We start from the raw sequence: 72,089 nt of genomic DNA on the forward strand, positions 1-72,089 counted from the left end.
ACTTTAAATATATTACATAAAGAATAACTGCCATTTGATTATTTCTGGAAAACCCTACTTTCCAGATACTTGCTGTGATTTAGGTTAAAAATCCAATGTCATTTTTGTATTTCTTCTGATTTTGTAACTCTTATATCTTTCAGCTTTAATCGAATTCTACTGAAGCCAAGACATTAACTAACTTTTAGTTTGACAATCAAGCCCTTTAAAGGAGGTCATAAATTTAAAAGGAAGATTGTTTTTGTTCCAGAAAAGAGATTATTTTGAAAGCTAAAATATATGTACCACTTATGGAAAGAAACAAAGTAAATCTTTGTTGCAAAAGGTACATTCTTTATTTCTTTGGTTCCAGAAATGGAGCAGGCTGCTGGAAGAAGTGGAGAAAGGTGCTCCTCTAGCTGCCTGGGTACCATGCCTTTCTTCCCATAGGGGATGGCATTGCATTGGCAGTTGCCTTGGGGTCAAGTATTTATTTATTTAAAGATATAATTTTAATTATATGAAACCCCAAATTTAAGCGTGTGTAAAATATTAACACAGCAATTAGATGTATTGTTTATCACCTTGATTTCCAAGCCATGTCAGACTGAAATCCATTTGGGAGTCATAAAAAATCACCAGGACTGGCCACTTAAAAAATATTACCTCAAATCACAATTAGCAGCTCTTTATTTGCAGTTTTCATACATACATGGAGGTGCTGTTTGTGTTGCTGTTTCAGAAATAATTCACTATGACCAACTACACTGAAAAATAAGTGCACAGGTACAGGTTGAAGTCATTTAAAATTAAACACATTCAAAATTTGAAGATAAATAGTGTACTTGCCATCGGTGGTTAATTTTTCCTATACTTTGGTTTCTGGTGATCTTCCGGGTGAGGACTTTGAAGGTTATATTCATTATTAAAGAAATTCTTTAGGTGATGGGAAGGGTCTCAAACGCAATCTATAAAGCAAAATATAACACCTGTGGAAAGGAAGGGAGGAAGGGAGAGAGGGTGCAAAGGAAAGAGGGAGGGAGGGAGGAAGAGAGAGAGAGAAAAAGAGAGAAAGAAAGAAAGAGTAGTAGTATATATGTAGATATTTATTTCTCTTCATGTTTTCAGCAAAAGGCATTGACTGGAAAAATTTTAAATTTGTATTTAATTGTATCAAAATGATATTCATAAAGAGAAAAATATCAGTTCCACTGACTTAATAAATTTCTCTGCACAGCTTTAACCTAACTAACCACTTTTATGAACAAAAAGTCATTGGAGACTCGATTGGGGAGCTAAGAAATTAAAGAAAACAATGTCAATAAACCTGACTTGATTATGTAAACTTGGCTTATTTTTGAATATAACTAAAAATATATTTTAAATATTAATACACAATACATGTTTTAAACTACTGTTTAGTCACTGTCAGTGATTTTTTTATAACAATTTTTAGTTTTTGCCTTTTAGCACTTGTTGAACACGTGTGCCCAGAAAATTTCCCTTTTAATTGATGTGCCACTGAGAAGACAGCCTGGTGTAGAGAAAGGAGCAGTGGACTTGGCAACAAACAGATATGGCTCCACCCACAGCTCTACCTCCAACTGCTTTTGTGAGCTTGGGCAAATTTGTTAACCTCTCTGAGTTATTCATAAAATGGGGATGAAACCTACCTTTCAGGGTTGCTGTGAGTTTTAAGTGGGTTAATTCATGTAAAGTGGCAAGCTCTGCTCAGCAAAGATTAGTTCCCTTCCTCTTTAGTTCACTTGAAGAAACATTTATTCAGACACGGAGTTAGGCTAAATGCCTTAAGTGTAATTGTCTGGTTAATCTTAAAAACAAAACAACAATTCATGAGGTTGGTTCTCCAGTCATTGTTGTTTTGCACTGAGAAAACTGAATCATAGAAACAGCGAATAGTGAGTGGCTTAAACCTGGGTCTGCTTGATTCTAAAACCTGTATCCTTAACTATTGAATATGCTGTGGAAAGAGATGGTCATATGAGCACAGAGAACAAATAGATTAGTAGTGATATAGGGATCAAGGAATAAGAGACCAAAAAGATCCAACATTTTTGTAACTCTAATATCTGTAAAATGAACTTGAACTTTGTTTAGATATGACAATGAGAATTAAAAAATATTCTAAATGCTTGGCCATAATACATGGATACAAAACAGAAAAAGTTATGCAAAAAACAGAGTGGATAGGACCCAAATGGACAGAATGTCTGTTGGTGAATCCTGTATAAGGAGTTATTGTGATGTTGGCATGTTGGCATGATTAAGCATTTTTTCTCTGGTACATACTGTATTAGTCAGGCTAGGCTGGGTTACGGTGTGGTGCAATAACAGACAGTGCCTAAATCTCAGTGACTTCATACAGCAAGATTTTATTTTTCATCTGTGCAAAGTCTACTATAAGTCTGATTGCCTTCCAGGCAATCAACCAGACCTAAGTACATACTCTGCCTAACTGCCTAACCCATCAACCAGACCTAAGTACATATTCTGCCTAACTGCAAGGGGAACAGGACTGTGTGTTGTGTCACAAATCTGCACCATGTATACTTAAGACTGTTGGTAGGCTGTTTATTTTCAGACTATAGCTTTTATGACTATTTAACTGAGATAATTTCTGTAAACTAAAACTCCCCCCAGTAGAAAAGTGTCACTTTTATCTCAGCCATTTCTGATTAAGACATATTAAAACACTCAAGATGATTTAAGTGGGAATTGTTATCTGGAAGTGATTTTGAAAACTAAGTATTCATTGCTCTTCAATCAGCAGGGATTATGTAATGTTTGCTCTGCCCTGTTTCAAGCAGTAGAATGTGATCTTACAGTTACAAATCTGTATAACAAAGAAAAAAACAACAACAAAAGCAAAAGAACTGCTCTTTCATTCTGCCATAGTTTGTGTTGGGACTTGGTTTATATTAGAGACTGTTCATTTATTCTTGGGTCATTGCGCAGCAGAAGGAGTGGTGAGGCAGGGTGAGGGTTATGACAGCTTCAGGGCATGCGTGTTCTGAGGGTTCTTCCACAGTGAGACTGGAAAGAGCAAATGGTCAAAGCCCTGGTTTCTACCTTTCCCCTATTTGAACAATGATGACAATTTACCTGTGGCTCATGTGGTAGCATAAGCAAATAATCCCAGACAAAGTAAACAGCATTTCAGTAATTCAGAAAGCAAAACCATCTCATGATCATGAGAAAAGATAAAAATATAGATGTACATTGGTGAGGATTTTTAAAATAATTGCTATCCATGATGTTCCTTCGGAGATTATTTTGTTACTTCTTGAGAAAGCAGAATTTACTTCTTGTTTATGAACATGGTGAAAATACAGGGACAAGAGAGGTTAGGAGAAACTTTATAGTGGCTTAAACCAATTGTTTTCCTTGGCTTTGAATTTTTATTTTTAACAGGTAAAATGTTGCATTTATTAAAAGCAGTAAAGTGGACCACAAAAAAGGTTATTTCAAAAACTGTCAGCCAAGCACATTTATTGAGCACTCAATAGCTATGGTCCAAAAATGTAAAAGTAAATAAACATAATAAAATAAATCAATTAACTGAACCAAGCAAACCACACTTGAAGCTTTTATCTTGTTGTTTCCTTCCTTGGCGTCAAAGTCTGGACACTCTGGAGATTTACACCTACGGTGGTTTTATTGCCAGAATGCCTTCTTCCTAACACTTATCTCTATGAGAGGATCCAGTAAAAAAAAAACAAAAAAAAAAAACAGTTTTATCATCACAAGATTTAGGAGCCATAATTTCCTGATTCAGTTGCTTGGGGTAGGGCTCTGAAATTTATATTTTAAAAAGTTCTTCAAGTGATTCACATACGTACCTGTTTCCAGAACTTGAATTTAGAGTATTCCACAGTGGTGGGATTTGGGATCCAAGACAGACATAAGTATGGCAACACTTTATAGCAACTGTTTTACACAAAGACTACTTTTAAGCAGCCCCACTGACATAGTTTAACTATTTGTCCCTGCCCAAATCTCATGTTGAATTACAATTCCCAGTGTTGAAGGTAGGGCCTGTGGGAAATGTTTAGATTATTGGAGCGATCCCTCATGAATGACTTGGGCCATCACCTTAGTGATAAGTGAGCTCTCCATCTGAGTTTACACAAAATCTAGTCATTTAAAAGTGTGTGACACCTTGCTTTCCCACCCTCCCACTCTCTCTCTCTTTCTTGCTTGCTCCCGCTTTCTCCATTTGACATGTCTGCTCCCCATTCGCCTTCTGTTATGATCGTAAGCTTTCTTGGGCCTCCCTAGAAGCCAAGCAGATGCCAACACCATGCTTCCTGTAAAGCCTACAGAGCCATGAGCCAATTAGACCTCTTTTCTTTGTAAATTACCCAGTCTCAGGTATTTCTTTGTAGCAATGCAAAAACAGCCTAATACACCTACAACTGGGCAGGTTACACTTTGTCTAGTGCTTCTGATTCTCATCTGCCTCACAGGATGTTTGGGTTAAAGCTCTGGCCAGTATGGACTGGTGTGCATCCTTGGCTCTTTCATTTCATAGCTATATGGTCTTTGGCAAGTTCTTAATTCTGAGCTCTGGTTGCAGTTGCCTTGTCTAATAAAGGAGCTAATTTTATCTGCTTGGTAGCATTAGAGAGAATATTTGTAAAAAACCCCTTCATTTGATGTCTGGAATATGGTAGGTGTTCTGTTTGCATCTCACTCAGAGTAGAAGTCAAAAGGCCCTCATAACCTTTGTCCCCCCTTCCATTACCCTGACCTCCTTTATTAGTTTCCCTGTTACTTGCTTCACATTGACCTCACTTCTGTTCCTGAAACCCTCCGTGGACACCTTGGCCCAGCCGCTGCACCTGCACATGCTTCTACCTGGAATATGCTTCTCTCAGCTACCTGCAGGTTTCCTCCCTTCCTTCCTGGCCTGAAACAAGTCCACTCTTCTCAGGGAGGCTCTCTCTCTCACCTTCCCTGTTTAAGTTGAAGCTTCTGCTTTCACTCTCTATTCCCCTTTCCTGCACTTACTACCATATACTATACTATATATTTTATTAATGAACCTTGTTTATTCTCTCTATCACCAGAATATAAACTCCAGCTGGGTGGAGTTATTTGTTTGCTTTTGTAATTACTTCTTAACTTTCTAACAGTAATAACAATGCCTGACAGACAGTAGGTGTTTAGTAAATGTTTCCCGAAAGAATGATTGTGGGTGGTGGTAGGTCAGTCTGGATAGGGGAGCATTATCATTAGGCCAGAGAAATTCTCGGCCTGGAAGTTTTGGTTTCAGTTTGTCCTGGATGTCAAACCTTAGTGTTATTTGGGGTGAACCAAATCACCACATTGTTCCTGTGAACACCCCAGCCACCTAAAATATATTTAGAAGGGTAATGACTCCAAGTTGTTCTAGATCCTACTTCCTTCCATGTCTCTCCATCTGGAATTACCTCTCAAGGCCAAGATGATACTTGGTCTGCATTTAGGGAAAGGACAGCTGGGTAAAGTTGAAACTGCCAGCTCAGAGATACCTTGGGACATCTTTTTGATGACACCTGATGATCAATGATCATCATCAATATTTGATTAATAATCTTGATTCACACTTTTCACCAATAAAATTTCTGTTGTTTTTCCTGAGATTCACCCTAGCGAACTTTTCAAGCTTCCTTGGACCCATGAAAAGAAAAAAAATTCTCATGTTTCCTCTCATGCCTTCTCTGTGCTGCTGAAAAAGGCTCAGCTTCCTTAGCCTTTATTGTGTCCAGAGAAAGGGTCTCCCTCCCTTCCTCTATGGAAAGGGATAATCAGATGGAGAACTACCCCTATCTTCTCATTTTCCCACTAAAAATAGTTTTTTCCCCCAAATGTAGTTAAAAGAAACCTGGGAATTATCATTTATGACAGAAATGTCAATTTGTTGAAAAAATGTCGGTTTTACCAGATGCTTCTGGTGTTGGCTGCCTCATCCAATTGCTCTCTCAACAGCTGCAAGCCCTTTGTCAGACTCCACACCTCCTCCCACATGCTGTCTCTATCAGTTGGAGCCCAATTTGGTGCCCGCTGCAGGCACTAAACTTCAGGCAAATAAAATAGCAGGGGTGAATCATGAACAAGACCAGTAAAAATAGCCTTCCTCTGTGCCTCTAAATTATAGTATTAAAATTACACTCCCGAATACTCTTAGAAAGCTAAGTCGATGATTTGGAGGATAATTTTTCAGTTGGGGAATCCAAGGATATTGCTGAAAAAGGAAAAGAACTCATATTTATGAAAGGTGTATTGCTACAAATTTTGCTGTGCAAAATTAGATTATATTTTACTCAATTCTCACATACCCTGTGACGATGAAACCCCTGTTTTACAGATGAAGAAACTAAGGCTCAGAGAAATCAACTAGTTACCCAAAGTCACATGTCTAATAAGTGGAAGATTTTAGGTTGGATTGATTAGGAAGTCTGTACTCTTGCTGGCATATCGTGCTGTTCTGCATTTGCCTGGCACAAATCCTGAGGTACGTAACAGGTACTCTTGCCCTTGCCCTGATTCCCCATTCTTTTGAGTATTTCAAAACACCCTAAATTTGTAATATGTCAATAAATCCTGCCATGGAAAGTTGCCATGATGGAATTTTGTGTACCTACAAGAGACTCTGACATTTGCAGACACTGTATGTTGAGAATGTTCGAATCCTCAAATTCAGAGGGCATTGTGGTATAAACTTCTCCACAATTGTCTCAGAGCTGTACTGAAATGGGCTGGCTAGATGGTGAGTAAAGGCTCAGTCACTGGTTATGTGATAGGCTTCTGCAAGCTAGCCAAAAAGATTAAAATCCAGGCCTTAGAATAATTGCAAATTATTACATTGTGAAGGTTGAGAGTTGATAGTGAATAAAATGTTAAATCTAACAGCCTATGGCACCACATCAAAACTTGACTAGGACTTCTCTTTAAAACCAGTCTTAGAGTTAAATTAGGATTATGGTTAAAAGCAAGGTCTTTGGAGACTGACTTCCCAGGCTTAAATCCTTGGTTTTGCCACTTACTAGCTGTATTTTCCCTCCTCTTTGCCTCAGTATTTTTTTTTTTTTTTTTTTTTTTTTGAGACGGAGTCTCGCTCTGTCACCCAGGCTGGAGTGCTGTGGCCCCATCTCAGCTCACTGCAAGCTCCGCCTCCCGAGTTCACGCCATTCTCCTGTCTCAGCCTCCCGGGTAGCTGGGACTACAGGCGCCGCCACCTCGCCCGGCTAGTTTTTTGTATTTTTTAGTAGAGACGCGGTTTCACCGTGTTAGCCAGGATGGTCTCGATCTCCTGACCTCGTGATCCGCCCGTCTCGGCCTCCCAAAGTGCTGGGATTACAGGCTTGAGCCACTGCGCCCGGCCTGCCTCAGTATTTTTAACTTCAAAATAGTGATGATGCAGCTTGCATCATAGTGTTGTGTTAGCATGGCGTGAAATTGTGGTTTTCAAATGATCAGAACAGTGGCACTTGGTAGAATTTTGTGTCAGTTACTTTTATTATGCATAACAATGCAAATTTTATTTAAAAATTTTATTTGTTTATGGTTCCATTGAATTTTGCCCAACATTCTGCCCTTCAGTTTACTTACTCTGGTCACCAGAATTGGGGCTGTACAACTTCATTCATTAAAAAATTTCAGATTTATCCTCAAAAGAAGAGGTTTTCTTTTACATTTATTTATTTAAAAATTTCAACTTTTATTTTAGACATAAGGGGTACATGTGCAGGTTTGTTAACATGGGAATATTGTACAATACCATGGTTTGGGGTATGGATCCCATCACCTAGGTAGTGAACATAGTACCCAATAGGTAGTTTTTCAAACCATGCTCCCCTATCTCCTTCCCCATTTGACTAGTCCTCAGTGTTTATTGTTCCTGTGTTTGTGCCCATGTGTGCCCAATATTTGGTTTCCACTTATAAAGACAGTTCTGTCACCCAGGCTGGAATGCAGTGGCATAATGATAGCTCACTGCCTGAACTCGAGGGCTCAAGGCATCCTCCCAACTCAGCCTCCCAAGTAGCTAGATGTGAGCCACTGCATCTGGCCAAGAAGAGGTGTTTCCATTTCCAAAGAAAGACCTTGCCTCAGTTTCTGACAGCAACAATTAGATGAGTGTAGTGTCTTCAACGTCATTGTTTTTAAAGGGACAACATTCAATTTGCATCTATAAATTCTTCAATGTTGATTAAAAATTAATTCTATTACTTTATAGTTATACCTCATAGAGGATGATCTCTTTGGTTTATTTCCTAAGATTTCCAACTCCATTTGTGATTTCATGAACATATTGAGATCTGTCCAATATACCGTACAGTCCACTGAATTAAACGCAAACTCCAAAGCATCTCATCTATAATTGCTATCAAAGACTCAAGGAGTTGAATCTAGTCTTACATTCGATACCAGCTGACGGAGATCAATAATTTTTGACCAATTACCCATTTCTAAGTGGCTTACATTCAACAGGACTTATAGTTCTGAGAAACTATTTTAAACTTTCTTCAACCTTAGTTTACTTTAGCAAAGAAGTAAAAGATTTAGGCAGAGACAAGATGGTAACTTTTTTTGATGTGGAGGTATGTCTCAGTTTTATGTTTTCACAGCAATTGTATTAATAACTAAAGTTTCTTTAAATGTTATGGAAAAGTTTGCAACTCTATAGAATATTTAATAATAGTTCTTTCTTCATATAGAAAATGGTTGGGTTATGATGTCAGATATTTTTGCAGTTAAAAGTTATTCACTGGCATGACTGATTTTGTTTATTCCACAAAGTTTTCCTCTGAAAAAGGAAAGCTGGAGAAATGTTGATATGACAAATTGCTGCTAAATTTTGGGTCTTTGGTTATACTACTAAAAACTGCAAAGAACTTTGCTTTTGCCGTCTTCTAGTTTTCTGTTTTGATTTCCTTCTCTATATCTTGGGAACTCCTCTTTAGCTTCTTTTATTATAACCGTCCTTTCTCTCTCTTCTTGTTTTTTAATGAGATCTATTGGTCTCTTTCATTTCCTAGTCGGTAGGAGACTTAGTGCTCCTGATGTCCCCCCCCCACCGGTACCTAGAACAGTGACCCCCAAAACTCATGGATGTGGGAATAGTTCACAAATAATTCACAAACTGTTATGTTAGGATTATTTTCCTTTGAACTGTGAACTATTAGAGATAAAATGTCTAATAAGGAGGAATGAATTCTGTTAGTAGACCCTGAGACCTAGTGGTGGACTAGTGAGGAGAAAGCATGGAGGTCCAGATGGAGAAGTCCTTTCCTGAATTCCATAAGTATGTGATATAACACACACACACACACGCACACACACATATGCACACACACATGGAGAGAGAGAGACAGAGCAAGAGAGAGAGAAAGAGAGGATGTATAAGTGCATCCTTTGCTAGCAAATAAAAGGATTTTCATTGCTTGGATTTTAAGAAAGCTTACATACTTCTAAGAGTCCTATTTTGTTTGCTTAAACAAATCAGTGAGTCCAAAAATTGGCTTCCTATGTAGTTTGGATAATAAAAAAAATTGAAATAGCTTTATTTTTGTGTGGAAACCACAGAATTTGAGACTCCATGAAGAGAACTAGTATAGTCTTTCTATTTGTTTTATTTTGTTTTCAGACAATTAAAACTATGAAAATATTAATTCTATTGAGTTTTTCTTAATGTCATTTTACATGAGGAATATGACTGCACCTTTCAGATATTATAGAAAGGCAATGCAAATGTTTTCTAACATTGGGATAAAATCTGGTTGTTAAATAAAGTGTACATCTTTTAGCCTGAATAGTAAGAAAGATCAGTCCCAGAAGAAATAAAAACTTATTTTGAAATGGTATTTTAGGCTTTAAGTATACTGAAGGTTTTCCAAAAATGGAAGAGAATGATTCCATTTTGTTACCCTTTAAATAATGAAACTACAAAATAGTGCCCACATCATGGTATATAATATCCTTCCATTGGAGGCTTATTTTCTTGTCAATATTTTTACTTCAAGTCTAATCTTTTGATATGATGGAGACTTCAAATTAAATCATAGACAGTGGTTTTCATTTTCTTCCTTTAAAATGACTTTATTTCCAGCTCTAAAGTGATTGTGAAGAAAATGCTTAACTCTCTAAACTGGCTGTTTAAAGCGCCACAATAGATTTGACTCTCAAATCGCATCTGTGGTTAAAATTCACCTTGCAATGCATTTGAAATTGGTGTCTTGTGTTGAAAAACAAAAACTGTAAAACTTTTGGGGTTTCAAGTTTTCTGAATCCAAGTTAGTCATTTTCCTTTAATACTAGAAGAATTAAATATATTAAAAATCAGCTGTTAGTGCATGTAATTGTGGCCTCTCATTTTTCCTTTTTCTGGAAATGAAAGGAATGCTGAAAGTGTTCCTATTTTATAATGTAGGAGGTGGCCAAGCATTTACAACTCTATATACTCCTCCAGTTGAATTGTTCTAAACCTCAGACCTGGCCAGCAGGTTTCTCCCAGACGATTTTCATTTTCATAACATTCACATCCAATAAGCTGCACAAAACATAGTGTGAGAGAAAAAGGGGGACAGGAAATGGTTCTGTTGCATGGTTATTACATCCTATTGCTTGTGGGTTGCTTGTTATGAGTTTTAACTATGTAAATATGATGTATATGACATCAGAATTTAATCTTAAAGCTTCTATGTGGGAGATAGAGTGTGACTTTATTGTTAGGGTTAAAATCAACTGCGTGTTGACAGGTCTCAAAAGTCACTGAGTAAAAGCTTAAAAAGAAAAAGCTCAGACTGATAAGCTGTTCTTTGATTGACAGCTTCAGGCCTGACTGCCACTATTGAAAACAGTTGGGTGAAAGTTTGGTTGAAGAGAAAAAGTGTTATTTCATAAGAAACTATACTGGGAAATATAGGATGATTTATAAGCTGATATAGCACAAAACCCAAAGAAAAACAGGTGTAAGGTTTAGAAAATCTGGAAACTGGGAGAAAGGACACTGTTTATGAATGATTTAATTAGTATTGTAAAAGGACTTTACCAAAAGAATGCTGACTCAACCAGAAAAATACATTTCTGTCCACTAGCTTTGGGTTTCAGCAAATCATTTGTCAACAGCTTGTGGTGAAACAATCTAATAGGGGGTGGGAGGAAAGAATAAAATGCACAAGCAAAATATTACAATGGAAAATACATGTAGGAGGAAAAAGAATATAGTTCTTTTTTTCATCTTTCTAGTAGAGTAGAACCAATTCTGGTACTGTAAAATTCATTATGGAAACAATAAAATAAATGCATTCTAAAGTAGCCATCATTGGTTGATTGAAATGTTATGATTGTTATACATGCCATATCTTATCAAATATTATCCATAAGGAAGTCCTCAGTTCCTGTTGTGCCAATTATCCTACTATGTGCATCATAAATTTTTATGGCTTGTTATGGAATGTCACTTGGCTAACTATTTCTCCCTTCAAATATCGCATCATCAGATTCAGATGGAAAACATATTCTAATGTGGCAAAGTGTTAAAGAAATTTAATACTCTAGGGCTAAATGAAACTGCTATGGTTCATCTCCTGGATAAGAACAACAATTTATGAATGCAATATTCATTTCCTGAGGTGAACACAAGCAAAAACCTTGTCTGAAACTTAAAACCTAGATGTTTGGCCTCTGGTAGTTTCCTCATTTAACTCATTGATGTCATATATTAAGGCCACTGGTAAGATCACATCTGGGGAGTGCTCACTTTTTCAACTTTCCTAATTACTTTTACAGGGGACTCCTGGCATAATTACATCAGCCAGGACCAGACCACAGAGTTTATGAGATCAGTCTTTCTCTTTTAATATATTGCTAAAATGTCAAAATAATCGATTTGTTTTCTCTTGATCATGAAAACTGATGAAGAGTTTGGCATTTTAATTCACAGAGGCATCCATTCAGATCTAGGTTCTAGAATAGTGCATAATTCTATGGAGAAATCATGAAATTATAAACTTAGCATGTATATGTCTTTAAGACCAGAGAACCCAGAGTTGATTCCGCAGTCATTTGTATTTGTAGAAAGACAAATGTGTATTTGTAGAAAGACAAATAGTATATTAAACATAATAAAGTAAACTTACAGGGAAATCCATTTGAGTCTTATCTGTTATTATCAGGGAGAAGTAGAGGACATATCCAGACAGCAATATTTTGAACTTTTAATGCAAACTTCTTTTATTGACAAGAAACCACTTTTATTTAAATATTCTAGAATTCAGAGAAATTCTAGGTGACAAGGTTAAATGTTCAGATAAATATATGAGAAGCTGATTATTTGTCCATCTGAGATTTCTATAGAATCAGGAGCAAATTTTGCTCAAAGTACGATTTTTGCATGACTGTCAGCCATTGCGGGCACCTATAACTGGGGGAAAAGGAGACAGCAACAGAGAGAAACACATTGCAAGCTTTCATACAAAAAGCTTTCTTACCTTTTATAAACTCACTTCTTCTGAACACTAAACTAAACCACGTACAGAGTTGAAAGATGCTTTGACTCTGTAAAGATCTAGCATTTAGAGACTTCAGCTTTTGTGGAAAAAGTGCTCATTGTAAGATAATCAACGATTTGAGGGGCATAAGAACAATAATAAGAAGAAGAATAAGAAACCATTTTAGGTGATGACTGGAGAAAAAAAAAAACCCAGCAAGGTGTGGGGCAGGCTCTGTGGTATAAAATTAGAACTCAAACCGGTCATACACTTTCAATAAGTGAGGGCCATGTGGAGGTAACTTGGAGGGAGAAGGATAAAACACAAAGAGGGCCGGGCGCGGTGGCTCAAGCCTGTAATCCCAGCACTTTGGGAGGCTGAGACGGGTGGATCACGAGGTCAGGAGATCGAGACCCTCCTGGCTAACACGGTGAAACCCCGTCTCTACTAAAAAATACAAAAAAAAAAAAAAAAAAACCACAAAGAGAAAAGAAGAAAGAAGCCTAGCCCCTTCTGGAAGCAGCTGCATCTACCGTTCTTGGCGTGCAGTGTTCTTTAGTTATTCTGTCTTCTGACACTGCAATGCTCTGCTTGAAATTCCTTGCAATTCCTCACAGGTCTTTTTCAATTCATCTGTAAAAAATTCTCAATTTTTTTTTTCATTGGTCAGACCTGCAAAGGAGAAAAAAGCAACTTTCTCTATCAGACAGTCATGGCATATTGTTTTGGCTTAGCTAGAATTTGCTAGAATGAACCCATTATTACCCTTCCTCTGAGTGCTGACAGTGTCATCATCTCTGCATTCTGCAAGCAAACTTGAACTGTGAGTCAAGAATGCCTATTCCAGGGAGATGCTAGGCATACATAACTGCCTTCTCATCTGCTATCCTCTAACTCAGAGAAGAGAGGTAGAGCAGGCAGAAAGGAGGGCATGAATAAAGAATTGAGTTCTTACTAATGACTCATATGTTGCAACAGGTACCTTACATACTTGGATTATCTCACTCCATCCTTATCACAATTCTACACTGTAGGTAGGCAGATATGCTTACCTTTTTTTTTTAACAGGCAAAGAAACAGATGAAGAGCTCACATATCTTATAAGAGCTCAGTTTGACTCCAAGTTTGTGCTTCTTTCACTACATTCTGCCATAAACTCCTTTAATATATTCCTTTTCAAGTATTTTAAAGACATTATCTTTGAAATGCTGAATGGTCAATAAACAAAGGTATGTTTTTAAGTGTTTTATGAATTTTAATTTTTTATGCCCAAGTAGACTTACTTTATTTTATTTTATTTGAGACAAAGTCTCGCTCTGTCACCCAGGCTGGAGTGCAAAGACTCAATCTCAGCTCACTGCAGCCTCAATCTCCCAGGCTCAAGCGATCCTCCCACCTTAACCTCCCAAATAGCTGGGACTACAGGCATGCACCACTATGCCTGGCTAATTTTTGTTTGCTTTTTGTAGAGACAAGGTCTCACTATGCTGCCCAGGCTGGTCTTCAACTTCTGGGCTCAAGTGATCCTCCCACCTTGGCCTCCCAAAGTGCTGGGATTACAGGTGTGAACCACTATGACTGGCCTAGGTATTTTTAAAAAGCCCCTTTTCTAGCAGATGATCAGGCAGACACCTTTTCTATTGAAATACTACACAAGGAGCTGCCAGTGTATCATAAAGCAAGATCAAATGAAAAGATTCAGATAAACAAAAGGCCTGTGGGGGAAGTAAGGCAGGGAGTAATATAAATCTCATGTGGAGTTACAACAGTGGATTCTCAGTGGGTTGGAGCAGAAATTCCAAGCATTAGAAGTTTGTCAGGGTTTACAGATCCAATCATGTGTCAAGGACATGGATCACAATATGGCTGAGGTGGTAGGCACTTACCTGGGTGAAATCCCAGGCTATTTTCTTAGTTGTGTTCAGTGGTCTTATGGCCATAGTCTCTTCTACACTCTTGAGTGAAGGGTCATTCTTGTCTTCCAGGAACAGTTGGCCTTTTTGGACGAAGGTGTGATTACTGGAAAGGAGTACTGCCCAGTGATAAAGTAAGAAGACAAAGGTGCAGACAATCAAAAGCAGCCACATCAGTCTGGTGATGGGTGAGGGAAAAAGTGTCAAAGCCAGGTGACCTTTACATACATCACAGCTAACTAGAAAACCATTGGGTGACTTGCTAGTTCCTCGAACTTCTGGGAAAGAGAATGGTGTTATAGGTGAGAGAACGGGGTGAAATCAGGGAGGTGTAAAATAATAGGATTTATTGGAAGGATAAGATTTTTGATGCAGTTGAAATAGAGGATTAAGGTGGCGGTGGGGGGAACGTGGCAACAGAATTTTTATCAGCACAATAAACCAAAGGCATAATAAAGTACCTAAGAGATGTTTTGCTCAACATTGTCCTAAATGGCACAGCCAGAGCCCTTTCTTCTAGGAGTTTATCAAGAAAACGTGTACTGATGCGGAACATGGTCATAGCTGTGTGGAGGAGACATAGCTAAAATGCACAGAGAACTTTACATATACTATTTGATTTAATCCCCATACAACCTGTTGTGTTGTATCTACTATTATTTTGCCTACTCAATTTATGTGGAAACTACAGCTTGGAAAGGGCAGGTAACTTCCCAGGGTAAAAGCTAATGTGTAAGAGTTTAGAACCCACAGTTAGGGCCCAGGTCTTTTGGACTTCAGGGCCTGTGGTAATGAGCAATAGGCAGTGTTGCTCCTCACTACACTATTCTGAGTATTGTATCTGTGCCTCACTTCAAGACGCTAAACTGTAGCTATCAAAGGCTATTGGATTTTTTAAAAATTCAGACATTCATAGATTTTAAAAACAACTTTCCATCATTATTAACTAAGAGTTGACCGTATGCTTAGTACTGGGCTAGGTTGTTTGCTTTAAAGATGCAGGCATTAATTAAATATTTCCATATGAGTGTGTTGGCAAAGTTTGGTGTTCTAGTGTGAAATGCAAAGTCTGTGATATTTAAACATAATTATGGAATCAAAATAGTGTGTATTAAGATGAATTTTTCCATTTGTATTAATACATTGGATACAAGTGTGGTTTTGTTACATTGATGTCTATAGTGGTGAAGTCAGGGCTTTTAGTATATCCATCACTAGCGTAACTACATTGCACCCATGTGTGTATTATCATTGTCCTATTTTCTTTTTTTTTTTATTATTATACTTTAATTTCTAGGGTACATGTGCATAATGTGCAAGTTTGTTACATATGTATACTTGTGCCATGTTGGTGTGCTGCACCCATCAACTCGTCAGCACCCATCAACTCGTCATTTACATCAGGTATAACTCCCAGTGCAATCCCTCCCCCCTCCCCCCTCCCCATGATAGGCCCCGGTGTGTGATGTTCGCCTTCCCGAGTCCAAGTGATCTCATTGTTCAGTTCCCACCTATGAGTGAGAACATGCAGTGTTTGGTTTTCTGTTCTTGTGATAGTTTGCTGAGAATGATGGTTTCCAGCTGCATCCATGTCCCTACAAAGGACACAAACTCATCCTTTTTTATAGCTGCAGAGTATTCCATGGTGTATATGTGCCACATTTTCTTCATCCAGTCTGTCACTGATGGACATTTGGGTTGATTCCAAGTCTTTGCTATTGTGAATAGTGCCGCAATGAACATACGTGTGCATGTGTCTTTATAGCAGAATGATTTATAATCCTTTGGGTATATACCCGGTAATGGGATGGCTGCGTCATATGGTACTTCTAGTTCTAGATCCTTGAGGAATCGCCATACTGTTTTCCATAATGGTTGAACTAGTTTACAATCCCACCAACAGTGTAAAAGTGTTCCTATTTCTCCACATCCTCTCCAGCACGAGTTGTTTCCTGACTTTTTAATGATTGCCATTCTAACTGGTGTGAGATGGTATCTCATTGTGGTTTTGATTTGCATTTCTCTGATGGCCAGTGTTGATGAGCATTTTTTCATGTGTCTGTTGGCTGTATGAATATCTTCTTTTGAGAAATGTCTGTTCATATCCTTTGCCCACTTTTTGATGAGGTTGTTTGTTTTTTTCTTGTAAATTTGAGTTCTTTGTAGGTTCTGGATATTACCCTTGTCAGATGAGTAGATTGCAAAAATTTTCTCCCGTTCTGTAGGTTGCCTGTTCACTCTGATGGTAGTTTCCTCAGAAATAATACCACACATCTACAGCCATCTGATCTTTGATAAACCTGAGAAAAACAAGAAATGGGGAAAGGATTCCCTATTTAATAAATGGTGCTGGGAAAATTGGCTAACCACAAGTAGAAAGCTGAAACTGGATCCTTTCCTGACTCCTTATACGAAAATTAATTCAAGATGGATTAGAGACTTAAATGTTAGACCTAATACCATAAAAACCCTAGAAGAAAACCTAGGTAATACCATTCAGGACATAGGCATGGGCAAGGACTTCATGTCTAAAACACCAAAAGCTAGGGCAACAAAAGCCTAAATTGACAAATAGGATCTAATTAAACTAAAGAGCTTCTGCACATCATTGTCCTATTTTCAAAGCAGAGCAGTTGCTTTTCAGAATTAAGTTTACACAGGCAAGTATTTTTCCAAATTGATAATTAAATGTCCTTGCTGTAGTCAGGGTTCTAACTTCAGTCATGGGGTAGCTACTGAAATTATATATTTTTAGATGTGTGTTTGTGTGTGTGGGCGTGTGTGTGTGTGTGTGCGCGTACACGATGGTAGGGGTGTCACATAATTGAGAAGAATATTGAATAGACTGGCTCAGGTGGGGAAGCAGAATGAAACACCAAATCAAAGGCAAAACATCAACTGCGTACAGTGTTGCATAAATCAAAGGGGTGCCGGATGATATGGATGTGGTTTTAGTTGTGAAAATGAAAAAGAAAGGATATATTTTGAAGAAAAATTGACTCCTTAGTAGAGATTAAAAAAACATAATTTTAAGGATGTGTGCTTTAAATAGGAAGATAATTATAAAATTAAATATGAAACTCAATGAAACTATTATAATAGGCTTTTTTTCCCCCAATGCCTGTTGAATTTCACAGACCTTACCAAAAATCGAATACAAGATTTTTCTTGAGTATATTGTATGTATAACCTATCAAAATGGTTCAACAATTTCTCTAAGGCTTGCAACAAATTAAACAATAAATTGAACTTGCAACAAACTAAACTTTAAGCTTCAGGAAAGACTAGTATATTTACATGTAGAATCCTTATACTGCCTTAATGTTTATTCTTTTATCTTAAGGTCCCTGCCTGGAGGAAATTCATTTTCCTTTCTGTTTGATTGAAAGCTTGAAACAACCTCCCTCCCATATTTACAATAAGATCAAAATGGCATTTTATTTGCCCATCTGGAGATCACCAAATGCGTAAAGCTTGTCCGTGTGGAGGCCATCTGTTGTGAATGGAGACACACATGGAAACTTAATCCTTGAACTTCTTTTTTAACTTTCTCTTTTGCTTGCCTGAGTAGAAGGCAATTCAGACCTGTCACTTGTGATACAAACTGTAGGCCAGGACACACTGCTGCCTTTTAATGTCACAAACACTTTCATTTGCCCGACTGTGAGTACCTCTCTGAGAAGATCTAAAGGGTGAAAAAATTTTAGCACCATCTTTCATGACACAAATTGAAGGTTAGAGTCAGAGCTTTCCCTAATGGGCTATTGCGTGGGTTGCACTTAGAACAAGGGAAGAGTTTTGGGGAATCATAACCATACTTTTTTTTTGAAAGTACCCATGGTCTCTCTAAGTAATTCTGAATGTGGTGAATACGGAGAAAAACACTTTCTGACTCAGTTTTTTTTTTTTTAACTTTATGTCCTCACATGTTTCTATTTCAAGTTGAAGAAAATCATTTGGTTTAAAAATCATTTCAAAATGATGTTACTTATGGGGTAGGACAAATACATCACCAGGGACTGGACTTCCCAGAGACACTTTGGATATGGATAGAATTTTGCAGACTTGCACTGTTTTTGTCTTACTTAGATTATATACAGTTATAATTTCATGTCTTTATATATGTAAGTACAATTTCATGTCTGTAAATACCACAAGTCACTATGTTAACTGGACTGGCTTGATGCTAAAACTCAGCTCACAGGTGTAAGCAAGGAGGCCACACAATCTTTGTCTACAAACTTTCTGCATCAGACTGTTTCATGAACCTTCGACGCTTTTAGCACCTGACTGGTTTGCCATTAAGGACAACAAAATTGCTTCTTAAACAATAATTTTAAGATCTCAGCTTTGCACTCTACATTGCCTTGTTAATTTTCCTCACATTCATTTTCAACATTTCTGTATGTAGTTCTGCTTGCTCTTATACTCTTTGCTCAAATGCCAGTTGTCTGTCCCATTTGTGATTAGAACTTTCTTCTTGAAGTCATCTTAACCTTTATTTAAACAGCCTCTAAAACTTCTCAACGCTGCTACCAAAGTGATCCTTTCTTTCTGGATTTTTCACTCCCCAAAATTGATTTGTGTAGTGTTCTAAAAAAAGTTCAGTTGTAATTGCAATATCAATTTATTCCTTACTATTTTTAAAGAAAGCTGTGCTTTTGGTAATAACAAAAAGTTGGAAACAACTTAAATGTTAGACCTTAGGGAACTGGATTAATGGATTATGGTGTATAAACATACTTGAATCTGATGCAACCACCAAGGATTATTTTAGAGGAGTTGTTAACAATTTGGAAAATGTTCACAATAAATTGAAGGGGAAGACTGTATTAGAAAATAGTATGTGAGGTATCACCACATTTTTGTAATAAGAAATTTATGGGCCGGGCGCAGTGGCTCAAGCCTGTAATCCCAGCACTTTGGGAGGCCGAGACGGGCGGATCACAAGGTCAGGAGATCGAGACCATCCTGGCTAACACGGTGAAACCCCGTCTCTGCTAAAAGATACAAAAAAACTAGCCGGGCGAAGTGGCAGGCGCCTGTAGTCCCAGCTACTCCGGAGGCTGAGGCAGCAGAATGGCGTGAACCCGGGAGGCGGACTTGCAGTGAGCTGAGATCCGGCCACTGCACTCCAGCCTGGGAGACAGAGCCAGACTCCGTCTCAAAAAAAAAAAAAAAAAAAAAAAAGAAATTTATGTGTTTGTGTAGAGAAAAGGACTGCAACTACAGAATCGAAATGTTAACTGTGCTTTTCTCTGATTGATGGAATTATTGGTGATTTCATTTTATTCTTTATGAGTTGTGCATATTTTTCAAATATTCTACAATGAAAGTATTTACTTTTAGAGCCAGAAAAATTATTTTAGAAAATGGGCAAAAACATATCACTTAAGAAGTGGTGTGATATAGTTTGGCTGTGTCCCCATCCAAATCTCATCTTGAATTGTAGTTCCCACAATCTCCGTGTGTCATGGAAAAGACCCGGTGAGAAGTAATTGAATCATGGAGGTGGTCCCCTCCATGCTATTCTCATGATAGTAAGTTCTCACAAGATTTGATGATTTTATAAGGAGCTTCCCCCTTTGCTTGGTTCTCATTCTCTTTGTTGCCACCATGTGAAGAAGGACGCTTGCTTCCCTTTCTGCCATGGTTGTAAAATTTCTGAGGCCTCCCCATCCCTGCAGAAATGGGAGTCAATTAAATGTCATTTCTTTACAACTTACCCAGTCTTTGGTATTTCTTCATAGCACTGTGAGAATGGACTAATATATGGTGTTTGTCTTCTATTATTCAAAAACTCTTATTTAAATTCAGACCTAAAAACTGGGCAGGTAAAATGGCATCACACCTCTAAACCAAGGAGTGGATGAGAATTCTATATTATGTATAGCAAATGAGCCAAACATCTGGGGTTTTAGGATACTTTCTGCTGTTTGAGACCAGTAGGTTATCTGATAACATTTAAGTCTACTTATGTTTCAATATTTCTAGAAATAGTAGCATGTACTATGTTTCCTCCACTCTAAATAAGACATCCTGGCAGCATCTTTCATTAGAGATTATTGTCAAGAGCATTAGCTCTTCTGTATAAATCCTTTGGCTGAGCCCATCTCCTTCAGCTTCTTCAAAGTTTCGAAACTTAATCCCTTACTTTGTTCAGTATCCTTTATATTGGGTTATCTCATATCATCCTCAGAACCTTCTCACAATGACATATTTTTGAAATGTCTTTCCTGTCCTGTAAGAATATGTTAAGACATTCCCATGGCTATGTGACCATTCTTGACCAACTTGTAGCCCAGTCTGGCCTGGACAAAGAGGAGAGAAAAGGCTGCATGAGGTATCTGCAGGGAGATGTGCCTGAGGCAACTCCAGAGAACTTTTGAGCGCTCCCAGGAGTGAGGGTTGAGTATGGAGAAGGAAGAAGAGGAACAGCATGGTTGAGAGAGGTGCAGGCATGGCAGAGAAAGCTGGAAGGCCTGGCAAGGCCTCCTAAGGCTTTATGAGGAAAATGCAGCAGTGATCTTTAAGGATATGGAGGTAGCTCGTCAGCATCTGGGATGACTCCTCAAGTGCCCAGATGAAGAGATGACAATCAAATATGGGACACTCCCCACTACTCTTTTGATACCTTGACTCTCACTCTCTCTAGGCACCTGGGACGTATATGCAGACCTAGGGATTCAGATCAACTGAAAGACCCAGTAGTGACCTAAAACTGAATCGACTGAAATTGACTTTCTTCTATCTATGAGAATGGGGTTAGGGATAGAAAATATGTTGAATTATGGCAAAAAATTATTTTGCATGCTTGGGTCTGGCCGGAGAATTATACGTGCCATAAACAGGGCAGAAATTTTGCTTAAATAGGTACTTTGTACAGGTATTATAAATATTTGTCTGTATAGTAAAGATAGATAAAGACAAACAGATAGATACATAGGTAGATAAATAGATAGATTTCCATAGCTGAATTATTTACATACCATTTTTTTTTTCTGGCAATTCCCAATCTATTCCTTTTCAGCAGTGCCCAGGACTATTCCATCAACAATCTAGGACTTAATAGAAGCTTTTTAGAGGAAACTTATGAAGCAGAAAATACTAAGTATGTATCTTTATTATTTAGAATCTAAAATGACAGAACAGAATTCAGCATTTTCTCTAATGTAAAGCAAAGCTGTTCATTATCCCCAAAAAAGGCGGGGATAACAACAAAACAATAACAACAACAACAAACAAAAACAAGAATAAACAAAAACCTCAAACTAGTTTTTGGATCTCTTTGTCTTATTCAAAAAGCCAAGAAGCCAAATCAGATGGAGTACCATACTGCAAAGCTTTCGTCAAATCTTCCCTAAATTGTATACAAAGGACCCCAGGACATCATTTAGTTTAGCCCCATGTTGGTCTTGGGATTCACAAATTCAAAAGCCTTTAGGATTTGGTGGATGATAAAAATGAGTAACGGTGTGAAGAGTACAAAAGGAGTGGTTGGAACTCTGGCAAACTGGTCTAAGATATGACCTAAAGGATAAGCAGCAGCCAGACAGGAGTAGATGCTAGGAGAGAGTTCACAGGAAGATGGAAAAAGGGCTTGGGGGCCAACGGCAAGTGGGAACTTAGTACACTCTTGGAGGATGCTGAACAACAAAACCAGACAGATAAGCCAGGGACAAGATAACCATGAAGAATACTGCTCTGCTGCTTAGAATGAAAAGATTGATAAGTTAACAATAACTTCATTCCTAAATCCCCTTCTTCTACCCCATCCCCAAGGTAGTATTGCCTCAATACTACAATTCTCTTCCCACCTCTAGATTTATTGAGGTATAAATAACCAAAAACTTGCATATATTTAACGTGTACAACATAATGCTTTGATGTACATATACCTTGTGGAATTATTACCACAATCAAACTAATCACCTCACATAGTTATCTTTTCTCTCTCTGTCTCTGTCTCTCTGTCTCTCTGTCTCTCTCTCTCTCTCTCTGTGTGTGTGTGTGTGTGTTGTGGTGGTGGTGATGATGGTGGTGGTGGTGGTGGTGAGAACACTTAAGATTTACTCTGTTAGCAAACTTGAAGAATACAATACAATATTATCAACTGTAGTCACCTTGTCATTCATTAGATCTCCAGAACTTATTCATCCCACATAACTTAAATTTTGTACCCTTTGACCAACATCTCTCCATTCCCTATGCCTCTGTCCCCTGCTACCACTATTTTCTTCTCTGCTTCTATGAATTGGTCTTTGTTAGATTCTACATGTAAGTGAGATCATATAGTATTTCTCTTCCTGTGTCTTGCTTATTTCACTTAGCGTAACACCCTCCAGGTTCATTCATTTCATAAAAATGGCAAGGTTTCCTTCTTTTTACGAGTGAACAATATTCTATTGAATATAAATATGTAGTACTATATTTTCTATCTCCATTCATCTGTTAACAGATAGTTTGATTCCATATCTTGACTATTGTGAATAATGCTGCAATAAACATAGGAGTGTAGATATCTCCTTGACATACTGATTTCATTTCCTTTGGGTGTATAAGCAGAAGAGGGATTGCTAAATCATATAGCAGTTCTGTTAATTTTATTTTTAAAATTCAATTATAGTTTTTATCTCCCTCTATATATTTTTCTTTATAGTTATACAATATTTTACATATTTATAGGTTACATGTGAGTATTTTTGTATGTATATATGTCTAATGATCAAATCAGTGAATTTGGAGCATCCATTGCCTTGAGTATTTATCATTTTTGTATGTTAACATTTTGAGTTCTCCCTGCTAGCTACTTTGAAATACGTAGTATACTGTTGCTAACTATAGTCACCCTTGTCTGCTTTTGAACATTACAATCTTCTATCTAACAGTAAGCCTGTACTCATCCACCAACCTCTCTTCATTTTCCCCTCCTACCTTAACACCCTTCCTAGCCTCTAGTATCTATCATTCTATTCTCTATCTTCATGAAATAAAGTTTTTTGAGTCCAGATATGAGTAAGAACATGCAGTACTTGTCTTTCTGTGCCTGAGTTATTTCACTTAACATAATGACCTCCAGTTCCATCCATGTTTCTGCAATGACATGATTTCATTATTTTTTTATAGCCGAATAGTATTTCATTGTGTACATATAGCACATTTTCTTTATCAATTTGTTGATGGATGCAGGCTGATTCCATATTATTTTTATTGTGAATAGTGCTGTAATAAACATGTAAGTACAGGTATCACTTTGATATACTGATTTTCTTTTTGTTGGATAGATATCCAGCAGTGGGACTACTAAATCATATAGTAGTTCTATTTTTTTTTTTTCTTTTTGGGAAATCTCCTTACTATTTTCTGTAGTGGTTGTGCTAATTTACATTCCCCAAACATTGTAGAGTTCCCTTTTCTCCACATCCTTGCCAGTATCTGTTTTTTTTTTTTTTTTTTTTTGGTCTTTTTAATAATAACCATTCGAATTGGGGTAAAATGATACCTAATTGTGGTTTTGATTTGCATTTCCCTGATGATTAGTGATAGTGAGCGTTTTTTCATATACCTGCTGTTCATTTTTATGTCTTCTTTTGAGAATTGTCTATTCATGTTATTTTTCCACATTTTAATGAAATATTTGTTTTGCTTTGTTATTGTTGAGTTGTTTGTATATTATTGTATATTCTAGGTATTATTCCCTTATCAGATGAATAGTTTGCAGATATTTTCTCCCATTTAACATGTTGTCTCTTCACTTCGTCAATTGTTTCCTTTACTGTTCAGAAGGCTCTTAGTTGCATATAGTTCAATTTGTCTATTTTTGTTTTAGTTGTCTATGCTTTTGAGGTCTTAGCCATAAAATATTTGTTTATACCAATGTCTGGAAGTGTTTTCACTGTGCTTTCTACTAATAATTTTATAGTTGCAAGTCTTACATGTAAGTCTTTAGTCCATCTTGAATTGATTTTTGTATATAGTGAGAAGTAGAGGTCCAGTTTCATTCTTCTGCCTATGGATATTTAGTTTTCCCAGCACCATTTATTGAAGATGGTGTCCTTTCCCCAGTGTATGTTCCTGGCATTTTGTCAAAAATTAGTTGGCTGTAAATATGTGGATTTATTTCTGGATTCTCTATTCTGTTCCATTGGTCTGCGTGTCTATTTTTATACCAATAGCATGCTGGTTTGGTTACTTTACTCTTATAATATATTTTGAAGTTGGGAAGTGTGAAGCCTCCAGCTTTGTTTTTTCTGCTCAGGATTGCTTTGGTTATTCTAGCTTTTTCTTTTCTTTCTTTCTTTCTTTTTTTGGTTCCATATGAATTTTAGGATTTTTTTTCTATTTCTGTGAAAAATGGTAGTGGTGTTTGATAGTGATCACATTGAGCCTGTATATTGCTTTGGGCTATATGGCCATTTAAATGATATTAATTCTTTTGATCCAGGAGTATGGGATGACTTTCCATTTGTTTGTGTCCTCTTCAACTTCTTTCATCAGTGTTTTAGTCTTCCTTGTAGAGATATTTCACCTCCTTAAATTTATTCCTAGGTATTTTTTTGTAGCTACTGTAAATGGATTGCCTTCTTGTTTCTTTTGGCTATTTGATTGCTGGTATATAAAAACACTACTGATTTTTGTACATTGATTTTGCATGCTCCAACTTTACTGAATTTGCTTATCAAATCTAAGAGATTTTTGGTGGAGGGAGTCTTTTGGCTTTTCCAAATATAAGATCATGCTATCTGCAGTCAACCAAAATGCCCATCAAGATAAAGAAAACACGCTACATAAACACCACGGAATACTATGCAGCAATTAAAGGAAAAAGATCATGTCCTTCGCAGGGACATAGATTGAGCTGGAGTCCATTATCCTTAGTAAACTAATACAGGAACAGAAAATCAAATACCACATGTTCTCACTTATAAGTGGGAGCTGAATAATGAGAACACATGGACACATGAGGGATGGGAAACAACACACACCAGGGCCTGTCGGAGGGTGGGGGGTTGGAGGAGGAAAAGCATCATAGCTAATAAATACTGGGTTTAATACCTGGGTGATGGGATGATCTGTGCACCAAACCACCATGGCACACATTTACCTATGTAACAAACCTGCACATCCTGCATGTGTACCCCAGAACTTAAAATAAAAGTTGGAAAAAAAGGAGATTATGTCATCTACAAAAAGGGACCATTTGAATTCCTCTTTTACAATTTGGATCCCTTTTATTTCGTTTTCTTACCTGATTGCACTGGCTACAATATTCAGTACTATGTTGAATAGGAGTAGTGAAAGTGGATATCCTTGTCTTGTCCCAATTCTTAGAGGAAAGGCTCTCAATTTTAACCCATTCAGTATAATCTTGGCTGTGAATTTGTCATGTATGTCCTTTATTATTTTGAGATGTAATCCCTCTATACCTAGTTTGTTGAGAGTTTTTCTCATGAAAGGATATCCAATTACATCAAATATTTTTCTGTGTCTATTGAGATGATTATATGGTTTTTGTCCTTCATCCTGTTAATGTGATATATAATATTTACTGATTTCTGTATGTTAAAACATTCTTGCATCCCTAATATAAATCCCACTTGATCATGGTGTATTATCTTTTTGATGTGCTATTGAACTCAGTTTGCTAGTATTTTGCTGAGGATTCCTGTGTTTATGTTCAGCAGGGGTATTTGCCTGTAGTTTGTGTGTATGTGTGTGTGTGTGTTTGTGTGTTCTTGTCTGGTTTTGGTATCAGATTAATGCTGGTACCATAGAATGAGTTAGGGAGAATTTTCTTCTCTTCAATTGTTTGGAATAGATAGAAGAGCATAGATATTAGTTCTTTATATGTTTGGTAGAATTTGGCAGTGAATGTACTCAGTCTTGGGCTTTTCCTTTTTGGGAGACATTTTATTACTGAGTTAATATTGCTACTCATTATTAGTCTATTCAAGTTTTTAATTTTTTCCTGATTCAGTGTTGGTAGGTTTTATGTTTTCTGGAATTTATTCATTTCCTCTAGATTTTCCAGTTGTTCATAATAGTTGCTCATAACAGTCTCTGATAATCTTTTGTATTTCTGTGGTATCAGCTGTAATGCCTCCTTCTTCATTTTTGATTTTGTTTATTTGGGTTTCCTTCTTTTCATGGTTAGTCTAGCTGGTTTTATTGATTTTGTTTATATTTTTGAAGAACCAACATTTTGTTTTACTGATTCTTTTTATTTTAGAGCTCTATTTCATTTACTTCTGCTTTAATCTTTAATATTTCTCTTTTTCTGCTACTTTTGGGTTTGGTTTATTCTTGCTTTTCTAGTTCTTTGAGGTACATTGTTAGATTGCTTATTTGAGACCTTCCTATTTTTTGATCTAGGTGTTTATTGCTATAAACTTCGCTCTTAGTATCGCTTTTGTTGTATCCCACAGGTTTCGGTAGGTTGTGTATCCATTTTCATGTGTTTCAAGATATTGTTTGATTTATATCTTAATTTCTTTACTGACCTAATGGTTGTTCAGGAGCATGTCATTTACTTTTTATGTATTTGAATGTTTTCCAAAATTGCTTTAATATTTATTTCAAGTTTTATTCCACTGTGGTCTGAGAAGATACTTGATACGATTTTGAGTTTTTAAAATTTGTTTTTGTGTTGTCTAACATAGATTTTTTTCTGGAGAGTGTTTCATGTGCTGATAAGAAGAATGTGTATTCTGCAGCTGTTGTATAAAATGTTCTGTAAATGTGTGTTAGGTCCATTTTGTCTAAAGTCCAGTGGGTGTTAAAAATTCCCTGTTATTATTGTATTAAAGTCTACCTCTCTATTTAGATCTAGTAATATTTGCCTTATGAATCTGGTTGCTCTAGTGTTGGATGCATATATATTTAAAATTGTTATATCCTTCTCCCTGGATCAATCCCTTTATTGTTATGTAATGGACTTTGTCTTTTTTAAAAACTGTTTTTGACTTAAAATATCATGTATGTGATATCAGCATAGCTACTCCTGCTTGCTTTTGGTTTTAATTTGCATGAAATATCTGTTTCCATCTCTTCATTTTCAGTCTGTATGTGTTTCTATAGGTAAAATGTGTTTCTTATAGGCAGCATACAGTTGGATCTTTCTTATTTTTTATTTTTGACAGGGCCTCACTCTGTTACTCAGGCTGGAATGAAGTGGCAAAAGTATGGCTCACTGCAGCCTTGACTTTCTGTGCTCAAACAATCCTTCTACCTCAGCCTCCCAAGCAGTTGGGACTACAGGCACATGCCACCATGCTTGGTTAATATTTAATATTTACTTTTTTGTAGAGATAGGGACTCACTATGTTGCCCATGTTGGTCTTAAACTCCTGCCTCAAGTAATCCTCTCACCTCGGCCTCTTAAAACATTAAGACTACAGGCATGAGCCACAGCACCCAGTCATTAAAAAAAAAAAAAAAAAAACAACTTTCAGCCAGTCTATATATTTTGAGTGGAGAATTTAATTCATTTACATTCAAAGTTATTATTGATATGTGAGGTTTTGTTCCTGTCTTCATATTGTTAATTATTTTCTGATTGTTTCCCACCTTCTTTGATCCTTTCTTTTTCTCTTATGTTTGTCATCATGGTTTGGTGGTTTTCTGTAGTGATGATTTGAATCCTTTCTCTTCTTCATTTGTGTGTTGGCCTTACCAGTGTGTTTTGTAATTTTGTGTGTTTTCATGATGGTAAATATCATCCTTTTGCTTCCTGGTTTAGTACTCGTTTGAGAATTTCTTGTAGGGCTGGTTTAGTGGTAATAAATTTTCTCAGCTTCTGCTTGTATGGGAAATACTTTATTTCTCCTTCATTATGAAGGATAATTATGAAGGATAATTATGAAGGATAATTATGCTGGATATAGTATCTTTGACTGGCAGTTTACTTCTTTCAGCACTTTAAACATATCATCCCATTCTCTCCTAGCCTGTAAGGTTTTTGCTGAGAAATCCATTGTTAATTTAACGAAGATTCCTTTATAGGTGACTACACACTTTTCTCTTGCTGTTTTAAGAATTCTTTCTTTGTCATTGACTTTAGATATCTTTATGTACTGTGAAGAAGAGTTTTTTTATTCTATCTGTTAGGGGATTGCTAGGCTCTTTGTATATGGCTGTCCTAATCTCTTTCTAGACTTGGAAGCTTTCATGTACTATTTTGTCAAATAAGTTTTCTAAACCATTTATTTTCTCTTCACCCTCTAGTACCCTGATAATTTGAATATTTGGTTACTTTATGGTGTTCTATATGTCAGGAAGGCTTTACTCATTCTTCTAATTTTTTTTTCCTTTTTTTCTTACTGGCTTATTTAAAAAGATGTGATTTAAGTTCTCAGATTCTTTCTTCTTCTTGATTTAGTCTATTGTTGAAGTTTGTATTTCATTCAATAAATTATTCAGTTCCAGAATTTCTGGGGTCTTTTAAATGATATCTGTCTCTTTGGTAAATTTCTCATTCATATTGTGAATTGTTTTTCTGATTTCTTTTTCACAATTTTCCTGTATGTCACTGAGCTTCTTTTGAATCAATAATCTGAATTCTTTTTTCAGGATCTCATGAATTTCTTTTCGATTGTGATCTGTTGCTGGAGAATTATCGTGTTCCTTTGGAGGCATCGTATTTCCTTGCTTTTTCATGTTTCCTGTATCCTTATATTGATATTTGTGCATCTAGTGTAATGGTCATTTCTTCTACTTTTCTACTTTTTGAATTTGTTTATATATGGGATGATTTTTTCCTAAAGATAATTTATCTATAGTGCTGGTGGGGTAGGGCACTTTGGCTGTAATTCTTGCTGCAGTAGTGTAATCTCTGCATCATTTCTTCAGCTGTAAACAGCAACAGTGGTATCTGATTTTTTTCAGTGTCTCAGGGTGCCGTTGTTAGTGGAGGCTGTGGTGAAGTCTTGCTGGGGACTGGAATGCCATGTAGGCCAGTCTTTTGGCCCCAGTGGTGGTAGTGGCCAGCTGAGCATGCCTGTTTTGGGGCCCTAGGGTGGTGTACACTGGTACTGGTGCTGGTAGGTCCAGGCAGGCTAATTCTTGGACCTCCAGGTGGCATACTCAGATGCCAGTAGTGGCGCCAGTGGGCTGGGCAGATGGGTGTGTTCTCAGGCCCCTGGGCAGCTGGTGTGACATGGGCACTGGCATGGGCAAGATGACCCTCTGTGTCTTAACAGTTGTGTGTGCTGATGTAGGCAGTGGCTACAGTGGGCTAGATGGTTCAGTCTCCAGGCCAGCAGGTGGCACATGCAAGTAGGTGCCAGCTGAGGATGTGGTGACCAAGTGGATAGTACTAACTTCAGGGCCCTTTGTGGGAGTGGTAAGGTACCAATAATGGTGGACTGGTTTGGGAATATCCCTGGCCTTCAAACTGTGTGCTTCGGCTTGGGGTGGCAGTGGAGGGTTGGGGACTTGCACAGCTAGACCAGGTGGTCTTATCCTCAGGTCTTCTGATGAAGTGTGTGGGTGCCAGCCATAATAGGGAAAAGTGGGGTAATCCCCAGCCCATCTGAATAATGCTAAGCTCAAGGGTGGCAGTGGCTGCAATCCTGCCCTGTTATAAGGGAAGGCAGGTCTGCTGGTGGGTGAGGAGCAAACACATCACTTGTGACTCAGCTCTGGTAGTGTTCATGCTTAAGTCTCTGCTGTAGTAACCCCGCCTCAGTCATGCCTTAGCCGCAGCTGCAGTGGACTGTGGTTGCTCATGTAACCCTGGGAGCATTGGTCTGTGCTTCTCTCTCTCTCTTTTTAAAATTATACTTTAAGTTCTAGGGTACATGTGCACAATGTGCAGGTTTGTTACATATGTATACATGTACCATTTTTTTTTTCCTCCTTGATTTCTTTTAATTTTGGGAAACACTGAATTGTTGGATGTTAGTCAGGAATATTATAAGGCTTAAGAATATGGTTTAATATTTCATAATTGTAAACGCGTGTGTGTGTGTGCATCTGTGTGCATGTGTGCATGCATACACATGTGTGGGATCAGCAATATAATTTGCAGAGCCCAGTGCAAAATGAAAGTAGAAGTCTCCGTGCTCAAAAATTATTTAGAATTTCAAAATGGCAACAGCAGATCATTATACTAAGTTCTGAGCACGGAGCCATGTGCATAGGTTGCATGTCTGTGAAGCTGGCCTTGTTTGTATACATATATTTTTAATTCAACAGTTTTAGGGGAACAGGTGGTTTTTGGTTACATGGATAAATTCTTTAGTTGTGATTTCTAAGATTTTGGTGAATCCATCACCTGAGCCATGTACATACACTGTACCCAATATATAGTATTTTATCCCTCATTCCTCTCACAGGCTTCCCCCTGAATCCCCAAAATCTATTATATCATTCTTATGCTTTTGCATCCTTATAGTTTAGCTCCCATTTATGATATTAGCTGCCTGGACCTGCTAATACCAGTACCAGTGTACACCACTCTAGGGCCCCAAAACAGAGATGCTCAGCCTGCCATTGACACCAGTGGGACCAAAAGACTAGCCTACATGGCATTCTAGTCCCCAGCAAAACTTCACCACAGTGTCCACTAATACATGACATTTGGTTTTCTGTTCCTGAGTTACTTCACCTAGACTAATGGCCTCCAACTCCATCCAAGTTGCTACAAAGGCCATTGTTTTGTTCCGTTTTATGTCTGAGTAGTATTCCATGGTGTATATGGAATTTTCTTTATCCACTCGGTTAATGGGCATTTAAGTTGGTTCCATATATTTGCAATTACGAATTGTGCTCCTATAAACATGTATGTGCATGTGTCTTTTTATATGATGACATCTTTTCCTTTGGGAAGGTACCCATTAGTGGAATTGCTGGATCAGATGATAGTTCTACTTTTAGTTCTTTAAGGAATCTCCATACTGTTTTCCGTAGTGGTTTTACTAGTCACATTCCCATCAGTAGTGTAAAAGTGTTCCCTTTTCAACATATCCATGCCAATGTCTACTACTTTTTTATTTTTAACTATGGCCATTCTTGCAAGACTAAGGTGGTATCTCATTGTGGTTTTAATTTGCATTTCTCTGACAATTAGTGATGGTGAGCATTTTTTCATATGTTTGATCATTGTTTGTATATCTTCTTTTGTGAATCATCTATTCATGTCCTTTGCCCAATTTTTGATGGGATTACTTGTTTGTTTTTTTTCTTGCCGATCTGTTTGAGTTCCTTGTAGATTCTGGATATTAGTTCTTTGTTAGATGCATAGTTTGCAAATATTTTCTCCCACTCTATGGTTTGTCTGTTTACTCTGCTGATTATTTTTTCTTCTGCACAGAAGCCTTTTAGTTTAATTACATCCCATTTATCTATTTTGCTTTTGTTGCATTTGCTTTTGGGTTCTTAGTTGTGCTTCTCTTTTTCCTCAGCCCTGGTGCTGCTGGGCTCCAGGACAGTGTGCAGTCTGTTATGGGTAGGACTCTAAAATTGCTCCTTGCTGTAGCTGCTTAGGTTTCAGGGAATGTGTGAGACCTAGCATGGGCTCCTTGTCTCTAACTGTGCCATCACAGTTAGATTGTGTAATCTCCTGGCAGCTCCATATGTTAATTTCAGGGCGCAAAGATGGTTGAGGGACTCTCTCATAGCTAGGATTGTAGAAGTCCACGGTGGGAATGTGGACTGTTGAAGGGCTCTCACTTACCTTTTTGGTAGTTCTGTTTTTAATTTTTAAGGAATCTCCCTACCATTTTCCATAATGGAAAATGGTACAAATTTATATTTCTACTAACAGTGTACAACAGTTCACATTATTCTACATCTTTACCAACACTTGCTATCTCTTGTGTTTTTTAATAATAGCCATCCTAACAAGTGTGAGGTGATTCTCATTGTGGTTTTGATTTGCATTTTTGTGATGATTAGTGGTGCTGAGCACCTTTTCATATACCTATTGGGCATTTGTATGTGCTCTTTTGAAAAATTTCTATTCAGGTATATTGCTTATATTTAAATTGGGTTATATGATTTTTTGCTGTTGAGTTGTATATGTTATTTATGTATTTTGGATATTAACCCTTTGTCATATATATTGTTTTTAAATGTTTCCTCCCATTCTGTAAGTTGTCTTTTCATTTTATTGGTTGTTTTCTTTGTTATGCAGAAGATTTTTAGTTGATATAGTTCCCTTGTCGGCTTTTGTTTTTGTTGTCTGTGCTTTGGGAATCATATCCAAAAAAATTATTGCCAAGAGTAATGTCAAGGAGCTTTTCCTCTATGTTTCCTTCTAGGAGTTTTACAGTTTCTGGTCTTACATTTATTTAATTTTTCAATTCATTTTGAGGTAATTTTTGTGTATAGTGTACAATAAGGATTCAAATTCATTCATTTGCCTGAAGATATCCAATTTTCGTAGCACCATTTGTTGAAGACCCTATCCTTTCCCTGTTGTGTATTCTTGGTTTCTGTTTCAAAGATTATCAACCACATATGTGTAAGTTTATTTTGGGGCTATCTATTCTGTTCCATTGGCCTGTGTGAATGTTTTTATGCCAGTACCATACTGTTTTGATTACTATAGCTTTCTGGTGAACTTTGAAACCAGGTAGTGTGATATCTCCAGCTTTGTTTTTTTGGTTTTTGTTTCTTGTGTTTTTTTAATTGTAGATTGTTTTGGCCATTTGGGGTCTTTTTTGGTCTCATACAAATTGTAGTGACTTTTTTTCTATTTCTCTGAGGAGTGTCATTGGAATTTTGATAAGAATTGCATGGAACCTATAGATCACTTTGGATGGTATGAACATTTTAGCAATATTAACTTAATCAATCCATGAACATGGGATGTCTTTTCATTTATTTGTGTCTTCTTCACTTTCTTTTATCAGGGTCTCATTGTTTAGTATACATATCTTTCACCTCTTTGTTAAATTTATTCCTAAGTATTTTATTCTTTTTGATGATAAATGGGATTCTTTTCTTAATGTCTCTTTTTCAGGTAGTTTATTGTTAGTGTACAAAAACACAACTAATTTTGCATATTTGTTTAGTATCCTACAACTTTACTAAATTAGTTCATTAATTCTAACAATTTTGATGGAATCTTTAGGATTTTCTACATATGAGATCATGCCATCTGAAAAGAGAGATAATTTGACTTCTTTCTTTCCAATTTGGATTCTTTTTTTTCTTTAGCTTCTCTAATTGCTCTGGCTCTGACTTTGGATATTGTAGTTAATAGATGTGGCAAGGGTGGACATTCTTGTCTTGTTCCTAATCTTAAAGAAAAACTGTCACCTTTCCATTGGTAAGTATGATGTTTATTGTGGGTTTGTCCTATATTTTCTTTATTATGTTGAGGTACTTTTCTTTTGTGCTTAAGTGGTTGACAAGTGTCTCTTTTAATTATAAAAATATATTGTATTTTGTGAAATGCTTCCTCTGCATCTATTGAGATAATCATGTGATTTTAATCTTTCATTATATTAATGTGATGTATCATGTTTATTGATTTGTATATGTTGCATCACTTTTTCATCTCAGGGATAAGTCCTACTTAATCACGATGAATGATTCTTTTAATGTGCTGTTGAATTGGGTTTCCTAGGATTTTGTTGAAGTTTTTTGCATCCATCCACATCAGAGTTATTGGCTTGATTTCATGTTCTTGTCTAACTTTGGTATGAGGGTAATGCTGGCTTCATGAAATGAGTTTAAAAGCACTCCATCCTCAAGACTAAGCAAAAAGAAGAAATCTGGAGGCATCACATTACCTGACATCAACCTACACTATAAGGTAATTGTCACCAAAACAGCATTGTACTGGTATAAAAATATGCAAATAGACCAATGAAACAATAGAGAACCCAGAAATAATGCGAAATACATACATCCAACTGATGTTTGACAAAGCAAACAAAACGTAAGATAGGGAAAGAATGCCCTATTCAACAAATGGTGCTGGGATAATTGGAAAGCCAGTATCCAATAGAAGAAAGAAACTGGATCCTCATCTGTCACCTTATAAAAAAATCAACTGAGTATGGATCAATACTTAAATATAAGACTTGAAACCGTATAATTTCTAGAAGATAACATCAGAAAAACACTTCTAGACATTGGCTTAGGCAAAGACTTCATGTCCAAGAACACAAAAGCAAATGCAGCAAAAACAAAAATAAATAGATGGGACTTAATTAAACTAAAAAGTTTCTGCACAGCAAAATAAACAATCAGTAAACAGACCACCCACAGAGTGAGAGAAAGTCTTCACAATCTATACATCTGCCAAAGGACTAATATCCAGAATCTACAAGGAACTCAAACAAATCAGCAAGAATAAAACAAACAAATCCATCAAAAAATGGGCTAAGGACATGAATAGACAGTTCACAAAAGAAGATATACAAATGGCCAACAGACATATTAAAAATGCTCAACATTGCTAATGATCAGGGAAATGCAAATCAAACCACAATGTGATACCATCTTACTTCTGCAAAAATGGCCATAATCAAAAAATTAAAAAATAATGGATGTTGATGTGGATATTATGTAAAGGGAACACTTTTACACTGCTGGTGGGAATGTAAACTAGTACAGCCACTATGGAAAACAGTGTGGAGATTCCTCAAATAACTAAAAATGAACTAACATTTTATTCAGCAATCCCACTACTGGGTATCTACCCAGAGGAAAAAAGGTCATTATACAAAAAGATACTTGCACACACATGTTTATAGCACACAATTCTTAATTGCCAAAATATGGAACCAGCCAAAATGTCCATCAATCATTGAGTGGATAAAGTAATTATGGCATACACACATACACACACACCATGGAATACTATTCAGCCATAAAAAGGAATAAAATAATAGCATTTGCAGCAATCTGGGTGGAACCGGAGACTGTTATTCTAAGTGAAGTAACTCAGGAATGGAAAAGCAAACATTGTATGTTCTTACTCATAATTGGGAGCTTAGCTATGAGGATGCAAAGGCATAAGGATAATACAATGAACTCTGGGGACTTGGGGAGAAAGAATGGGAGGTGGGTGAGTGATGAAAGACACAAATCGGGTACAGTGTATACTGTTTGGGTGATGGGTGCACCAAAACCTCACAAATCACTGCTAAAGAACTTACTTGTGTAATCAAACAACACCCGTTCCCCAAAAACCTACCGAAATAAAAATTTTTTAAAAGAAAAAGTGTTCCCTCCTCTTCAATTTTTTGAGAGTTTGAGAAGGATAGGCATTAATTCTCAACATGTTCATAAGAATTAATCCATGAAGCTACATTGTCATGGGCTTTTGTTTGTTGGGAGGTTTTGATTACTGCTTCAATCTCCTTAGTCATAATTGTTTTACTCAGATTTTCTGTTTATTCATGATTCAGTCTTGGCAGGTTGTGTATTTCTAGAAATTTATCCATTTCTTCTATGTTATCCAATTTGCTGGTCTATAATTATTCATGGTAGTCTCTTACAATGCTTGGTATTTCTGTGGCCTTAATTGTAAAGTCTCCTCTTTCATTTGTAATTTTATTTATTTGAGTCTCTCTTTGTCTGTTGGTTAGTTTAGCTAAAGGTTTGTTGATTTTTTTTTAAGACAGATCCTCACTCTGTCGCCCAGGCTGGAGTGCAGTGGTGCCATCTCAGCTCATGGCAACTTCTGCCTGCTGGGTTCAAGCAATTCTTTAGCCTCAGCTTCCTGAGTAGCTGGGATTACAGGCATCTGCTACCAAGTTTGGCTAATTTTTGTACTTTTAGTAGAGATGGAGTTGCACCATGTTGACCAGGCTGCTCTTGAACTCCTGACCTCAAGTGATCCACCTGCCTCAGCTTCCCAAAGTGCTGGGATTACAGGTGTGAGCTACTGTGCCAGGCCAGGTTTGTCAAATTTTATCTTTTCAAAAAGCCAACTCTTAGTTTAGCTGATTTTTTTTTGTTTTTCTAGTCTCTATATTATTTATATTTGCTGTGATCTTTATTATTTTCTTCCTTTTACAGATCTTGCGCTTAGTTTTTTTCTTCTTTTTCTAGTTCCTTGAAGAGTAGCATTAGATTGTTTGAGGTCTTTCTGTTTTCTAAATGTACACATTTATTACCATGAATTTTCCTTTAGAACTGCTTTTGCTGCATTCTGTAAGTTTTGATATTACAATTCTCTTTGAGAAGACTCAGCTTTGAGAAGACTCCCTCTGTGATCAATATATTTTCCTCCAATTTCTTAGAGTGTGGTCTCTTATACAAAATATTTTTACAACTCACTTCAATCAGGTAAATATTATTTAAAATTAATTTTATTTTAAAACTGCGTGGCAGACAATTTCAAATTATGTTTAAGTTTTTCCATCAACTTTGGCCTACACAAACTGTATAGGCTTTGCTCACATATGCCAATGTTATTTTCTTTCTTTTTTTTTTTTTTTTTTTTTGAGACGGAGTCTCGCGCTGTCACCCAGGCTGGAGTGCTGTGGCCGGATCTCAGCTCACTGCAAGCTCCGCCTCCCGGGTTCACGCCATTCTCCTGCCTCAGCCTCCCGAGTAGCTGGGACTACAGGCGCCGCCACCTCGCCCGGCTAGTTTTTTGTAGTTTTTAGTAGAGACGGGGTTTCACCGTGTTAGTCAGGATGGTCTCGATCTCCTGACCTCGTGATCCGCCCGTCTCGGCCTCCCAAAGTGCTAGGATTACAGGCTTGAGCCACCGCGCCCGGCCGCCAATGTTATTTTCACTTCCATTTCATCTGTTTTCTCCCTCCCACTTTTAACAGCTAATGTGTGGATAGTATTATCATATCAATTCTTTAGCAGTTCATGGTGAAATCACTTTAAATCTACATTGGTTTACTGTTTAAATATTAACTTAAACATATGAAGTGATGACAGCAATGTCATGAAATCGATTGGGATTACTATTAAGAAAGTAATTGTATTGATTTTTGAAAACTTGACTTGTTATTCATTAAGTGTTTCTGTATAAAAAGTCAGATAAAAATGGAACCAACCTGAAAAATGGCACAGGATTTTGTTCAGCCTTATAACCATGACCAAAGCCACCCTATAAATGCTTGCTTTATCATTTCTTTCCATCTTTCTCCATCCATTAGCCTCTTACTTAATATCGAAGACTCAACTCTAACCCTAATTCATTTGTAAAGTCTTCCCTCACTACCTCAACTGCTAGTGCTCTGGTACCTCCTCTGATCTTCTAGTTTAACTATTCTTTGAAAAGTGGTTATTGATCAAATATTTATTGAAAGTTGTATTTGTTATAAAGCAGTGAAAAAACAAACCAACATTTCCTTAAGCATATAGTCAACTGAGGTAAGTTACATGAGGAAAAAGTAGAAGATACTGTGGGAAAGGACAATGGGGGACCATTCTAGAGGGGGGATCCATGGAAGATCTCCTTGAGACAATGACTTTTAGTTCATGTCCTGATTGTTGGAGAGGATGAATTAGGAGGGGAAGAAGGCAGTAGGTTCTAGTTATAGGGAACAGTGTGGTGTCCTGAAACTTGGAAGAACTTAAAGCATTTCAGGAACAAAGAAAAGCCCAATGTATTTGGAGTCAGGCAAGTGAGGGAGAGAGCACAGAGAGATGAGGTTGAGGGGAAGAGTGGGGCTGGATTATGCAGGGCTAAATAGAATGTTTTAAAAATGGTGAACTTTTCTTGACATCAATGGGAAGCCTTTATCATCAAGCAGGGCTATGACAGAGTATATTTGGATTTTATGAAAGATCTTTTTGACTCTTGTGAGAAGGATAGACTGCAGGAGGCAAAGGAAGATGAAAGAAAGCCAGTTAGGAAGTTTCTGCACCTATTAAAGGTAAGAGATGATGGTGGCTGGTACTAGTGAGGTAGTAATGGAAATAAAGAGGTGAACATATTTGAGATGTAACTGATTATCTGTATCACTCATTTGGCACTTATGGCATATTGCTCTGAAATTTAAAAAATTGCGTGTCTTTTCCTCACTTCTACCTCTCCTCCCTGAAGATAGGGACTATATCTTTTATTTCTCATGGTGACTTGAACAGAATGGATACTATATGAAGACTGGTGAGTTGATTTAAAAATGTAATAGAGGAGCAGACTTTATATTTCTGTTATTACCACTGCCTGATTTCTTTTAAACCTAAGCTTGATTTCTTTTCGGATCCTATAGTCTTCACTTTCTCATGGCCCCATCCCCATCCTCGCTTGTCCTTCCTTATCCTGGCCGCACTTAAAACATATGACTTTGAAGCAAAATCAAGTTAAACATCGTAGCAGATAAAGATATTAATAAATTTTCATTAGTCTCTCCTTCTGTATATTGTAAAAACATATTTATTGAAACTCTTTATGAATAAAAACGCCTTCTTTTTAAGGAATTCTAGAAAACCCCAAAGAGACTACCACATCAGAAGTAGAGCAAAGACCATCATTCATGTGTTTCATTTTCTCTGTGGCAAGTGAAGGTGTGAATTATGCCACAGAAATTACTCCAGCAAGAGCAGCTGCTGGGACAGGGCTTCTAGAATGAGCAACACTTGTTTGGTGTAATCTTAGAAGCACCCAAATATCCTCCTCTCCTATGGTTCTCTTGTTCAGCTTGCCAGGCTGTGTGGCCTCTGGAGTCCTGCAGTCAGCCCTCCTTTGGGTTAGTGCCTAGCATGTTATTGGACACAAGCACTCCCCAATATCCCAAGGTTTTCTGCAGTCATTGTGGCCTTGCAAAACTCTGTGTCTCTATGCTGTGATAGATGAAGTCTACAGTACTTTTAAATGCAGATGTTTTAGGATTGTATTTTATTAGTATCTTACCATATATTAATCTAGTGAAGTAACTTCAGATATCCAGGGAGATTTCTGAAGGAAAGCTCTAGTGCATGGGGCATTGCCTGGAGCACTGCATGGAGCACAGCTGCCTCCTCCCTCACCACTGTCCTTCAGAGCCATAGGCCTCACAGGCTTTTTAGGGAACAAACTCCTGCTTTGCCTGACAAGTCAGATGATGTTCAGCATCAAGAAGATTTCTAGTCATGACCATAGGAATATTCAGGTATAATAGAGCCTCCAAAAGGGACAGGAATGTCTTAACATAGGCATATGCTGGAAAAAAGGTTGAATAGTTCTTATTCCAAGGCCCCAGTCTGAAATAAACGAACAAATAAAAGTTAGGGAAGGACAACTGGACTCTGTTATTCTTGCAGCAGGAGGAACTCTGGGTAGGCATGGCTTTTATGATTCTTCTCTTAATCCCTGGCACCTAGCACAGTGTGGCATACCATAAGCACACTGTCAGTGTTTATTGAATGAATGGAAGACACATTCCGGTGCCAGCAGCGTGGGAGTTCCTTAATGTGCACATACCACCTGCCTTGAGTGGGTAAGGAACAGTCCCAGCTAGGCTTTAAATGTAACACCTTCTTAAGGTGGCTTGGTGAGGCATGGAGAGTGAAGGTGCAGAGGGAAGGAATGTCACCCATGGTTTCCCAAAGGCTATTCCAGCCTTTATTTGACCCGAGGAATAATGCTTACATAGGGTGGCAGGCTGATTGAAGCATGTGGGAAAATTATCCTTTTCAGTGAGAGTTGTCAGAAACAAGTCTCCAAAGCAGAAGAAAATGGAATCTGCTGTTTTTCTTCTTGTGAGTGTCTGGTTGTCTAGAAAAATCCCAAAGCCTTGACTTTGAGCATTAGCTTTGCCCAGGTGCAGCCTGGTTTCTTTATCCCCATTAAAATCCACCAAGGGGACTTGTAACGTGCTGCAGAAATAATAGAGATGTAAGGTGGAATTTACACATCTGGAGAGCTTTTAATGAATGAGGAAATGGGGATGGTTACCTGGCAACCCTGAGTAAGTGCAAATTAATCCATTTTTATTTGATGTCAGGAGGGCAGTCCAAGGCTTCCACTCTGTTGGGACAGAATGAAAGCTGATGATGCTCTAGTGGAGTTTGGGGATTTTGTTTAATTTTAATCTCATTCTCATCTTTATGCTTGGTACTTATCCTGCTGGCACAAAATTGAAATGGGTTAACTCTCCTATAGGCCTTTATTTGGAACAGTTATTCTAACTCATGAATCCTTATAAAATGTTGGTAAGGCATGCCAGTAAAGTTCTGTTTCTCAGTTTGAAGCTTGTGAAGATCAAGGAGTTCAGTGTTAAGTTACTCTTCTGGTGTTGGCCAGAATAAAGGCAGAATTGTCAGACTGGTCACTTTGTTTACGGCTCCCTTCAATTGTGCCCTGCCTACCCAGACTGTGACAGTCTCATGGTATCTTGACTTTAACCTGAAGATAATTTATATTAAGGTATTAACAATACCTTAATACTGTTTTAATTCAATAAAAATTAATTTTTGTTAAATTTTATTGCATTTTTTTGTTATGAGTTTTTGTTATGAAAAATGCAATGGATAAAGATGACAGCTCCTTTTGATTTGTAAGAAAGACATGATAGTTACAGACAGAGCTAACATCTCTGTGCCTAATACATTAATTTTTATTAAGAAGAGATATTGTTAATACCTTTATTTATGTTATTGTAGCTTAATTAAGATTTTATAGGTGGTATTGGTGACCACAGCTAATTCTAGGGGTTGTCATATTTTGTTTAGAGTTGCCATATTATGTGATATAGTGCCAAGTATATATATATATATATATATTTTTTTTTTTTTTTTGAGACGGAGTCTCACTCTGTCGCCCGGGCTGGAGTGCAGTGGCCGGATCTCAGCTCACTGCAAGCTCCGCCTCCCGGGTTCCTGCCATTCTCCTGCCTCAGCCTCCCGAGTAGCTGGGACTACAGGCGCCTGCTACCTCGCCCGGCTAGTTTTTTGTATTTTTTTAGTAGAGACGGGGTTTCACCGTGTTAGCCAGGATGGTCTCGATCTCCCGACCTTGTGATCCGCCCGTCTCGGCCTCCCAAAGTGCTGGGATTACAGGCTTGAGCCACCGCGCCCGGCCCAGTGCCAAGTATATTAACTTGGGTAGCAGAAGCCATGTTACTATTCCTTAGCCATTCTGAGTCTCAGTGTAAAATGACAGTTATTCTTGATAAGCCCAAAATTCCTACCCAGGTTTAAATTCTATGACTTCATGACTATGTTTAAACTGAGATTATGGAATGATTATATCTTAAAACTAAGAGAATTAAGTACATGCATGTGTACTCTAATAGAGTCTCATTTGTTCAAATGTTCTCTTCTTGGTACTTAAAAAAAATTCCACTGGTGTTGTCTATTTATTGGAGACAGCCTGGGGGTCCTTAACCCCGACTTGATTCTTTTTTTTTTTTTTTTAACTCAAAACACTGCTTGGCTTTGGGTTTGACTTTTTTGATTCCAGTGACCACCTGATCAGTCCTGCCTGTTTGCACCACACCCCCCACCTCCTTCAAAAGCTTGAGAATCCAGCCTGTATACTGGGACAAGCCCTGTAGGAGAACAACACTTTCCAATATGGACCTGAATATACTTTTCCTTGCTAGAGATTTTTCCCATCAGAATAATGAAGCATTTAACATAGTTTTTCTAATTCCTCTATTGTTATCATGGTTTGAAAACAAGAATGCTTGTTTCCAGATGTCTCATTTGACAGTACCCAGGAACACATGGGAATATTTTGTAGTGGCTGACAGAGTGGGTTGGAGAAAATAAAAAACAGATGGACACAGATTAACCCTATCTCTTCCTGGTCTAGGCTTCTCTCTGGATTCTAGTCATGGGATTTTTTCTACCAGTTTCATCTTATGAGGGCGATCATAAGCTTGGCAATGAATCAGAGGAAACCACTGAGTACTGGTTCAAGCACCTTGTGTGTAAATTCATGTTACATTGTATACTGCCTGGTGTTGGGCAGTATTTTGTACCAGTTGATCTCTAGATGGCAAGAGGGAGATTTGGCCTGAATGAGACACTCTTTGACCAGCCACTATTGCTGCTCAATAATTATAGGGACAGTCAGTACTCAAAGACCCTCTGGGTAAATTGGCATTGCTTCCTATTAGCCATAATTTCAACGTTGAATATGTATGTGGTCTTCTTTTGTGCTGAGCTATGGTAGACCCCATAGTAACTTTTTCTACATAAGATCTAAAGACAAAGTGGACTTCTTGGCCCCATTTCTTTGAATCCATTATCATGATCTCAGCCTTCTGGATCTTTTTACTCTGATTATGAGAAGAGGTATGAGAAGTGAACAGAAACAGATATCTTCCTCAGAGTGATGAGCCTCACCATCCCTTCCTTGAATGTCACAGGTTCAACACTTTTTTAGAAGATGGTTCAATTTTGTCTCCCATCATCAGTCTCATAGGCATGTCTTAGGTCCTACATACAGACCCTATGATAAGGATTATTGTCAAGCAATTGATTGATGGAGTACTCTCCAAAGAAGAGAAGTGAGAGAAGCAGGGTGGGGCAGTAAAGAATGCTAACCAAAGAAATTGTCTATCCTGGAAACTAGTTTCAGTCTGGCTGCATGAGGAAGCCTTGGGGAACAACGTACACTACAGAGATGTTCTTGACTTGAGACAAGAGGACTGATCTGGTCTTTTGTACCCTCAGATCAAGTCAGTCTTTGGCCACTGGCTGTCCCTAAGAGGGAATAGGGGAATTTCCTAGTCCTCCTTGGTCAGGGGCAATTACCTGGAGAAGACAGCAAGTGTGTACCTTTTGCAGCCAATATCCATAGCAGGCAGGGCATGGGCACACTAGCCTAGGTAAGTGATCTTGGGGGGGGGGGCACCAAAAGCACCCACTATGGGTGGGAAGAGAGAGAAATAAGTCATCCCAAAGTTATTATGATGCAAGGGGGAAATAATTTATTCATTGTTTTACCCAAAGCTCTACTCTTTACAATGGAATGTTCTTGACATGTATCAGAGCTTCTTCTTCTTGACAATAGAGCTGGTGGGAAGGAGAATCTTGAGCTATCCCCAGGGATTAGAGAATGTGTTTAATTTGGATCCAAAAGTTTCTGCATAGGATCCCTCTGGCAATAGAGAATAACAATATGGTTGATAGCTGCCCAGTTAGTTTTTAACATGGAGAAGAGTGATGTCTTTGGGATTTTCTCTACTTTCATTTAGTTATATTGCTTTTGAATGTTTGTACATCTTGGAAGATTGCTTCCATTCTTCATAACTGGGATCCAATAAAAACTTCCTAAAAGGAGGCACTAGGTTTGTGTACTTATTTCATTACTTCTGGGTCTCTAATTCATACATTGTCATTCTATCATTTTTGTAATAGTTGGAAAATTGTAGATTCTTGGAACCTAAATATTAGTTTATAAAATTTCGTAATTTCAAAAATGAGATTCTAGAGCCCGAAAGTTAAATAACTTTTTCAGGTTATAGAACAAATTTATCCCAGAGGGAGAGAAAACTGGGCAGAAACTGGATTTGTGATACTGATTTTGATTTGCAATGCAGTTACTCATTGAGTTGTTTTTACCCCAGTGTTCTTTTCTTATCAGTGATGACTATGAAGTCATCACGTTTTGATAATATTTTTTCACAGTCCTCTTAGGGTGAGGAGAGTTTTCAATACCCTCCTTGTAACAGGGGAACATTCCTCCTCCTCCTTCTTCCTTCTTTCTTTTACTTAAGAAGAAATTATAATCAAGTTGTTTAGATTGAAGGAAAATGATTACACCATGGTTACCATGGGTGGGGGTCATTGTGTATTAAGTAGTCATGTGCTGCTGTGTCTCAGTTTCTCTTGATTGCTTTTCTGCTAATAAGTGAATGTTAAGTGGGTTTTGGCTTTAGAGAAGGCTTTGCATCTTTCTCTTTCCTGTATATAATAAACACTTGCATTTGATGTTATATCCTGTGGCTGGCCAGAGGATCCTGGGAACCCAAGACCAATATTCTGGCTTAAAGAGACAGAGGCTTTGCTTAGAGTTCAAGCTGAAGCTGCATTTTCAACCCAATTTTATCAGAACTCAGCCTTGTGAGATTTAAGTGTGATGGGCAACATCAAATAAAGGCATACTTTTGATTATTCTTTTTTGTGTATATAATTGTTGGGAAACTTGTGGAAGAAGGGGATGATTTGCTGGGTAACATTCAGAAATTCCTCTGGTCAAATATTATTAAATAATATCAAAATCATCCCTAGTATTATTATGATAGTGTTCTAGCTGTTGTATATTATGCATTAAACTTTAAAATTTAATAATGGATACCCTGACCAGGCAGGCATTATAATTACTAGCACAATAAATATTTGTAGATTAACTGAATTAATGAATTTATGAAAGGTGTTGAAGCACAGTAGAATAAGCCTTATACTCTTCAGTTAGAGAGGGGATTCAAATACGGTTCTGCTCCTTACTAGATGTATGAATTTGGCAAATAACTTACTTTCTTTTTTATTCAATGCTCTTATCAGTGAAATGGAGAAAACCATAGTATTTGCTTTAGAGGATTGTTATAAAAATTAAATCATATCATGTACACATGAAGGCATTTAGCATAAATGTTACCTATCATTATTATGATTATGAGAACTCTGCACTTCTCTCAGGGTCTGTTGTCTATATCATGATTTTATACATAATTATATATGTTTTGCAGGAAAGTTCTGGATGAAAGTATATCAACAGGACATTGTGAACTTCACCACTATCAATTCTGTGGCACTGCAGGCCTCACGGTGGACCAGGTGCCAATGCTTTTCCAGATCTGCCAAAAATTTACTCCTCAGGCAGACTTGAGGTTAAGCAACTGGTTGGTGAGTATGTCTGACTTCAGAAGTTCACAGATTTCTTAAGTATACCCCTTTATATAATGGCTGGTTCTCTTTCTTCATCATTTGTGAGACAAGAAGAGTTGCAAGTTGCCTAAGTCTATTTTGATTAAGTCTGCTGTGTGGCAATGTCTGATCCATTAATGAATAACTTAAATGCTTACCGCAATCTATGCTTTAAGGACTACAGAATGCCATTTTCAGTTTGTCTGTACAAATAGTCCTTACTGAAACTTCTATTTAAATCTTGAGAGAAAGAGAAACTCCAATCAATTTTTCATATAGGCCAATGGCTGCTAAACACAGCTCACAGAGGCTATTAAATTAATGAATAGAACATTTGCCGAATGAAAATCTAATACCATTTGGAAAATTTGAGTCACTGAATCACATCAATCAATATATTCAAGTCCTTGAATATGTCTTGAGCAAAGGATTTTCCCACAAAGCAATATAAATAAGTTCCAGATAATGATGAAATTTGTTGCTCAATGTCGTTTTTTTCAGCCTAACAAATATTTTAAATAGCATTTCAAAAAGTCTCCAATGCTTAGCTATAACAAAACAATGTAGACTTTAAAAATGGAATCTAATGAAATGGTCACTACTTAAAAAGTTCATGTTGAAACATACTTCTTTTTATTGTTTAGAATGTTATTATTCAAAAACCCTGTTAAGAAAACTTTTTAAGAGGCCACCAAGGACATTAGATGTCAGGTTTTGAAATCAGACAAATCTGCGTTTAGATTAGGTAAAGAAAAATACTATTTTCCTTCTTCTCAGTTTTTCAGATGAAATGAAATAGCCCTCAAGCCTCTAATGCTTGTAACTAATATTGTATTACTTTCAAAAATATATTTTCAGATGTAATTAATCAGTGAGTTTATAGGCCATGTGACTGCAATATTAGTGGACTCTGCTCCAGTCCTTGGCCTTTTTGCTCTACATTCAGTCATCACGCATCCTCTTCTCTGGAAGCTGGAGGGGGACTGGTTAGATTATAAATTACAGGATGACTGACTCTTGCAGGCTGCCTTTTCCAGATTCTTGTGTTCTGTGTTTGGACAGTGAGAGGCATTGGCTAGGTATTGGAGGATACTAATTTACATGTTTTACAGTGTTGGTGAAAGGATCTCGTTTGAGAGAGAGAAAAGAAAAAAATAAATGAAAATAAAAGCTAATAGTATTTTAAAGTAATGTTAGCTCGTGTGTTTACTTAGTTAATGTGCATTTTTTCTGCTAGTTTGTAGCCCTAATGAGGACAAGGATCATGTCTGTGCTGCTATTTACACAGTGTCTAGCACAAATGTCTGGCATGTGGTAGAAGCTCAATAACATTGTTGAATGAATGACTGAATAATGAATAACTATTTATCTGAGGTCATTTAACTAGTTCCCTATAGTGTTGAGATTCAAAATCCAAGTCTGTTCAACTTCAACATCATAAACTTTTTTATTTATTTATTTATTTATTTATTTATTTTTTTGAGATGGAGTCTCGCTCTGTCGCCCAGGCTGGAGTGCAGTGGCCGGATCTCAGCTCACTGCAAGCTCTGCCTCCCGTGTTTACGCCATTCTCCTGCCTCAGCCTCCCGAGTAGCTGGGACTACAGGTACCCGCCACCACGCCCAGCTAGTTTTTTGTATTTTTTTAGTAGAGACGGGGTTTCACTGTGTTAGCCAGGATGGTCTCGATCTCCTGACCTTGTGATCCGCCTGTCTCGGCCTCCCAAAGTGCTGGGATTACAGGCTTGAGCCACCGCGCCCGGCCATAAACTTTTTATTAAATTATATTGTCTGACAACCTTACAATAAAGTTTTTCGAGTTTATGTTTCAAAGTAGGAAATTAATTTTATACTCAATAAGGCAATAATCAGATACTATGTTTATTACCTAGGTGACAAAATAATCTCTACAGCAAATCCTCATGACATGCAATTTACTCACCTGCACATGTACTCTGGAATCTAAAATAAAAGTTAAAAAAGAATAGACAGTAACATACCTTTTGACTCAGCTTAAATAACAAGTTCATTGTCATGAGTGTGGCTACCATGTATGATTGTTCATATTGATTGGCCCACGTTCTAGCCTAGAGAGAATATAATACCTGCACCAATGATGCATTTTAAAAACCTGTTTATTAAGTACCTTTTACAAGCAATAATTTGTGCTAAATTCTTCAGAAACTAAATAATCTAAAACATGAGCTACCGCTTCTTTCAAAGAATTTATAAATATAGTTGTAGAAAAATACATCCATATCTAAAGGCTAACAATGTAATTAGGTATTTTTATCTAGCAAAACCAAATGGTATGAATTGAAGAACAGTAAGACTGACTTTTCACTTCTATTCCCAACAACATGACAGAAGAGATAATCCAAAAGATCCTTCTCAAAGAAACAAAAAATTCTGATGAAAGTATCAAAAATCATGGTTTAAAATATATTATTGAGTTGGTACAAAAGAGAAGACTGGTCAGAGCCTTAAAATTAACAGAAAGCAGAAATCTTTGGTGTCAAATTTAAAAAAGGAAAGAAAGGAAGGAAGGAAGGAAAAGAAAGAGAAAGAAAGAAAAAAAAGAAAGAACAAAAAAAGAAAGAAAGAAGGAAGGAAGGAAGGAAGGAAGGAAGGAAGGAAGGAAGGAAGGAAGGAAGGGAAGGAAGCATCAAAACCAGCTCTTATCCTAAGGGTTTGTGCTGAATTCTGGCAATCCAGAGTTTCAACCTTGATAGTGGCATTAAGGTTAATACTCTATGAAAGCATCTATATACTAGGGATTTATACTGAGCTCATGTGAACAGCTGTCTATAGAATCAAGGACTTACAAAAAGTAGGGAAAAAAGTAGATTTCAAGGTAGTGTGCACAGTCTGACTGAAATGTCCTTTATAAATCACATATTATATGTGAGAACTATGCCAAGGCATTCCTCTCTGCATAGTGAGGTTTTGAGTGATTTTTATTTTCTCTTTATATTATTGTAAATTTTCCCAGGTTTCTGTAATAAAGTATTATTGCTTTTATAATAAAAAATATGCTGAGGACTTCCTACATTTGTACTTGGGATGCAGAAAACTGGAAAAAACATAGGTCCTGCACTCATACAACCAAAAAACAACAAATAAACTAGACAAGTTGCAAATTCACAACTTTTCTTGATCCATCAGAGAACTGAGCACACAGAGACTTCAAGGAGAAATGGGACATGAACCCTTGTTTATTTTGGGATTTGGGGCAGACACAGCTGATCACTAGTAAGAAGAACCTAGCTAAAGTTACTAAATTAATAATGGCAAAATGTGGGCTAGATTATACAAATCTTTAGGGAGGATAATATAAGGGGAATTTTTATCTACTTACAGGCAATTCACAACAGAGCTCACCAGGTACTCAGAAAAGACCGGCAAGAGTCCTGAGAAAGTGTCCCTCATGGCACAGGTCTGGGGCAGAAAACAGCTATCTCTGCAGAAAAGACACACAATCTCATCCGAATCTTTTCTTCTCACTGTAATAAGAAAGCCTTAAATATTATGTGTGTGGGAGGAATTGTAGCAACTACTGACAAGCTTAAGGAAATAGAATCCATTGCAGTGAAGAGATATGTGAACATAAAACAAAACAAAAAACAACAAAAAATAAAACTTCCTCCCATAACGGAGGAGTGGGAATAAAGTTCTGGGCCTAGAACTACAGATAGAAGAGGGACAGGAATGTGGAGAAGGCCATACTTTCAACACTCATGAATACAGTATAAGAATGAGGTTAGACTGTATTCGCTTAATCAAATGAAGAGCGAAGGCTTCCTACCACTGGACTAACAAATGTTGAGTAAAAAGACTCGTAAGTGGGAATTGAACAATGAGAACACCTGAAGACAGGGAGGGGAACATCACACACCGGAGCCTGTTGGGGGTGGTAGGGGGCTAGGGGAAGAGTAGCATTAGGAGAAATACCTAATGTAGATGACAGGTTGATGGATGCAGCAAACCACCATGGCACATGTATGTATACCTATGTAACAAGCCTACACATTCTGCACATGTATCCCAGAGCTTAAAGTATTAAAAAAAAAAAAAAAAGTAACAGTAGCAGTTGGGTTGATTCCATGTCTTTGCTATTGTGAATAGTGCTTCAATGAACATATGCGAATGGGATTACTGGGTCAGATGGTATTTCTGATTCTTGATATTTGAGGAATCACCACACTGTCTTCCACATGGTTGAACTAATTTATGTTCCCATGAACAGTGTAAAAGCATTGTTATATTTCTGCAACCTTGCCAGCATCTGTTTTTTCTTGATTTTATGTGGTACATAGACAGCATAGAATACTACGCAGTCATGAAAAACAAGATTGTGTCCTTTGCAGAGACATGAATGGAGCTGGAAGCCATTATCCTCAGCAAACTGAGGCAGAAAACCAAATACTGCATGTTAATGAGAACACATGGACACAAGGTACACAGGGAGGGGAACAACACACATTGGAGCCTGTTGGGGAATGGGGTTGGGGGAGGGAGAGCATTAGGAAAAATAGCTAATGTATGCTGGGCTTAACGCCTAGGTGATGGGTTGATAGGGGAAGCAAACCACCATGGCACACATTTACCTATGTAACAAACCTGCACATCCTGCACAAGTACCCTGGGACTTAAAATATAAATAAAATTTTTAAAAAAGTAACAGTGGCATACCATTGGAGAGTTACAAAAGCACAGAGAGACCCTCTCTAAAATGCTATACAAAGGAATGACTTAAACCTGATGGTTAAGCAAATTGGAAAAAAAAAAAAAAGCAAACAAAAAAGCAAACTGAAACCCTGGTAAACCAGCCTTCACCAAAAGATGAGGTATCACTTAAAGAATTTGAAGGCTCTGACAGGGAAACAATAGCGACAGCAAACTTTAAACCTACCTAATTCCTGAACAGATTGTCACAAATCCCCCAAATTAAAGACCCAGCACAAGAAAAGTGGGCTTCATTTTAGGCATAAAAAGTATTTACTTCAGTTTCTACTAATCTACACAGAATGTCTGGTTTTAAACCAAAACTTACAAGACATATGAAAAAGCAAGAAAAAAAAAAAAAAAACATAGTGACAAAGCACTTGATAAAACCATAACCAATATGACACCAATGCTGAAACTATCAGTTAATTTAAAATAACCTTAAAATCACTGAATGTAAAGTCTTTACTGGTAAAGGTGGGAAACATGCAAGACCTGGTGGGGAGTTTCAGCAAAGAAATGAAAACTGTAAGAAAGAATCAAATAGAAATATTAGATGTTAAAAAAAATAAAAAATAAATAAAAAAAAAACCAAAAGGATCTGAGATGAAGAATGCCTTTCATAGGCTCATTGGCAGACTCAAAATACAGTTGAAGGACTCTGCAAACTTGAACATAAGTCAATTGAAATTTCTCAAATTCAAACACAGAGAAGAAAGAGTGAAGAAAATAAAGTAAAACAGAACAGAGCATTCAAGACCTGCAGGACAATATCAAATAATCTAATCTATGTGTCACTAGAGGAGGAGGAGGAGGAGGAGGAGAAGAAGAAGAGGAAGAAGAGGAAGAAGAAGAGAAGAAGAAGAAGAAGAAGAAGAAGAAGAGAAGAAGAAGAAGAAGAAGAGGAAGAGGAGGAGGAGGAGGGAGAAGAAGAAAAAGGAGAGAGAAACAGAGAAAGAGAGAAACAGAGCAGAAAAAATATTTGAAGAAATGTATTTGAAGAAAGAATGGCTAAGTATTTTCCAAAATTAATGACACATGCTCTATTTATTTCTTATTTCTGCTGAAACATATTACCAGAAATCTCATTACTTAAAGCCACACAAATTTATTTTCTTACAGTTCTGGATGTATTTGTGGGGGCCGTCATTCATCCTGCAACACACACCAAAGGATCAAAGGATAGGTGCAAGAGGCTCTGAGAATATCAAGGGGGATCACAAAAAAAAAAACAAAAAAAAACTTAGGTTCATATCATAGAAGTGGCTGAAACCCAAAGACAATTAAAAAAAGGTCTTGGAAGTGACCAAGGACAGCAGATGATAGGAAATGACACATTCCACATAGAGGATCACATGAGAATTTAGGCAGACTACTTGTTAAAAACTGTGCAAGCCAGGAAACAATGGAGTGTCATCTTTAAAGTGCTGAAAGAAAAAGTGTTGCCAGCACAAAAATCTACACTCAGCAAAAATATCTTTCAAGAAGTGAAGGGAGAAACCAAAAGACTTTCTCACACAAAAACTGAGAAAATTCACTGCCAGATTTGCCTACAAGAAAAAAGAAAAGTTAAAGAACGTAATTAAGCAGAAGTACTATGATGTTAGGCAGTAGCTCTAATAAAGAAACAAAAAGTGGAGAAATTGTAACAAATACAAGTAAAATAACTTTCTTTTTTCTTTTACTTGTTCTAGAAGATAACTGTATAAGCAAACACTAGTAGCTTACATGTAATAGTAAAATGTATGAACAAATGTTCACAAAAAAGGGAGGAAGAAATACAGAGTACACAGTTGTAAGGTCCTTATACTACATATGAAGTAGTATATTATTTGAAATAGAATCCTACTAATTGAAAGTGTGTACCAACCCAGAAATAAAATAAAGTAGGTTGGTTTTTAGGAACAGCTATTTAACTTCAGCCTCTAATGCATCTCTCCCCACCCCCATCACTTCACCCTGAGTATCTGTCTGGTTCTTTTCCAAGGTTTGATTCACATTTCCTGTTGGTTTATGGCACAGTGATAGTTCTGTTTGCCCAAATTTCAACTGATCATAGACTTGAAAACCAGGCAGATCCTTAAGTGAGATGTTAGGAAGCAATTTCCATTTAGTAAAATAAATGTGACACACTTACAGGAAGAGTTATAGCCTTTGAGAGAGCCAGCCCTGGGCTTTCTGGGACTCCTCTGCATAGTGTTTTGAGAGCCAACACTCAGTGGCCTGAGGGGTTGGTAGGGATTTGAGAGAAGGGAGGCTTTAGGGGGAGTTGGAGGTGGGGCAGAGAGTGAGAATGGTTGGAGACAGACTTTAATTACTGCTGTCAAAGATCTGGACTCTTCTGCTGCTTTCTTTGTGGCCACATACTTGGCAACCATTATAAAAAATAACTGAAAATAAGGTACAATATAGTAAATAAGGATGATCAAAGGAGAATATATGTTAAAATAAAATTAGGGCAGATTGTAGAATGAATGAAAATGGGGATAAGATAAGATAAAACTAAGAACTAAGGATACAGTTGAAGCTTTAAAATATCCTAATAAAAATCCTAATAGAAACTAAAAGTTTAACAATAATACTGTCAACATATACTAACAACAATACTGACAAATACTGTATTTGGTATTTTATTCCAAATACATATTTAGAATAAAAGATAAAAAGATCAAAACCAGTAACATAAACTTAATTTTTAAAAAAATGCATAAAAATAAAACAGATGGAAGGTTAAGATAAAAATCTAAAACTAGTGAAAAGTAAAAGGTATAAAAGGATCACAGATTAAGGTTTCAAAAAGATATTAGTAACTGGAAACAGAAAAAAGTAGTTGAAGGAATTAATGAAAATACTTTTAAACAGAGAGCATGACTAATAAAGAAAAGGAGGCAAGAAATGTGTAACATCAGGAAATATAAAGGATATATAACCACAGGCACAGAGATCAGATAAATTGTGGACTACTGTGTAAAATTCTTTCCAACTATTAGTTATGTTGTAATCCATATTATTAACTATTTTTTCACTTCTGCATGGCACGCCTTCTGCCTGGAGTATCATTTTTCCTCTTCTGCAATCTCTTTTCCTTCCCCTTATCCTCACCAGATTTCACTTGTCTTTCATATTTGGGCTTATATGCTGCTTCCTCCTTGTTTTAAATGTTGGTCCCCCAGAAGCATCTGAGTTTGCAAATCCCAGATGTGACATTCCTGGTGGTGTTATTGGATAATATTAGAAATCCAAATCTCTCAGACATGTTAATTATTAGCTCACAGCATGACACATGATCTGTCTATATTCCTTACATGAGTGTTACTATTGGAGAGAGTGGTAGCTATTTGCAGTGGCCCTGGAGTCTAACAACCTTAGCTTGAGTTCCAACTCTATCATTTACTGACTGTCTTGGCACTAAGGTGTTTCCCATTTTGTAAATGGGGAACAAATTAATACCCAAGTCATTCAGTGGTTGTAGGTATAAAATAAAATGATACATTTAAAACACCTAGTCCAGCTGCATCCATGTCCCTACAAAGGACGCAAACTCATCCTTTTTTATGGCTGCATAGTATTCCATGGTGTATATGTGCCACATTTTCTTATTAGCAAACTATCACAAGAACAGAAAACCAAACACCGCATGTTCTCACTCATAGGTGGGAACTGAACAATGAGATCACTTGGACTCGGGAAGGGGAACATCACACACTGGGGCCTATCATGGGGAGGGGAGAGGGGGGAGGGATTGCAATGGGGAGTTATACATGATATAAATGATGAATTGATGGGTGCTGACGAGTTGATGGGTGCAGCACACCAACATGGCACAAGTATACATATGTAACAAACCTGCACGTTATGCACATGTACCCTAGAACTTAAAGTATAGTAAAAATAAAGAAAGAAAGAAAGAAAAACAAACAAACAAACAAAATAAAACACCTAGTCCAGTCCTTGAAACAGAGTGAACCTTCAATAGATAAGAGTTATTCCAGAGAGCCTTGAATTATTTTAGGGTTTGGGTAGTGGCCGTAGTTTTAAACTTCTAAGAGGATGCATCATGTTCAAATATTTCTTTTTGATCTGACTTACAAAAGATGTAAAATGGGAGTTCTCTTTCATTGTGCCTGCCTATTTGCACCATTCACTGAGCTATCACGATGTAATCCTGGCAAACTACCTGGATTTGCAAAAATGAATGATTCTGAGAGCTTGGTCACATGGTCCTATTGAACTGTAAGTTACCACAAAGCCAGTTAAAATTTCAGAGTATTTTTCCTGGTGTCTGCAATGCTTCAACTCAGTGCTACCTGTTCTGAGTATATTTGGGTCAAGTCTGTGTATGGACCACTCTGACCTGAGAGAGTTCTGGGTAGAAGTCTCAGAGAGTGGAACACTTACATGGTTGCCCTAGTTGGTTTTCACCCTTTTTCATACAGTGAAGTCATCACTGATATGCCAAAGGTTTTCTGACACTTGGCTCAATTATTTGGTGAAATGTTCACAACATTGGAGCAATGCTCTGCAAAATCTGCTTATTTTACAGACCTAAAATGCATATTCTTCACCATTCAGGGTTGGTATAAAACTGCAAGTTTCTTAGGCCCTTGAATCTGAACTCTGCTGTTGAATCTAAAGAGGTCTCTTATGGAACTAAGGAGTCTTTAGATGTAACGGTTGTTGTATTTCCAAAAATTAGGAGATGACAACTAATTTTGCAATATAAAGACCCAGATTCCTCTTCTGTTTTGCCACTGATTAAACAGGTCATTTTTATTTCTCAGTAAAATGTCCTCCACATGTCAGAAAATGAGGAGAGGTTAGATAACCCTATTAAAATCTTTAGGTTTATCATCTCTTTTACTGAGAAGGTGATCTCTCCCGGGCCCCATTACAAATATTTTAGGAACACTTGATTTGGATAATAATAACTACTACTATCATTTAATCATACAAATGTAATGCCCATTTCACATGTGAGAAAACTGAGTTTTAGAAAGATAAAACAATTTTTCCAAAGTCATACAGCTAGTAAGTGGGAAAGACAGGGCACCAGTACACATAAGGCTAACTCCAGATCAGCTTTTCTTAAACACCACATTCATGGCTGCTTATGCAATCTGTATAAATTTGGATTCCAGGCATATTTTACTACTGAAGAACTTTGCTACTCAACTTGACTTTTTAGATTATCTCTTCCTTGGTGAGAAGATATAAATTATGGTATATACAATCAAATGTGCAGTGCATACTACACAACTGTATATAATTTTTGAGGAGAACATTTCTCAACTTTCACACCAATGTCCCTATACTAGTCCTGGTAACTTTACAATGACCCAATTATTGGCAGTGGTCTTTCAGAGAGGATTTGAAAAAAGTTCCTGTGCCTTGTCAAAAAACACATTGGTGGAACAAGAACTGAAAAAGCTTGTCATTAAAGTTTCAAATTAGTTGCAAGGCCAGAAAAAAAAACCACTGGAATTCATAAAGTAACAGAGCAGTTGTGTTATGATATTAATGTGTCCCACTCTGAACCTGGGTTTAAGAAGCAGGCCAGGTGTGGTGGCTCATGCCTGTAATCCCAACACTTTGAGAGGCTGAGTCGGGTGGATTGCTTGAGGTCAGGAGTTTGAGACCAGCCTGGTCAACATGGCAAAACCCCGTCTCTACTAGAATACAAAAAAAATTAGCTGGGCATGGTGGTGCACGCCTCTAATCCCAGCTACTAGGGAGGCTGAGGCAGGAGAATCACTTGAACCCAGGAGGCAGAGGTTGCTGTGAGCTGAGATCCTACCACCGCACTCCAGCCTGGGTGACAGAGTGAAACTCTGTCTCAAAAAAAAAAAAACAGCAGCAGAAGAGTCAATTATATTGAAGACAACTAAGGCCAGACACCAGTTACCAGTTGGGGAGCACAAATGAGAGAAAGACATTGTTAAAAAGGCACTTGGAAAGTGAATTTGAATATTGAGTTGGTTATAGTTCCAAGATCAGCTATAGTGAGAAAAACTGATTTGGTCTGAACATAATTAAACTTCAAACAAATCAGGCTCTGAGTTGTCCTTCCATATTGGGGTGGTGGTAACTGGGCATGTGGGTTTGTTATTGTGGTTCAAAGAGCAAGCAGTCATTGGAGGCCCAGAAGGACCTTGGATCCAGACATGAGACTTAAGGACAGAAAATCAGTCCTAAAGGGACTGAGGTATCCTGTGGCTGGAAGGACTGCTGGACATAATGGAAACTGAGCTACCAAAAGAGAAGGAACAGGGCATGAAACTTATAACTATGAATCTGGGAAATGGCACAAGACTCTGTCACTAGGGGATAATAATTGCATTTACAATAATAATAAAGCAGTGAAGTTTATATAAGCACTTGGTATCTACTGTGCATTATGCATAATGAACTGTGCTGAGTACTTTATGTAGATAATTTCGTTTAATCTTCACAGCCAACCTATGGGGATATACTGTCACTATTTCAATTTTATACATGGGGGAACCGAAGCTTAGAGAGGGTTTCATAACTTGAAAATAGATTGATGACTATTTACCTGCAGTCCTGGAGCTGGGGGTAAAGCCCCAGCTGGCTCCACCAGGTGCAGGCTGAGGTGGGGGCTATGCAGAACCAGTGTATTTCTGACTCAGGGCTCAGGTCTGGTGCTGGTCTCTCATACAGGTTAGGGAGAAGCTCCCAATTCTGAGTTTGGAATGAGTGTATGGGTTAGGAGGATTGGCTGAGGGGATCTCAGAGACTCAGCAACCCTGCCCTCTTGTAAATTTGAAGGTTTCCATCCTGTGTCAGACCTACCTCACAACTTCTTTAGTAAAAAAAAAAAAAAAAAAAAAATGCACACCCCTTAATATAGGCATATAGATTTGATTAAAACATGGCATACTTGAATTTGTTTTTGGATCCCAAAAAATACACAGTATCTTAAATATTTAGATGCTATTTAATATCTTTTATGTTTCCTTATCATTGATAGTATCTTATATTTATAATATTTATTTTTAAACGTAACATTTCTGTGGCCAGGAGTGGTGGCTTATACCTGTAACCCAGCACTTTGGGAGACCGAGGTGGGCGGATCATCTGAGGTCAGGAGTTTGAGACTAGCCTGGCCAATATGGTGAAACTCCATCTCTACTAAAAACACAAAAATTAGCTAGGTGTAGTGGCCTGTGCCTGTAATTCCAGGTACTCTGGAGGCTGAGGAAAAAGAATCACTTGAACTTGAGAGGCAGAGACTGCAGTGAGACTACATTGTGGCACTGCACTCCAGCCTGGGTGACAGAGTGAGACTTCATTCCCCTTCCCGCCACTCTCAAAAAACAAAACAAAACAAAACAAAAATAAAAAAAAAACAAAAACAAAAAACACTTTCCGTGATATAGGGGATAGGCCTAACTACCATGTTTTAGAAAAAGGAGTTTAGCCATAGGGAAGTACAATGCCTTATACATGCCTAGATCCCTGAGCTATAAACTGTAACATTAAATTCAAGATAACTCAAACATTGCATGTTTATTTTATTTATTTATTTATTTATTTAGAGACAGGATTTATTTATTTAGAATAATTCATATTCAAGACAGTGACCTGTTTGACATCCGATTTTGTTTGGAGAGCATTTGCTTTCTCGAGTACAATGTTCTGAAATGTATACACTTAATTATTTAAATAATTAGTTACAAATATGAAACATGGTCATGTTACCTAGGTAGTAAGACAGGGGAAAAATCCAATCAATATAAGCTTCAAGTGTTAAATGGCTATTTCATATAAACTTTGTTACAATCACTGCCATTATATCACCAGCACTTCTTTATAACACCTTAAAAAACTTGCCTGTTTCCAAGAATGGCATTATAAATATGTTTCTTTATTCTACTCTCATTATAACAAGAGGAGGTCAATGGTCTAAAGGGTGGTTTCCTATTATGAGAGGGATAAAAACTAAAATCAATAAATCTTCAGATCATAAATGTTGCTACAGTCTGGCAAGGTTGAGAAAATTATGAGCCGAGCCCCATGATGTCTGGATATTGCAGCTTGTAAATTTCTACATACATATGTATATGGTTATGTATATACTCACTGCTGGGTCCTTCCTAGAATTTGCTCACAAATGGTGGAGTTTTGTTCAGTATTGGTAGAATATATCCAGCATACAAAAATAGAGATGTGACACTACTTTATTTAGAAAAATGTTTCTAAGATTATAAAGTCACATTTTTCCCAATTGGCTTCATTACTTTGATCAGGAAACTCAAACAGGAAATTACTTGCTTCTGCTGTTCAATAAATTGCAAATATTGAGATTAATTGGCAAAACTTTTACCTCTGTTACAAATATTCACACTGAATGGTGATAATTCTAATAGGTCCCCCAAAATAAGAGAGATCATCAGAAACATAATAAATTGGCTCAAAGACAATATATAATGAATAATTATGCAGTCCAGTATGAACTTTTAGGCAGTGTTGTCTAGCATTTAAGGACAAGGATGACGAAGCCAGATTGTCCATGTTTGGTTTCTGCCTCTGCTACTTAAAAATTATGTGATTTTGGGCAATATTCCTAACCTCTTTGTGCCTCATTTTCTTCATCTATAAACTGAGGATAAATAAAAGTTCCTACTCAGAGCAAGCTGTTGTGATAATTAAGTGTGTAAATATATACAAAGAGCTTCTATACATAGTAAGCATTACTGTGCAGCTGCAAACACTTCCATATACCTTAAATATAATACTTTCTTATTTGATAGTGTGTTAAGTGATATTCAAATGGCTAATTTTAATTTCTAACAAACAGGTTGAATGGGGTCACAATTTTTTTTGCTTAAACAAGCAGGTAAATGAATACATTAAGCAGTAAGGGGACAAATTCTTCTTTCTAGACACAAATCATGCCACATAAGTTCTGAGCATGTAAGTCTTTTATGTAAATATAAAAAAAAAAGACATTGGAAACACCTTCTATAATTTGCTTGGAATCTTTGCAGACATTATTATGCATGTGCCAAATTATACCTACCAATAATAAAAAATGGGAAATAGTACAGAGATCCTTCATAACACCCTTAATAAAATTTATTGAGGACATTTTGCATATTGTGGGAAATATAGGGTGGCTTCTTTGGTTTGGAAATGGCTGAAGACAATTATCAATATCCCCACTTCATACCCCATCTTCCAGTTTAACCCCACCTACCCTGATTTCCATCAGACCATACTGTATGAATGTAACTGACTGGCTGTCTTAAAGGCTTGCAGGGGCTACTCAGATGTTGCAATTCTTATTAAATCAGTTTTAGAAGGTGGGAGAAGGGAGTGGAGGCTAAAACAGGAGCATAGCAACCAGAAATAGCCATCCTGTCACTAGGGATTTGTTACCATTATCCACTAAATGATTAGCCCCATAATTTACAGGCATCACTATTTGCAAAGTGCTTCCTCCTGAGACACCAAAAGTGATCAAGTTTGAAAAAATTGCTGAAAATGTTGGCACTCATCTCCTTACAACTCAAATGTATCTTTTATGATCATGAGAGAGTCCAAAAAATTTGAGAATTCACAGGAATCTTCAACATGTTCATTTTAATGAACTTTTACTATTGTCATGTTATTACAACTCTCTCACAAACATATTAAGACCCCTACCTCCTATATCCTTATCCTCATGTCTATCACTGTGTTCCCAAATGCGTGAGAAGAAAGTTCAGAATTTATTTTTTATAAGTCTGAACTGTGGTCACTAAAATACAGCAGGCAGCCACAACCAAGGCCAAAGCAGAGCTGAGTATGCTACATTGAGGCATGATTTGCTAGAATATGCCCATTCTATGTAAGTAGCTGGCAACAGGGAGTTACAATGAAATCCAGTATCAGAAGGTAGGCAAATGGTCCAGAAATTGAACATACATGTCTTTGGTGTTTGGAGACAGAAAAGCAGCCTAATGTAAGAGCAATTCAAGTACTAGATGGAAAAGTCAAGAAGTGAATCAAAATTAGATAATAGCCAAAGTACAAACAGAAGTTATAGGTCAAAGCCATACAGCAAGTCTTTCTCTTTCAACCAGCCAAATATCTCATTTCAATGGCTGACAGATACATTTTTGTACTTTGCTTCTATCCCCCATTTGCTCCCCCTTTTTTAGTGTGAAAAATAAGTCTTCTATGAGACAATGTAGTTGGCAAGTGGGAGTGGGCAGACATCCCATGGGAACTTTTCAGAAGATTATCCATTTTCATAAATTATTCTCAAATTGCTCTATTCATTTTAAGGAGTGAAGAGTCACTTGGGAATGTATTTGATCATCAAAAAAAAAAATTTGGTGCTTTGTGTTAAGAATACATAAAAGTTAATGGAAAATTTATTAAGGCTGACAGTCCACTATGAAATTCAGTGTGCTGCAAGGCAAGCTGCAAAATTCTCTTTAACAGGAAAGAGAAATGGGACAATGGAGCTAACCTATCATATCACTTCTCAATGGCAGCTCTCATGGGAGAGGCTTTGTCAAAACCTGTTTGTCATTGTTCTGTGTTCTTTGATGATTTTCTTTCTTAGCTTTGGGCTCCAGGAACATATTCAAGATGGAACTTAACTCTACTACATAACATCTGCTAAGGGGTTTCAAAACCACAAAGCAAGCACATTTAATGATTCAAAGTTCACAGCTTTATCAACAGCAACAACTGTTCACAATCAGAGTCAACATGCCATCACCACATGTTATTGACGTGATTGTAAATGGCGCTGATGATTACCACATTCACGTGGTACCTTTCCCAATGATCTGTTTTCAAACACTAATTAATGAATCCTCTCTGGACCTGTGTGAAGAAATACTACAGCACTTTAGTTGGTCGGTTTTACAGGCAGGCGTGTTAAATGACTCTGCTAACTTTCTCCACTCACCACCCTTGTTATCTTTCAACTCTCTCCATCGCCCCCACCTCATGTGCTTCCTGAGGCTAGAGTATTTAATGTTGAGAGGAAAAAGCACAGGCAATACGACATTTCAGATATAGCACTTCTGACATGCATATTCGCAGTATAATGAGATGCTCTGTGCAAAGATTTGTCAAGCAAACTTGGAGATTCTCATATGCTCCTTGGAGATTCGTAACTAACATTACCAAATTAAAGGCACTGAGTATTTCTGTAACATCGGTCTCCTTTTATGTGATGCATTTCACCTGAAGTTGGGACTTCAGGAAAAGTTTAAAGTGATTAAAATATGCAGAAGTGGGAAGGGATGTGGAAGAGTGAATAGACGATGGTTGTGTTTGAAATGTTCAGCAAACACAAGGGAAATGCAAAGTCATATGAAATCCACTTGTGTTCTCAAATACTTAAAGCAATTAGTAGTTCCTTATAAAATATGAAAGCCTTGCACAGGAAAAAGATTTGAAGTCTTCTTTGACTCTTATAACTAATTAGCAGAATGGCATTAACTAAGCCATTTCATCTCTTTGGGATATCTTTTCCTCATCTGTAAATAAGGTTTTATTCTTATTTATATAAGGTTTATTTTAAAAGATATTGAAAGCATCTTAAGTATTTTGTAATGGTTTAGTATGAACTTTAGTCTCATATGGAAGCAAGTAATGTTCTCATGGTTAAAAACTTTTTTTAGTGTTAAATAATTTTTAAAAGGCACCTTGGAAGAGCACGATTTTGGTATTTCCCCTGGTGACTTCATCACAGTCCAGACAGTAGTGCTGAAGTATGCAGCCCTAGGATGTTGCTGGTGGCTTATTTTTCAGGAGCATACTCAAATTCACAAAAGTTATAGAGCTAGATGTGTAAGTAGCTAACTTATTATTTTACCACTGATCTGTCAGCACTGACAGTAGCTTTGTTAATGAATTATCTCCTGGTAGCATCTGGCAGGGAAGCCATATCATCATTAGAAGAGGTCTTGGGGTCTGTGGAATCAGATAACACAGGGTTTATTTTGTAATTCAGATGTTAGTACCAAGGGACCCTGGTTACCCCTAAAAGGTAAACTTAGTTTTGAGGTTGACTAAGTCACATTCTAGAGCCAGAAGCAGCCTCTCCCACCTGTACATGCACCTAAGTCTCCCCTTCTGAGGCATCCATGGCTGTCCCATCTCTTTGTGGATCTTCGTTTTTTTTTTTTTTTTTTTTTTTTTCCTGTGTGCATATAAATCCCCATACCGAAGTCTCATTCTTGCTCTGGTCTTGGAGACAATCTATCTTGCTTAAAGTTTTCGAAAAAAAATCTCTAAGCTCTTCCATTAATTTTTGGTTTTACAGTTTAACTTTCAGAAGGCAGTTCCCCCACCCTTCTTTATAGCCAAAATCTTTGTAGGAGAAGGGCTTTATTGTTACCCTCATGTATCATCCACACAGAAGTTTACATTTGCTCTTTTCAGGAGGAAAATAATTGAAGGACTTCTCCGAACCCCAGTCAAATTCTTCACTTGTCGCTTGCTTAAATGTGACAATGTATGTAAAGGGCTTTGCTTCAAGCCTGGCACACCGAGTTTAATAAATGTTAGACTGAAACAGAAAACAAAAACAAAATACAAATAAGCCTACTTATTTTTATGTTGAAGCAGGGGTTCAAAGGTTAAAGGAATAAATTCTTTGCCCAGCTCTGTTAACCATTATCAAACAGAACAGAAACAAATAAGACATTTTCTGCTAATCTGTTACATTATCATGAAACCTACTCTAATGAATTATTCTAAGGAATAAATGAAATAATGCACTGTATATTGAAAAGTGCTTTTTCAAGTATATTATGGTTGTTAAATTAGCTATAGCTTGTTTCAGATTTTGCTACTCAAAAAATGTAAATATTATGCAAGAACTTCCAAACTGTAGATAGTACTGGAAGGTTTGCAAATGGTATGAAAAATCAATTTATATGACACCAGTCCAATGTTGAGCCTTCCAGACCATTATAACCTTCAATGTACAGTTAGTTGGAATATAAGATCAATGCTATGACCTGAGATGGTCTTTCTGGTAAACTCTTAACAGTAGGGCGAAAACAAGTGAACTATGTTGTCTGTGGGCGGCCTTGTTATGAGACCATGATGAATGTGGCTGTTAAGCATTTAGGCAAAAAAGATTTGCAGCTTTCAGTGCCACAGGGAGCAGCTTTCTCTGTGTCCTTACCCAGTGAAGTGATACAAAGCAAACTTGGCTGTTGAATAATTTCATGTAATTGTACCCTGGAGAGCTGAAATATACAGGAAGGAGGTCTTTTGTGTACAAGTACCCATTTTAAAAACTACCATGGAAAATCAATACATCGGTTGGTGGACGCTTACCTGCAATTATCTTTAGTTGAAATTTCCAAATGTCGAACATAATGAAAAATCCCTGGATAGAAAAATGTCCCTGGTTAGCTTCAGTAGCTACTCGTTACTTTCTAAATGTTCTTAAAGGCAAACTGAGCAAAAAGAAACCCCTTTTATGAAAATATTACCTGCAAAGCACAGGGGCAAGTTGGCTGGTCTGTTGTAGGCAGTAATTCCTCCAAAGAGCCTTGTGGTTTTGTATGTGGGGGTGGGAGTGGAATTTCACTCTATCACCTGTCTAAACCCTTCATAGGCATGGACTTGATTTGGGGGAACCCCTTGTGTCAGTCTCCTAAACTGGAATTAATTGGTGAGGGAGACAGTTTCAGGTGAACAATTAGAATTTTCTTTCTCAAGAGAGGTGTTAAATATTTTACACCACACATTACTCATATATCATGCTTTATAGCCCCTCATTAGCCCAAACAATAGACCAGGAGAGAGCTCCAAGGTATTACCCTCCTGTGATAGTTGAGGGGAAACTAAAAGGGAAAGACGTTGTCCTTGGTCACACTCTGTGTCAAATATAGAAGCAGAACTAACCAGTCGTTCTATTCATGAACTGAGAGTAAAGGCATTAGACAACTAAATAAGTACTTAAATGCTCACGGAGAGCTAGTTTTGCAGTTCCTTCTCTCTTCCAACTCCTTCCCTAAATGCATTGTTGGAGCCTCTCCCAGTCATTGCAAACTTGGTCACTCTGTGAAATTCTAGGGAATGCAGCATCTCACTGCTGTATCTGGCACTGTTTCTCAGGTGGGATGCCAAGGTTCTTTTCTTACCCTCATTTTTGTTGCTTTGGTTCTATCTTTGAGGGACAGAGGGAATTGCCTCTTATTTTATCCTCTCTGCCCCCTTTCATGCTACATTGCCTCACCATTTATTAGTATATTCCTTCTTAGTTATTATGGCCAGCAATCTTCGGCTTCCCTGACATTGCTCCTCAGAACTCTTCAATGGTATTAAGGAACAACTCCTGTGTCATTTTCTTTTGCATCCATTTATCTCACTCTCTTTTCATTGCCATCTGAGAAGTTGATCTTAGAGTAGGTACTTCAAATTAATTATCAAAAAATTGGCAAGCAGGCCGGGCGCGGTGGCTCAAGCCTGTAATCCCAGCACTTTGGGAGGCCGAGACGGGCGGATCACGAGGTCAGGAGATCGAGACCATCCTGGCTAACACGGTGAAACCCCGTCTCTACTAAAAAAATACAAAAAACTAGTCGGGCGAGGTGGCGGGCGCCTGTAGTCCCAGCTACTCCGGAGGCTGAGGCAGGAGAATGGCGTGAACCCGGGAGGCGGAGCTTGCAGTGAGCTGAGATCCGGCCACTGCACTCCAGCCTGGGCGACACAGCGAGACTCCGTCTCAAAAAAAAAAAAAAAAAAAAAAAAAATTGGCAAGCAATCTAAATGTACAACAATTAGAGAATGACTACATTTTATATGCCTCAACTCAGTGGAATATTCTAAGTGATAAAGTTTACAGAGAATTATGAAAAAGTAATTTTAATTACATGTTAAGTGAAAAAAAAACATATGCAAAGTGCAAAGTGTTATGTTTATTAGGTTCCAATTGATTCATATGCCTATGGACAAAGTCTGAAATGGAATATGTAAAACAAAAATATAGATCATTCAGGTGGTAAAATTATTGGAACTTCTAAACGTAAAACTTTCTGTACAGTTATCACATTCTTTTTTATATTCTTCAGTTTTGACCCAGTCTCTGATTTATCCCTCCTTGCCCCTTCCCAAATTGTTATTATTAGCAACATGACTTTCTTAAATTTGAGGTGGAGATTCCATTCTAAAGGGAAGGTCTATAAATTCCATCTCTGAATGAAAATGGTCAGGATATAAGATGAATTGCCATAAGGGATATCTTATTAGTTAAATTTATGAAAAGAATTTCTAATCAGTTTTCATTCTTTTAATAATTCAGGCTAAAAAAATCTTTGTGTATTTGTCAAATATAAAAGTTGCCAGGACCAGAAAGAAAATTTGTCTTCATTGTCTTTTTCTCCATCTAGAAATTTACATACTCTGAAATAAAAAAGAGCCTAGAAACATCAGAAAAGCAAGCAGTACCACCCTCTAAGTAATATAATGTTCTATGAGTTTCACCTTTATGTTTTGTTTGTTTGGTGTCTGTGAGATTAGGTGTCAAAGTCGTAGTGTAAAACACAAATGTTCCAGTTTGGGGGAGTATAAAAGAAACTGCAGACAAAACTAGTGCCTTGCTTTCCCTCAGGAGTAAAGTAGAATGAAATGCTTCACAACTAATTTTGTTCAGTTGTTCTTTGGCCGTGGTCATAGACTTCTTTCATAATTAGCCTTCTCTAGCTTACAATTCAGTCTCTGAAAGTATGCACTAAAGGTACCCCTTGGGTTTGGTCCAGTTTCTCCAGAATACTGCAGCCAGCTCTCATGAACAGTTCTGTGTCTCTTGCTTCTCAGACTGAAGGCTCAGAGATTTAGACATCAGAGAAAGTTGGGTCTGATGCACAGCGTCAAGCAGTTTGACTGTCTCTAAGCTAAAGATAGGTGCAAGGCGAAACTCTATGAGTTTTAAACTTCCCTGGAGCCTTGAGATTTTAGCTCTGGATACAGTCCTGTCGGATTGTTAATTCTGAGAATGCAAGAGTGGCTCATACCATGAGCCCAGTGCCTCAGTGCCGGAGGTAAACCTGCCCTGAGCTGAAAATGGAATGGTGCAACATTGCATGCAGGTTATTAAAGATTCTGCTTACTTTACAATGGTCTGTTAACAGCTCTAATGTCTTTAACATGTGGAGCCTATTGACTTTTAAGTAACATTTTATTGAAGTAACTGCCGTGCTTATTAGCCCGTAAGATTTACGCTTCATTTTCAGTCCTGAATCTTGGGGAGTCCTGAACTTTTCCTTAAATTGTGAGGTAGGAATACTATGAGATAAGAGATGCTCAGTGTGAACGGGAACACGTGTGGTTCAGTAGGGTAAGGAAGAGAAATAGCACGTCTCCTAGGATTTGGAGAAAGCTAAAAGGTCATAGAGAAACAATCACATCTTCATTAATGGGTCTGAAATTTAGAGAAAAAAATATTTGCAGATGTGGCCAGTGTGAATGGCTTATATCGTGGTTGTACTGTTTTATAGTGTCAGGTGTATAGTTAACTCCAATGAGTGCAAAATTTCACATAAAAGAACATACAGAGAACCATCAGGACTGACACCTGAATTTAATATGCTACTTTTACTTAGGCATTTTGAAAGAATCAAAGTTTGCCCACCTATATCTTTTCACTGCTGTTAGCTCTTGAAAACACAAAGTAATGTCACTATGTTTATAAATCATTGTACACAAAATAAATCAACATCAAATTTATTTATCTGCCAAAAAAACATACTGAGGAGTAGCTGGCATTCAGTTAACTCTGGGATTTGGGATTTATCACATGTTTAATTATATGATATGAAATGAAACTTTAATGTATTTAAAATAAAATTTGATTTTATATTAACTATGTTAGAAATATGTAAACAGCAGAATATCTGTACAGTTTTTCTTTCATTTTTCCTTACTGCTGAGGAAAACAGCTATCTCATAGATATTTCATAAAAAGGAATCCTCCCACATAACTACATATTAATGAGCTCAGTGTGATGGGAGAGGAAATTAAATCTAAGAGAAATTGAAATCTTTCAGTGGCTCTACCAAAGAACACAGAGAGCAAGAAACAGTTCATAAGGATAGGCATAAACATGACTTTCACAAGGATCTGACATTTTGTGGCCTATGGAAAACTTTGTGTTTCTTGTCTCACTTTTCAGGCTGTGGCTCCGAAATCAGTTGAAGAATATAAGCACAAGGCATGATTTTCTTATAAGTTTCTCAGACCTGAGATAATGTGCTCTTAAACATTTGTGGTAAAAACTAAAAGAAGACAGATAAGAACCCATTCCTAACCCTGGGCCAGTACTATTTCTTCTGCTTTTGAGACATCTCTCCCTTTCTGAGAAACCCCATCACCCATGCTTGAACTGATGGAAGAGAACTGTCTGTCATAGCCACAGAGCTTAAATTACCAGCTTTTCAGGTCTACAGAGACTTTGAGAGATGTACTAATATATTCACAACAGGAGGAAAGTGCCAACAGAAACAGATCTTGAATTGGTTCCCAAACAGGATGACAAAAAATGTCCACCCAGACCACACACGATTCAGCCACATTGCACGAGAGTCCTGCAACACACACTTGTTTTGTTTCACCCACCTATCAGCAGACCTCTTCACAGGGGGACTAGATCGCTCCTGCCGTTTAATTAAATTTTGCACTTAGCTCAGTGACACAGAATCTGTGTTGGTAAAAAGTATATATTTTTTCCAAGTAGTTCAGTCTCAAAAAGATGTTTCGTTAAGAAAAAATAAGGTGGGGGTTGGTGAGGGAGAAGGAGGGCCAGTGTGCAAAGAAGAGAGTTAAGTTTTTACTCTGAAATTGCACACAGTATACGTGCATAAATTGTATGTACATTTATCAATTTTATTTTTTTATTTTAGAGCAATTTTTAAACAATTGTGTGAATATTACTTAAGGTAAAGGACTAAAGCAAGACTAAGCCTGCCTGTTGCAAAAGCCTGGAAATTCAACACAAATTTTGTAAAATTAGCTCCTACTCTGATGGTTTCTGGACATAGAATCTTTTAAAGAGATTGTGAAATTGCAGAGACTGCTATGAACTGAGAATATTTTTAACATTCAGATGATATTCCCTGAAAACTCTTGTTTCTACCCACAGCAAGCAAGGCAAAGTGCTTCCTAAAATGCCTAAAAAGATCCCCACTCTAGCTGCCTTGCCTCAAATCTAAGCATTACAGGCACAAAACTGAAATGTTAAGTACTTGAAAGCATCTGTGGTGTCCTACTTCTGATTAACTGTAGATATCCCTATGTGAAAACAATTCATAAAAGGTTGAAAGAGATTGGTGATTCTAAACATTTAAGGACCGCTGTATGAGTGTTTTTCAACATTGGTTAATGCTTTAGTCCCAACCCTTTTAATAAAAGCAAGGTGACAGACTATGAAAACATTTACTTCAGAACTACAAGCAAATCTGATACTATTGTTGAAAGATGCTTGAGGACACATGTACACAGGTTCCACAGGAGCAAGGGCCGTGCAGGAGGTGGAGGTGTGGTGTGTGGTGCTCTGCCGCCTGCATGGGGAACTGTGTGATTCCCCAGAATAACTACAGGGCTTTGGTATTTTAAACCCGCTAAAAGAAAAAAAGCTGGAGGACCAATCCTATGCACATCGCAGGGGAGAGAGTATTATCGAAACGCAAATGTATTTTCTCATAAAAGTCAGATTTTTTTCTGATTTTAAGTAAACTGTGGTTTCATAAACCCATGTTAGTGCTACATGAAGGAGGTTTACATATGGCCACGCAATTATTTCACACTGAAAGTCACAACTCATGCTTCACCCACCATCAAACCCAGACCCTGAAAATGCAAACAGGCAATTTCACAGCTAGCTTAAACATTGACTGTTAAATAGCATCATATTTTCAGACTTCCAAACAGTGTATTTCATAAAACAAAAAGAAGTAATTTTGTAACTCCCTGGATAGAAATCAGGGAACAATAAGACTTAAATCATTTCAGGGAACTGAGAGATTTCTGTTTAGCAAAGCCAGTTTTATCTAAGAAAAGAATTGGTTCTGATCCATGTCTATCATGTTCTTCCTAGTTTTTACTGGCTAACATAAGATAAAAATTAGGGCACATTTATTTTGTAATGCTGTGATCAGCGTTTATTTCTGAACGTGTTCTTTTTTATTTTCTACCATGTTGTGATGGCTCTCTGAAAAAGTCCCTATATGTAATAAGAGTTTAAAATACTGTAACCCTGGGATTTCAGAATATCAAATATTTGAATGTGTCTCAAAGCATGATTACTTTACAGAGAGAATTGAGGTCTGATATTGCACAAGCAAAAATAAAATGATTGCATAGGGGAAAATACTATGTTGCTTGGGAAAGTGATCAGGGTTCCTATTTTGGGGCATCGCATAGCATTTGTTCTCACACAACGGAAAAAAATTTTTTCTTATAACATTATTCAAGTTGTATAATATAGGCTATACTTGAAAAATAAATGAATTTTATGCAAATGGACTGTCATTTGAAACAGAAATAAACAGTTCTTTTTTATTTTTAAAACTTTAAATAGTTAAAATATAGTAGATTATTTCTGAGTTAAAGTCTACATAGATGCTCTCAAAATGTCATAAACAAATGTGAACTACTATGTGTTCATAAATCTAATTTCCATTCCTTCCTTATGGGATGCTATTAAACACTATTTAATAGCATACTATGTAATTCTAATGGGAGATTGGATCTGTACTATTTAGATGTTAGGTGTCCAATTAAAACCATCTAAATTGAAAGCAATAGTATATTAAGAAAATTCCGCTTTAGTAATAAAATCATGTTATCGCTTGTCAACCAAATGTTATGAATGTTTTCTTGAAATTGTAATAAATAATTTTCTACAAAATCATATATTGTCTATGTTGCAATGTACAGTTACGATAGGTGCTTTAAAGAAAATCTGTTGTTTCATTATAATTATTCTCTAATTTGAGCATTATTTAAAAAATCTGTGTGTGTCTGAATGAGTGTGTATGAAATCATATTGTTTTCTATATGTAAGAAAAAAGCATTCCATTGAATTTATTAAGAAATAAAACATATCTGTTGACTTTAAGTCCAAACTAGATGACAATGACCTGGGGTATTGGAAGAAAAAAACTAATAAAAATAAATTTCTTACACAAACCCCCAGAATTATGACAATTCCTTTATGAACAAGTTTATTTGTATTGTTAGTCATATTAAGGCAATTGCATGAATCTCTGTAGAGATGAAAGCCTTATGACAACTTAATGACTCTGCAGATTGCAATGTGTTCCTTGCCATTTTAACACCCAGTTTTAAATTTAAAAAATAATTTGATTTCTCCATCCTCCATAGTGATTTTTTTTTCTTTTTTTCTTTTTTTTTTTTTTTTTTAGATGAAGTCTCACTGTCGTCCAGGCTGGAGTACAGTGGCAGGATCTCGGTTCATGCAACTTCTGCCTCCTGAATTCAAGCAATTCTCCTGCCTCAGCCTCCCAAGTAGCTGGGATTACAGGTACCTGCCACCACGCCCAGCGAATTTTTGTATTTTTAGTAGAGACAGGGTTTCGCCACGTTGGTCAGGCTGATCTTGAACTCCTGCCCTCAAGTGATCCACCCACCTCAGCCTCCCAAAGTGCTGGGACTACAGGCATAAGCCACCGCACCCAGACCACCCTCCATACTTTTGTAAATCACAGAGCCTACATGGCTTTCAGCAGTAACCATGGCAGACACACTCACAATGTACATCTGTAGAGAGCTTTATTGTTTTTAAAGCATTTTCACACACATAATCTTGAGAGGTAGACAGAGTTTTCACATCTATTCTATAGATGAGGAAGCTGAGATACAGAAAGTCAAGTGGTAGATCCCAAATATTAGAAACTCAGCTAGAAGTACAATTCAAGTTTTGAGACATCAAGCCCAGATCTAGTAATTGTAAAGACCACTAAACAAGCACAGATGTGCCAGTTTCCTAAGGCTTGTGGAATCTTAACAGCAAGCAAAAGTGTATTAATTTTAACATCCTTCTTCTAGGTATCTAATTCCAACTGTATATTTGAATGTGTACGAACAGATAACCATTCACACAAACTGCGTTAAAAAATTATTTTAAAGATGAAGCATATTGGCCTTAAGATTGAGATGGGGGACTCGAATCAGGATGTGTTTAGACTTATTGGATCCAAGTCAAAGTGGCCCGTTAACATTCTGGAAGTTTCATGTTCTCTGTTTTATGCCACTCAGCATGGCTCTGGTCAAGCCAGTTGTACCACAGCTAGCTCTGCCTCTGGAACAAGCTGTTCAATCTCTCTTAGCCTTAGTTTCCTCATCTCTAAAATGGGGATAATAATACCTCCCTCATAGGGAATTTTGTGAGAATTAAATGTGATAATATGAATAAAGCCATTGAACAATGTATTAGATTTTTTTTTTAGGGCTGCCATAACATTATCTCAAATTGAGTGACTTAAAACATCGTAAATTTATTCTCTCACCATTCTGAGGCCGAGTCCAAAACGAAGGTATGTGTGGACTGCACTCCCTCCAGAGGCTCTCAGGGAGAGCCTTTCTTTGCCTCCTCCAGCTTTTGCTAGCTCCAAGTGTTCCTCGGTTTGTGACTGAATAATGCCAGTCTCTGTCTCTTTCTTGAAATGGCCTTCTCCTCAGTCTCCATCCCAAATCTCCCTCTGTCTTCCACTTTTAAGGACACTTGTCTTTGAATTTAGGACCCTCATGAAAATTCAGGATCATCTCATCTTGAGATCCTTAATTCAATCACACCTACAAAGACTCTTTTTTTTTTTTTTTTTTTTTTTCCCAAATAAGGTCATATTCGCAGGTTCTGAGGAGTGAGACATAAACATATCTTTTTTTTGGGGGGGGGTTGGGGGTTGGTCACAATTTAACCCAGTGCCTGGGAACAAAGCCCTGCACCTTCTACCTCTATTGTCTTTGATTCAGACCATAAAATGTGGTCAATTCTGCAGTGATTAGCTCAGTAGTTCCCAATCCTGACTGTACATTAGAATCACCTGGAGTGTCTTTGAACCTCTCAGTACCCACCTGGGCTGCATTACAGACCAATTAAATCAGAATCTCTGCAAGTGGAACACAAAAATTGGTATGTTTTAAAGTTCCCCAGGTGATTCCAATGCACAGTCAAGGTTAGAAACTGTGCGTTTTCTGGATTAAACAAGAATCTTTGGGTTTTACCTGTTCAATGTACCAAGTCTTT

The sequence above is a fragment of the Trachypithecus francoisi genome, unplaced genomic scaffold (assembly GCF_009764315.1).
Source record: "Trachypithecus francoisi isolate TF-2019V2 unplaced genomic scaffold, Tfra_2.0 Lachesis_group15, whole genome shotgun sequence".
Taxonomy (NCBI): domain Eukaryota; kingdom Metazoa; phylum Chordata; class Mammalia; order Primates; family Cercopithecidae; genus Trachypithecus; species Trachypithecus francoisi.